This window comes from Panicum virgatum, chromosome 9N (genome assembly GCF_016808335.1).
Source record: "Panicum virgatum strain AP13 chromosome 9N, P.virgatum_v5, whole genome shotgun sequence".
Taxonomy (NCBI): domain Eukaryota; kingdom Viridiplantae; phylum Streptophyta; class Magnoliopsida; order Poales; family Poaceae; genus Panicum; species Panicum virgatum.
In genome coordinates, this window is record NC_053153.1 from 44,919,115 (window position 1) to 44,991,203 (window position 72,089).

A 72,089-nucleotide genomic window follows, 5' to 3' on the forward strand; every position below is an offset into this window, starting at 1 on the left:
ACTAATTTTCTAAACTAATTTACTACTACATAACTAAAGTATCATTAAACTCCTACTTAAATGGTTCTACTATAGCACTAATTAAATTAAATTACTCTACAATACCAATGAAAAAATACATAAACTAAATGTACTAACCTGCAGATCACAAGTGCGGAATCCGGCAGGGCTTCGCCGCTTTCCTTCTCCTCACCCCTCTCTATTTTCTGGATTTTTGGTGGATTTTTCGGACTCAAATGAGTAGGGAATGGGGGTCGGATGCTTATATAAATGGGTATGGCCCGGCCGCCCTAGGGGGGGGGGCGACAGCCCCCCTTTCATTTTTTTCGGACATGGACCTCGTTGCAAATTTGAAGAAAAAAAATTACATCTAGGGCCTGTCGCCCCCATAGGGCGACCGGGGGATAGTTTTGAAATTTTTCAAAACAGACATATATTTTTGAAATTTTGATTTTTTTAAATATAAAAAAGAAAAGAACGCGCCGTCGTCTCCATAGGATCCGCGCCGGGCGCCTGGGATGCCGGGCTGGGCAATGAATGTGGCACCCAAGCCCGTGGTGACAACTCGAGTGAAGGCCGCGCGTGCTCCTCGGGAACCGGCGACCCGGCAGCCACGAACCCCTCGGGAACTGGCGACCCCGCAGCCATGAAGGCCACAATAACCGGGGATGTCATCGAAGCCGCGTTGTCGCGCCAGTCCACCGAATCCACATGGGAGGAAGTCGACCGAGCAAGCGCCGATACATGTCAGCCAATGAACAGCGGCGGTGCGCGCTCTACAGGACCATCGACCCAGCTGCCATGCAGGGCACGGGAACCAGGGAGGTCACCGGAGCCGCGTCGCTAGTCCCTCGAATCCTCATGGGGGGATGTCGCCGGGTTTGGCCCCAGGCGATCCTGCACCGAGACCCGCAGGCCAGAGTTCGACGGCCGCGAGCTGAGCAATCGGCGCACCGAGGACCCCGGTGAAGGAGGGAGGCGCCGTCTTCGACGACCATGACAGTCATCATCGCCTGGGGCTGGGGAGGGTGGGTTCCCAGGGCTTAGCGGCTGAACATATGGTGATACAGAGATCGTGATGGGGTAGCAGAGGGTTCTCTTCATTGTTGTATATGACCCAACAGCCGGCAAGGGCTCGACGATCTCTAGAACCATCTCCGAAGGAATCAGGTTAGGGTCGGAGCACCACGCCGCCACTCTGAAGACGTCACGGCGATCCGCCATGCGGGGATGGAGTGCACTGATCCAACAGTAGTCGCACATGAGTAGCTGGGCGGTACCAGGTTCCCAAGCAAGCGCTGGGATGCCCACCAAGTCGACCTCCACGGCGACCGACAGGGCGTCCTCACGTTGAGAGATGCTGGTTGAACGATCCAAAACTCGCCAGGGCAACGGGAGAGCAGCACCGCCGACCAGGGGAGGATCTCGTCCAGGGGCGCATGGAGCGTCGCAGTCCGATCCGCCGCGCGACGCCTCGCCGCCGGAATCGCCCCGCAGCATGCCGTCACCAAAATCGCTAGCGCCACCATCGTTGGGAGCCGACGAGTCCGGGCCAGTCCTTCGACTGCGCCCAGATCGCCCGCGCCGTCGACGCTTCCTGCTAGGCTGCTACGTCCATCCCCAGATGCACTAGCTCCAGCCATCATGGCAGCAGGTGCACCGGTTGCCGGGGCAGCCGAGGTGATAGGCCGCCAAACCAGTCGCGACGGGTGGGGAGGAGCAGACCGCGAAAAGGACCACCGACAGGGACAAGAGTAGGACCGATATAATGCCCCAAAGCACGGCAGCAGAAGCAGCTAGGCTTGTCGCGGCACACCGCCACTCGGTGACTGGGGGAGAAGCAGTTGAAGCAGCGGCCCAGAAGGTCCACCGGCACAGGCCGTCGAGGAAGAGGCCGGAGCTCCTGACGACGGCGGTCACGTCAGGCCACTACTACAAAAACGTTGATTTGTCCCGGTTGGGAAACCCCTGTTGTCCCGGTTTCCCAACCGGGAACGCCAGTCCGGGACAAAAGGGGGTGCCCTTTTGTCCCGGGTCTGGCAACCGGGACAAAAGGTGCTGCCAGCGCCCACGTGGCTGGCGCACCCTTTTGTCCCGGTTGGTAACACCAACCGGGACAAAAGGTCCCTTCTTTTTCATGTTTTCCTTTTCTCAATTCTTTTTCTATTTCAATTATACTTTTGCATTTCAATTAAACTTATGTATTGGAATTCAGTGTGTATGATCTCCACTAATATATACATATATATATAGTTTCTTATATTATATTTGACCTAGATAGTTTTCATATATAAATTAATTCACTTATATATATGTGTATACACATATCTATACATGTGAATTCCTTTACATATGAAAATGTCTAGGACCAATATTATATAAATATATATATACACATATATATTATTGGAGTGCTTATATATATAATACATACATACTCCATCATATTTGCATAGGTATATTCGTTCTTAATTACATAGGTATATTCGTTCTTAATTACATAGTAGAATTCGCCTTTTGGAAATTTAATACATACATACATACTCATAAATAGAAATTTAATACATAGACACACATATATATTTACATAGGTATATTCGTTCTTAATTACATATATACGCGTATATTGTCATATTTGCTGTGATTGTCAATATTAGATATTCCATCATAGTAGAATTCGCCTTTTGGATGGAGGACTTGCTCAACAATAAATCCTGAGAATTGTTCTTGAATCGCCATAATCTTTTCCTCCGGTATGAGTTTATCGCGCTTCTCCCCGACCTATGGAAAAAGGGGATAATTAATTTCGACTAAATAAAATACGAGTTCAAATATTAACAAGTTTTTTACTTACTTCCTCCTCCCAATCTGTCCAGCCCTTTGGAGGACCTACCAGACCATGGATGTTGGTTTCTGCCTCATACACTTTAAGAGAGAAGAAATTATCAGGTATTTACATGAATATATAATAAAACTAATGAATCGTGCAATGAATCATCCAAGTGCGTACCGGAAAATCTGTCTTGATCTTCAATTCCTTGTCAAATTTGCCAGGATGATTTTTAACGAATTCTTTCCAAACCCTGTGCATGATTAGAACAATTATAGTCAAGTAACAAAGTGATTCAAATTATCGGTCATCGACGGAGTAGTGGTAGAATTACTTTTTCATCATGTTAAGAAGATTTTCGTATTGTTCTGGAGGTCTCCTCAATGAGTCCATAACCACGAGTAGGCTCTTCTCGGGAATTATGACAATTAGGACAAAGTGTTCACTGCAAGATTATACGGAGGCAGTTCTTGGTAGTTAAGGTTTAAACAATTCGATTACAGAATAAAAAGAGTTAGACGGAAGGAATCACTCACGCAAAGTTGTAAGGAAACAATATCATTTGCTTGTTGTGATGAACGCTTATGTACTTGAACAAGTTTTGAAATATCTCATCGGAATTGTCACGTAGAAGCCTCCAATTACAAGTAATTGGGTCGATGAAGCCGAGGTGAGAGTATCCCTTTCTTCTGCAAGTATGTATCTCCATTCTACATGATACCGAATAAATCAAGAGATCAGTATGTTGAGATCATGCAAAACAATACGTAAGGAGAGTAAAATACTTACAGAACCCACTAGACGACCATAGAGATGTCGAGTGCCTCCTGATGGAACAGTTGGTAAATTTCTTCCCAGTTTATCCATATAATGGCCTCCCCCCATAAGAAATCGTCATCTTTAATCTTTGCGCCCTGCATGAAGATGCAATCGGCCATCGCACGCATGTAGTGCTGGTGCAGCTTATACATTTGCGTTGGAAGCACAAACACTACTTCGGGGGGTACAAGAGTTTTGCCGATCTCAAACGTCCATTTGACGACCACATCGGCCTTTGGAATATCTTCTCCCCCTGCAATCTGAGCCTCCGTCAGGTTTGATTCTTTCAAAAATGTTACAAAAGTCTTCATTGTTTCTTTTGGGCTCCGAGCTGTGGAACGTCGGACGACGACGACTTTGATTGTCTCTTCTTTTTCTCAGTAGTTTTGATAATTGTGCGTTCGTAGTCTGAATGGGGGTCTCTTGGAATGAATTTTCTCTTATTTGCTTCGCACATCCCCTTAAAAAATTTCAAATCTATCGGATTTATGACTTTCTCGGGCTCCGGCTTCGGCTTCGGTTTGAAGTACTCTTTAACTCTTTCTTGAGTTATCCGATCGCATTCTTCAAGGCTCATGTCCCAGGGTTTAATAGGAGCCTCCTTAGTTTTCTTCTCCTTTTCCTTCTTCTTTGGAGGCTCCTTAGCCGGTGCAGCTACCTTCTTTGCCGGCGGCCGTTTCTGCTTCTTTGCCGGCGGTGGAGGGGGTGACCATGGAGGCGACGGTGACGCTTGAGTGTTCATCGGCGCATGAGATGATGGTGATGGAGAATGTGCCGGTGATCCTTGCCGAGATAGTGCTGCCCTTGGGGAGTTTTGCGGAGATGCCGGCCTTGGAGAGGCATGCTGAGATGCCGGTCTTGGTGTTTGATCATCCGACTTTAGGACAATGTAGCGCTTATCCCATAGGATGTAGCCATGAATGGCTTCTGCTAGTGTCCTCTCCCCATCGCCTCTAGGAATATCAAGCTCGAGCGTTTCCCAACCCTGGCACACCTGCTCCACGCCAACTCGTGTGTATCCAGGCAAAATTTGCTGCCCGTGGTACACGTCGCCTGGTTGGGTTGGCATGGCGGTACCGTACGCAACAATGAACATTAAGTTCTTAACGGCAGTCTGCAGGTCACAAGGTGTCCGCTGGGTGATCTCATCCACTGGAAATCGCTGCGGGGCCGACGCTTCAACTGCGGCCTGGATCCCCGTTGGCTCGGCGACGGCGACGTCTGTGGAAGCGCAACTGCTTTTCCGCTGAGACAGGTGATCGGCTGCGACATTAGGCTCTGGAGGCACCGTTTGCGCTTGTTGTTGCTGGCTCATTGCTATGGCCACTTGGCGTTGAACCTCTTCCTCCAGTCTTTGATCGTGTGACATGAGCCGTTCCTCTAGCCTTCGAATGTGCTCCCGCTCATCATTCTTTCTTCTTTGCCGGCTTCTATATGATTCAATGTAATCCCTGAACCCATACTTCCACGGAACCACGCCTTTGCCTCTTGTGCGGCCCGGATGCTCTGGATTCCCAAGGGCGTAAGTCAGCTCGTCCCTATCTCTATCCGGCTGGAATGTTCCCTCGGCCGCTGCTTGCATGGCCTCCTGTAGTCTCTGGGCTGCTCGCTGGATGTTTGGCCCATAGATGCAGTCACCAGTCAATGGGTCCAAGCTTCCCCCGTGACCATAAAACCAGGTCCTTGACCTTTCAAGCTAGTTCAAGGTCGCAGGTTGGATGCTTCTGTCAAGCAGATCTTGCTCCATCTTCTCCCATTTGGGTATTCCAAGCTTGTAGCCTCCTTGGCCTAGAGTGTGATGGTACACTTTCTTCGAGGCGTTGTCTTTGGCCTTCTGCACCTTCTGAAGCCCAAGCTCTGAAGATTTGTATTCCACAAATGCATCCCAGTGACCCCTGAGCTTTTCGAGCTCGCCGGTAAATACGGGTGTGGTCCCGGCCTTGATATATTTCTTCGTCAAAATTTTCTTGAATGATTGCAGCTGTTCGGCCATCTTACTCAGGGTCCAGCGCTTGCATATCTCTTCGGATTCAGCTGGAACCGTGAAGTTTTTCTTAAGCTCCTGCCAACACCATTCTTTTTCTCTTTCGGGTACCGCATCCCATTCCTCACTTGGATTGTAAGCTTTTCAGAGCCTGAAGCTGATCGGGATGTGGTCCCTGACAATACATCCGGATTGTCTTATGAATTTTTTGGCGGCAGCTTCTGGAGCGATCGGTTCGCCATCTGGACCAACTTCCGTTATAATGAACCGCCCTTCCAGTTTTTTTGTTGGGCCTTGCTTCGTCTTTTTCTGCTGCGACGATGATCCAGACGGCTATAAAAAAACATTCATAGTATTCATATAGATTCAGATGAAAATATGATTGTCACTACAAATAGGTATAGTTGTGATATGTACATTAGCACTTTGTTCAGCAGCAGCGTCATCCTGAATAGATGGTGGCTCAATTCCATCACCGGACATATTCAAATATATGTCGGTATTGCTGCCATCATCAGCTTGTTCAGGGACATCTCCTGACCTTCGCCAATCATATTCAACAGGAACTATTCGTCTTCCGCGTCTGTGTGTCGCGGGTCCATCGTAACTAAAATATGAATATAAATAAAACCCTTAAAAAAATTCTCTAAATAATCCACATATTTGCGAGCATTTGACTAACTACCGATCGATGGACGAGGTCGAGTAATATTCTCTAAGTAATTCAAGAAATAAACTTGAAATCATCTATATATGAAATATTCTAGACGGTTTTTTCACTAAGTAACGATCGATGGATGAAGTCAAGAAATATTCTCTAAGTAATTCAAGAAATATACATGAAATATTTAAAAGAAATTTAAACTCACTTACACATACATACATTCATACATTTCGAGAATTTATAAATATACCTTTATTTACACAACAAATTATGATTTCACTCTAAACAACAAATTATGATTTCACTCTAAATAACATGAACTCTAAATAATATAATTTCAAAAGTAATTAACACCCTATTTGTCATCAAAATTAAACAAATTAACAAATAATATATATTTTACAACATAATTTCCAAACAAATAATCCATATTTTCAAATTTAAACAAATAATCCATATTTAAACTAATTTCTAAACAAATTTAAACAAATAATTGGGCTCGCACAGGCGAAGGCGGGGCGAGCCGGAGGACGCGGGGCTCTGGGCGGCGGCGTGAGGTCGGCGGCGCTCGGAGACGTTGGGCTCGCGCGGCGGGGTCCGGGCCGGGATGGCGGACGTTAGGAGTTCTCTGCAAATTAACAGATCTATAGAAACTAATTAATCAAGACTAAACACAATCTAAATTTTTGCAGGGGTAAAGAGGTCATTTCTCCATCATGGATATTTTTCCTCCATAGATCTTACTCTAACAAATCTAACAAAATTTATTTCATATTTTTCCCATTTTCCTTTGATTTTATACAGATTTTACAAGCTTCAGCCGAAATCAATCAACAAATAAAGAAAAATCCCCCCTACTCCCTCCACTGACCAACGGGCCCCGCTGGTGAGTGGGAGGGGCGTCTTCCCCGCCCAGCCACGCACAGCGCAGCGGCGGTGGCGCGCCAGGCGCAGGGGAGAAGGGACCCTTGGCGGCAGCTGGCCGGCGGCGGTCCGCGCGGCGGCTGGCTGGCGGCGGCCCGGTGGGGCCCACACGCGCACGCCGAGGCGGCGGGGTGGACGGCGACGGCGTGCCCTAGCGGCGGCGCAAAGCAGGGGAGGCGCGGCGCGGCTGTCCCGGCGGTGGTGGGGCCAGGCGGCGGCGGCGCGAAGCGGTGCGGGCACCATTACGGGCGTGCGGCTCCGGTGCTCGCGGTAGCGTGGCGAGGGGGGCGGCGCGAGCAGGACGTGACCGTGCGGCGGCGGCGAACAGCTCGGCCGGCGGCGGCTTACCGGTGAGTGGCCTGGCGGGGTCGTCGTCCAAGGGGGCCGGGGCGTGGAGGCGGTGGAACTCGGGCGGCGCTCGGGGACGGCGGCGGAGCAGGGGGCGCGATGGGCGAGACGACGACGGCGCGGCGCAGATCAGGACGACGGCGGCGAGGAGGATCGATGGCGCAGAGAAGGCTAAGTTTTGGAAAAGGGGGAGAGGGGAAGAAATATATGGGGTGGGGGGGCTTTTGTCCTGGGTGGAGCCACGACCTGGGACAAAAGACCATTTTGTCCCGGGTGGTGGCTTCACCCGGGACAAAAGGGGGGGGGGATCTTTTGTCCCGGGTCGTGGCTCCACCCGGGACAAAAGGTATTTTTGGCGGGCCGGGAAAATTCCCAGCCCGCGGCCCACCTTTAGTCCCGGGTGGATCTACCACCCGGGACAAAAGGGGCCCGTTTTCCCACGTTCCTGCCTAATCTTATGTTTGTTTTTGTTTCTTTTTACTTCTCTTTTAAAATTGGCTTTCATTTGTTAATTCAGTTAATAAAATTATGATTCCAAAAATTATGGAACAAAATTTCTTATCTCTACATAAACTTGATACACGCAACAAAAATAATTAATTTTCATTCAAGTGATTCGGTCAATGAAATATCTAACTTTTTTGAAATCATATTTGTTATTTTGACCATGCAAAAATATATTAGGTGAACAATTTTTTCTAAACTGTTGCTTTTCGACAGAAAGTGGATTCTATCACGATATTAACGTTTAAAAAGTGAATTTTAGATAAAATTAAGCAATTTCATGATATTAATGAGTAGTGTGTGAGTTTGAGAGATAGTTTGTGTTAGTGAGATTGTGTGTGTTAGTGAGAGAGTATAGTGTGTTAATGTGAATGTAATTTCATGAAATAAATAAAATTAGTTGAGTAATCCATTATTGAATGAAAATTATAATTGAGTCTGGTAATTAAGTGAAAAATATATAAAATAATATATATAACACATAAAGTATAATTGTACAGTACATATATAATAAAAGTATTATAATTGCGATTATGTTTTTATACAATAATATAAAATGATTCAAGTACCTGAAGGATTAGCGGTAACAGACTTTCTCTTCACAAATGTCCCTTGATTATGATCACGGCGCAAGTATGGAACATCATCATTGGCTAGCAGGATGCATGGATCAGCATTTACTTCGAAAGGTGGAATGGCAACAAAATTATTATATTCTTCTGACAAGTCTGTCTTGTCCTCCACTCCAACGATGTTTCTCTTTCCTGATAGAACTATGTGTCGCTTAGGCTCATCCTTTTGCTTGTTTATCCCCTTCTTTGGCTTGCTGGACATGTCCTTAATGTAGAAAACCTGAGCGACATCCTGGGCACAAATGGCTCGTCTCTATACCCAAGATTGTTGAGATCAACTATTGTCATCCCATACTCATCTTTTGTTACCCCTCCTCCAGATAGCTTAACCCATTGGCAACGAAATAGAGGCACCTTGAAATTGGGACCATAATCCAGCTCCCATATCTTCAATGAACCTTTCGAATGGGAACATGTTGTGTAGAAATACTGGTCCGAGGATATCAATCTCTTTGACAAGGTGCACTAGAAGATGTGTCATGATGTTGAAGAAAGATGGTGGAAATATCAGCTCAAAGCCAACAAGACATTGCACCACATCGTTTTGCAGCTTTATCAAATTCTCCGGGTCAATTATCTTCTGAGAAACTGCGTTGAGGAAGGCACATATCTTCATGATGGTTAACCGGACGTTATCAGGCAGAATCCCCCGCAGCACAACCGGAAGAAGTTCAGTCATAAGCCCATGACAGTCATGGGACTTGAGATTTGTAAATTTCTTCTCTGCCAAATTTAAGATTCCTTTTATATTGGATGAGTATCCAGATGGAACCTTTATACTGCTCAAGCAGTCAAACATGGTTTCTTTCTCTTCCTTGCTAAGAGTATAGCTGGCAGGACTTAAGTATTGTCGTCCATTATCTCGTTGTTGTGGATGTAAGGCATCTAGTTCTTCCATACATTGCAATTCTTGACGTGCTTCTACTGTATATTTTGTCTTTCCTTACACTCCCAAGAATGCTATCAGGTTGACGCAAAAAATTCTTCGTGAGGTGCATCACATCAATTGCATGACGAACATCTAAGACTTCCCAATATGGTAGCTCCCAAAATATAGATTTCTTCTTCCACATGGGCGCCATTCCATTTTCGTTCGGAACAGGTTGGCTACCAGAACCCTTTCCAAAAATAACTTCTAGATTTGTTACCATGTTGAAGACGTCTTTACCACTACGGTGCATCGGTTTTGTTCGGTGGTCCGCTTGGCCTTTGAAATGCTTGCCCATCTTTCGTACCGCATGCCTGATGGGAAGAAACCGATGATGACCCATGTATACAACTTTCTTACAGTGAGTCAACCATATATTATCGGTATCATCTAAACAGTGTGTGCATGCTTTGTATCCCTTGTTCGAATGTCCTGACAAGTTACTAAGAGCAGGCCAGTCATTGATCGTTACGAACAGCAATGCTCGTAGGTTGAAGTTTTCCTGTTTGTATTCATCCCACATCTGTACACCTTCATTGCCCCAGAGCAATAAGAGTTCTTCGACCAATGATCTTAGGTACACATCAATGTCATTTCCGGGCTGCTTTGGACCCTGGATAAGCGCTGGCATCATGATGAACTTTCGTTTCATGCAGAGCCATGGTGGAAGATTGTACAGACAAAGAGTCACAGGCCAAGTGCTATGACCACTGCTCATCTCACCAAAAGGATTCATGCCATCCGTACTCAAACCGAACCTTATGTTTCTCGCATCCAAATCAAATTCAGGGTACGTTCTATCTATTTTTCTCCACTGCGACCCATCAGCGGGGTGTCTCAACATCGAGTCTTTCTTGCGTTCTTTTTTGTGCCATCGCATCAACTTAGCATTATCTTTATTTCTAAATAGACGCTTCAAACGTGGTATTTTAGGCGAATACCACATGACCTTCGCAGGAACTCTCTTCCGGGGAGGCTCCCCCTCGATATCTCCAGGATCATCTTTTCTAATCTTGTAACGCAATACACTGCATACGGGACATGCATCCAAATTCTCGTACTCGCCTCGGTAGAGGATGCAGTCGTTGGGGCATGCATGTATCTTTTGCACTTCCAGTCCTAAAGGGCAAACAAGTTTTTTGGCTTCATACATTGTGGCAGGCAATTCGTTGTCATTAGGAAGCATTTTTTTAACAAGTTTGAGTAATTCAATAAATCCCTTGTCGGATACACCATTTGTTGCCTTCCATTGCAGCAACTCCAAGGTGATGTCAAGTTTCTTCAATCCATTTTGACAATCTGGGTACAACAACTTATGGTGGCCCTCTAACAACTTCTGGAACTTCAACCTCTCTGTTTCACTCTCACAGTCTGCCTGCACATTGTGCAATGCCTGCCCCAGATCGTCGCTGGGATCATTTTCTGCTACATCTACTTCGGGCTCTTCCATGGGAATATCGTCCTCGAATGCACCGATTCCAGCATTCCCGGGAAAGTGGTCATCAAAATCTTCTTCTTCATTGTCTTCCATGGTAACCCCCCTGTTCTCCGTGCTTCGTCCAACAAACATACTTCTCTATGAAACTATTTGCGAAAATGTGGCTGTGTAGGATTCTTGAAGATGAGTAATCCTTGTTATTGTTGCAATGAACACACGGGTAGCACATAAAACCATTCTGCTTGTTTGCCTCAGCCACAGACAAAAAATAATGCAGGCCATCAATGAATTCTTTCGAACGTCGATCAGCATTGTACATCCATTGCCGGTCCATCTGCATTTTAAATAAATCGATTTGAATTCTTTACACGTATCGAATAAATAAAATATATCAAACCTAAATTAAACTAAATGTAACATAACATGAATAATTAAAAGATATGCAATATCCATCATACATCTTGATTAATTAAAAGGAGTACTTAATCCATTACAGAACTTAACAAAGGAGTATTATACATGAAACTTAAAAATTCGGTCAACAACACATAGGTTTTCAACCGTCCTTGCGTTGGAACGCAGAATGCTCTAACAGATTTCTTGCTGGTGCAGAAGAAGATGGCGGAGCTGAAACCTCCGAGTTTGGTGGTGACGAACCGTAACGCCGCAATAAATCCTCAAGATCAAACGGAGGTTCCTCGCCTCTTGCCATGTATTCTCTATATTCTTTTTCCAAATAACGGAGCGCTGCCCTATGAAAAGCACTAGGTTTTTTGGACCGACGACCTACTCGAGTTGTGCCCTTCTCTCCAGAAGGACAACGATCACCCCCACCGGCGCCACTCCCTCCAGCTGCTGAAGCCATATTTTACTGAAAAATACCTTTATTTTTCACAAAATTATAAATTCTTACCATTACAATGCAAAAATTATTTACTATTACAATTACAATGATCAGATTAATAACTCTTGCAAATAACAATGAAATCATATAAAAAGACGAAATGTATCATTAATCCTCAAGAAATCTCTAATTAATTGAAAGAAATCTCTATAACTTCTAATTACTTTGACACCCTTCAGTTCCAGGAGTACACTCTTTTCAATATCCAGAAACCCTCTATAAGAAAAATAAACCTTTATTTCTGAAAATGTATATGTCAGTAACCTCTATACTTGTTTCGAAATAAAGATTTTTTTAGCTTCTAGATGGTTTCAATGTGAGCCTGATTAAATACATCACTAGAGTGTCAAAATAATCCATTCATAATACAAAAAATTCTAATATACTCATTTCATTAATTCATTCATGAATAAAAAAATCAACTATCCACAATATGGTCATATATACAAGTACATCACATGAAGTGTCTACACTGATTCTAAAAATTTCTACTATCCACATACTCATCTAAATCTAAAAGAAAATCACACCTACATATGCAATCTAGCTAGCTAAATGTCCAAGAAATGAGCTAGCTACACATTTTCTCTATTTCAAAAGCATGAAATGAGCTATACAAGCCAAGGAAGAAGAGAAAAACAAGCCCCAAACCTTTAGCGCCGATGGATGGACAGGGAATCAAAGATCTTCACAAATGTGGTGAAGAAATAAGCAAGAACGCCTCTATCCCGAGCCAAGAACAGCGAGAAAACAAGTGAGCTGAATGGCTCGGGCGGGGGAGAGGGAAGGGGATAAGGGGCCAAGGCCTTGTGTCCCGGTTGGAGGCACCAACCGGGACAAAAGGGGGGACTTTTGTCCCGGTTGGTGGTTCCAACCGGGACAAAAGGCTACGCGGGCCTTTTTGTCCCGGTTGGAACCACCAACCAGGACAAAAGGGGGGACTTTTGTCCCGATTTGTGTCTCCAACCGGGACAAAAGGCCCCTGTCCCCCCGCTGGCCCGGCTAGCCGTTGGACCCGGGACAAAAGCCACCTATTGTCCCGGGCCCAAAGGCTGCCGGGACAAATGGCCTAGAACAAAGGCCTGTTTTGTAGTAGTGGGCCTGACGGCTCTCCACGGTCACCCAGCCGCCAATGCTGGGGTGACGCACCTCCGCCAGGCACGAACGGCCCACCTCCACCAGGCTCGAACGACCCTTTGACCTCAGTACGATGCGTGGGGAGCCATGAAGGATAGGTGGGGAGATCCGACGCGGCGCATCACCAGCATGCGAGCGCGATTCCATTCTGGCAATCGCGCGCCACTTGAATTTTCAACGACCTATCCGACAGCCGCGGGATCCGGCGCGGAAGCGCGTCCTTCTCTTTTCCGTGCATGTTTTTTTCCTTCTCGTGATGCACTGGATATGCTCTGCTGACGTCAGGCACATGCTAGTTTTGAGTACAATACATAGAGTACGTGCTACTAGACACATGTATTAGTTGATATTCTTTTTTTTCTTTCCCTTTCTAAGTTTGACTTGTATTAAATCAAGTGTTATATTTTCCCTTTTCAGTATTTTTGCCTTCTATTATGTGTCTCCTAGGAAGTTTTGTTTGATAATTGTTATCATCAAATTTATGTTAAAAAATATTTCTCGGAAAGTTGGGTAATGAACTTATGCGTAGATGTTGTTCAAGAAGTTTTACAGATAATATTTTCCCGAAAAGTTGGACAGTGAACTTATGCGTAAAAGTTGCGAGAACTTATCATGAGAGTTACACTAATAAAATCTTTCGATACATTTTCTGAAAAAAAGTTATGCATATAAGTTGTATGCTATGAAATGTTATGCTAAAAAATATTATGTAAAAATTTCATTGAAAGAAGTTATGTGTAAAATTTCCGTGCATCATAAAAATTGTGCTGGAAAAATATTCGCTAGAAAGTAATTTAGAAAGAAAATTTATACGTAAAATTTACGTGCATAAATTATAAATTTCCAAAACTAGAAAATTAGAGATGAGAAAAGTTTCCTAAAAAGAAATGCACGCTTTGTCTGAAATCGAGCGCTACTTGTCTTCTTGGGGCGCACGCTAATTAGCAACGTCCGCATGCGAGGCCGCCGCAGGAGGGACACCCGCCAGGAGAACGTCACGGAAGGAGGGACGAGGAGCGCAGCCTACACCATTCCAACGTTGGGTCTTGGAGCAGCCAGCGGTGGCGTGGGTGGCCGCCGGGCTCGGAGTGGAGCGGCCAGCGGTGATGGCGTGGGTGGCCGCCGGGCTCGGAGCTGGAGGAGTGGACGGTGGGAGGCAAGGGAGAGTGTGGGTTGCGAGCCATCCAAGCGACGAATATCCAATATGAAGAATTGTAGTGGTATATCTCCAATTTTAAGATATTATAATGGTACCAATCCAATTAACCCTATTTAACATATACCCAAACTTTTGTTTTACTAATTCATATTCTAATTGTTCTGGTGTACAATGGTTTTATTCAATGGCATCCATGATTATGTCCCCTTTACTTTTTAGACAAGACAATTGATCATTTAACTTATTTAACAAAATCATTTAATTTTGTATTATGGCTCTTTTATAGTTAAAGATCCACTTTAAACATGGTTCATATGTTTGCGAAGTTGCACTAATTTTTGGATAAGACAAGGGGTCAACCATATAAGAATAGGAAGGCCTCTAAAAACCTATAAATAATAATCTAGAAAAAATGGTCCCCACCAAAAAGATAAATCAACGCGTGATGTCCTCATATTTAGTTATGCGCCTATTTATAAGTGGACGGGTGGAGGCAGATATATAGGGTCCAGCCAGCCAAGTATATATATGTGATGTGGCTCATATTACGTTCAAGTACGTTCATATACAGATCCTCTATTTATTGCAAAGTCTGAACTTCAAGATTTTCAAGAGGAGGGATGAATCTCAACTTCTCATCAAGATATTAAAAATAATAAAACTAGAAGCGGGCCATATCATGCAAATTACAAAATATAGAGGACCTCATTTATGGTGGGATTTCTAGGCTAACCGATCCGATCTCCAATTCTAGGCCGGGCAGCTGGCGCTAGACCTTACGCAGCTCGGAGTTGGATACTTATTTGTAACATGATACCGCCTCTACCATACTATACGGCCATATATATGACCTGTACGTATACGCCTCCTATCTATCCCTCTGCAAAGCCTTTCTCGCGCAGAACCTCTCAAGCTCTTTCGGCGCGAACGCGAATTGCTTGCTGCTGCTGACGCATCTCTCCCGCATTTCGGCAGATCGCTCCCCTGCGCTTCGAGTTCCGTAAGCCGCCGCCTGCTTCCCTTCCTACTCGCACTTTTCGATCGATTCCCCTTTTTTCTTATTCGATCCGCCTCCGCCATGTCCCCTTCGGCCACCGCCACAGTGTCTGCTCCGCCGCTGCTCCCCACCCCTACCCCGTCATCCATCTGCCGCTTCGCTCCATTGCTCGCCATCAATATGCAGCCACGCTGCCTCGCCCTCCTCCCGCGCGTCACGGACCCGCCGCCAAGCCCCTTCGCTTGCTTCCCTCGCGCCATCTGCGCCCAAGAACCCGGGTCGCGCATCCGCCAGTGAAAGCTGGGTCCGTGACAAGCAGGTCCGTGCCGGCCTTGCGCCAGTTTCCTCGATGGAGGCGAGGAATGGCTCCAAGATTCCTTCCCGTGACTTGCTCAGCAACTGGATGCAGGACAAGCTTGTCGGCACCACGCCTTCGGCCATGCCGGCGAACACTGGCTGCGGCAAGCGAACGCCCTCCTCTACTGAAGATTGCACAGGTAAGTAGTGCCGGCCCTAGGATTTTGAAGGCCCTCTAGAAAACTCAACGTGCCCCAATAGAGTTTAGACCTTATATAAAATCTTATAATATGTATACGCTATTTTCTTATAAAGCGAAAACAAATAAACCGATATCTATTTAATTTAATGTTGGGAATTGAGGTGGCCCTAATACCCACTAAGTTGAGGACCTATACCTAAGACACACCATCCCACTATAAAGTCGGTCAGTTTTTTCTGTTTCTAGTTATTTAGTGTATAAGGTCCTTTTGGCGTCAGAGCCGCTTTCTCGCTTCTGGGTGGCATACGATGAAGCCCAGACACTTTGTGATTTCGGATGGCAGAGTCAACCTGCGATAGATCTATACACTAAGTACTTAGAAAATGATAGACTAACACTTACAAAATATTTACTTTATTACAGAACAATAGTATTACACAAGAGTACATAACATACCCTCTCTTTGTGGCTATCCTAGCATTCACCCTTCTCATCTACCATGCTCTTAGATATATGGCATGTCAAGGAGGGGGTCCTCTATTTATAGGCCAAAGAGGATCATATGGTGGTGACATGTGTCCCCCTTCTAGAGAATTCCTAAATATTACAATGTTTTCTAATTTATTTATTACTAATTCTAGAGTAATCTATGAAAATATCTTCTCATTGTCTTGTGGAGAATACTCTAGAAGGTTGCCTTGCATTCTTCCAACATTTAACATGTTCGATAATTATCGAAAACATTGTAGCCTAAAACAATAGTTTATTTGTATTTCTAAAATTAATTTGATTACCATATATTTGCACTCCATAATATCCATTGGCTCACAAAAAGATAATTCTTCTGGCGTTTCTTGATGCAAAATCATCAGGTTGGTATTACGATCAATAGTGTCCAATATAGCCTTCTCGATGTTGCACATTGCAAAGGCATCTAATTTTTCTTGTGATATAGTTGATCTTAAATAGTTGTTCAACAACTTTAGCTTTTAGAATTTTTTTTAAGCTGAAGCTACAGTCACAGGTATAGTTAAGAGGATTTGATAAGCAACCAAAATATTTAAATAGTAATCTGCAGCCATAACAAATTTTAGAATCTCAAGCGCTGACATTAAAGAATCTGGCAAAGTTATTTGCAACACATTTAATGCTTAGCTCTTGGCCACATAGACCCGCTGATCATTAGCCGTATTGTATGTACATAATATATACCTAAGCTTGGGCCCCCTCCTGGCTTAGGCCCTCGGCCGTCGCACATGGTGGCCTACCCCTAGGGCCGACACTAAAGGTAAGAAGCAAAGGTATGACTCCCCAATCCTTACCCCTTCATTAGATTATGAGGAATCGGACTGCGATTCGGAGTGCGAGTACTACGCTCGACCAACGTTCTTAAACGCCCCACCCCCAAGTGCTCTACTGATCCCGATCCTTTCTTTAAGAGCAGGAGAGAGTTTAAGTTTCCTTGAGTTTTCAGATATCTATTTCCACAATTTTACATGTCTGCCTTAGATTAGCAAATTTGATTTTGTAGTATGCAGTAAGAAAGTTAGCAGATTTTTAATCCAGTTCTTGCATTGAGTTTTGAGTATGCAGCAGCAATGCTGAAAATTTTTACTCCACTTCTTGCTTCTTGGAAATCTCTGCCTCTTACAATTTACATATATCGGTATATTAGTAAATTTGATTTTGCAGTGTGCAGTAAGAAATCAAGCAGATTTTAGAGCATTGAGTTTCAAGTTAGCAATGTTATATGAAATTTTACTCCACTTCTTGCTTCTTGAAAATCTTAACACACGCTTGTTCTGATTTTTACTCAACTCTAATATGCAATTTTACTAGTGGTATGGTTTATGATAGATCCAAAAGTAGAGGTTATGCAATTTTACATGTCTTTTAAATAGGCTCATAGTTCTTTTCTAATAGAATTCTGCTGGTTAAGGAATTTTACATGTCTTTTAAGTAGGCTCATAGTAACTCCGCCTGTGTTGACTGTAAGACTTTCTTGAGTCGTCTCAACATAGCCGGTCCCAAACCCGGATAAAGGAGGAGGATTGTGTTAGATTTGGCGAACCAGCGTAAAAAGCAGCCACTCTAATGGATATGAAACCCATAACAAACTCATTGGGGGGGGCATAACCCTCTTAGCGACGCTTTACATCAGAACCCGGGTGTGGTGTTAAATGGGCAAGAGCCGGGTCGCCATCCCCCCAAGGGCTCGTCGTTTTGTGACCTGGGTACGATGAAAAGTGAGTAAGGGTCAGGTCGTCATAGCCTTAGTGGCGCGCTACATCTGTGCCCGGGTGTAGTGAAAAATGTGAAAGGGTCTTCGCACTTCTCGATGGCTGCGAAATGAAGCTAGCCGAGCCAACTAGGATTCGTATTGGTAGCTGGAATGTAGGGTCCCTAATGGGTAAGTTGTGAGAGCTAGTTGATGCAGCAATAGGAGGTGTGTAAATATTCTAGGTTATGCAATTTTACATGGCTTTTAAATAGGCTCATAGTTCTGTTCTGATAGAATATTCTGCTAGTTAAGCAATTTTACATGTCTTTTAAATAGGCTCATAGTCCTGTTCCGATAGAATTCTCCTTAATGTACTACTTCAGACTTCAAACTCTTCAAACAGCTATCACTGGAATCTAATTGTAACCAAACTTCAAATTTTTTGAGGTTGATGGAATATTGTAATTGTGAAAGCATTGATTCAATGTTTTTATTCTTCAATTTTGATTGGTTTATGGTTTACCGCATCGTAAAGCTAATAATGAAATTTTAGTTTATCAGTACTTTCCTTCTTTGACAGCTTAGTACAACCTTTTATACAAAATATTGCATATCCTTTTTTTTTGAAATAGTTCTATTAGTTGCATGTATGGTTTTTATGGCATTGCCTAGGAGATGAAGCGACTGAGGTCCTGTGTGTCCCTGATCTGTAGCCCAATCAGGGAGGAGAGGAGGGAGAGTGAACGGATGCAGGGATGGAGAAGAGAGGAGCTCAATCGGACCGAAGGCCATGCAACAGCTGCCTCTGTGATCCCAATTGACACTTGCTGACGGCCAGAGCAACTTTGAAATCACCTGAGGTGGCGGTTGATTTGGAAGATTGAGGTGCTGGTACATTTGGAAAAGGAGAGTTGAGTTAGTGACGGAGAAGAGTCCTAGATGCACTTATACAACTGTTGGGGTGCCCTATATTTTTTTTTTAAGGAAATGGTGCCCTGTATCCCAAAGAGATGGCTAGTGCTCTGTTTTTATGTGGAGGAGCATGGGCTGCTAGGCTTGGACTTAGTTTTACATGCTCCTACTTTTTCTTGTCTGGTGTATACATATCTATTGATATGTTAACGTGCTTATGGTGTCAGTTTGCCTCGCCTTAATGCGTTGCCATGAGTACCTTATCCTTGTTGTACCACCTTTAGAAAACTACCTGGAGGGGATTTTATGCATAATGAAATGTGGTAGTGTTATGGGTTACAATCCTGGTGTCACTTTATCATCTAATTTTCATTTTATATATATCAGTGTCTTTTTATAGGGCTATAAGATGTTTATTTTTAAATTTTACAGCTTTAGTTACTTTACCATCTAATTGTCACTAAGTTTAGATTGTTTAAGTTTGGAATATTGCCGTTTTGAAAACTATAATTCAAACATTCAATTCTGTAGTTACATTTTACGTGTTGTCGTTTTCTCATATTGTTGTAGTGCCAATATTGAAATGTAGACATGACATTCAGTTCTCAGCAAGTCAGTACTCAAAAGTACAAAGAGTAATTTAGTCAAAAGCAGCATGTTGGTAGGATTGACTTGCATGCATTTTTCATTCTGAAAACAGAGGTTAGGAATAGCAGTTTTCATTCGAAAAATAGAGCTTAGGACTATTGGTGAGCATTTTAAATTTCTGCAATTCTAATTACTCCGGAATTTAATTTCACTAAAGTTTGGATATATTTAGTATTTGGTATTGTAACTAGAAGTTTGTTCGAAGATCTAATTTTGATCTGATTAGAATCTGGCTAATAACCATACAAGTATATACCAGTGCAATGGTGAAATAGAGTTCAGAATGTTCAGGTTTCAACCGGGCAAAACACAAAATGGCCATATATATCAATTTAATGTGGGCTGGGTCATTCCCTCGACATCCTAAACTCTCAAGATACTATTTTAATTTAATATAAATGTTGTTTTTCTATTTTAAGTTAATGCAAATTTGTTAACTACTTTAAATCTAAGAAATTTGCTATTTTGATTTTTATTGAGAATGGGAATAAATTATTTTAATAAAATTATACAAAACACATGCAAAATATAAGTAGTTAGTAGCAAATATTTAGGATTAGCATTGATATCTCCATGTTAAACGAGAAAACTATGATATCCAACGTTAATAAGAAATGATCTAGGTTAATCCATGATGTATAATTAATAAGCTGCTAATTTGCAATTAAAATAGTCGTAGTGGTAAGATTTATAAATGAAGCAGCTAAAAAATAGTTTAATAAATAGTTCATTTTAATATAATTAATTAATGGTAATTTTTGGGGATTTGAAAACTCACCTTGAGAGTTTAGGGGCCAAAGTGACACATTTAGACAAGTTTGGGAACCCGAAGATGCATCTTAAGATTTTAGAGATTCAAATAACACCTCCGAACAAGTTTAGAGATCTGAAAATGTATTTTGAGAGTTTAGGGATCTATATGACACCTCGAGACATGTTTGAGAACTACCCTTAAATAGGGAGAGTTACAAGTTTTCTTGGTATTAACAAAATACATTCAATATTTGTTAATTTATAATTTTTTTACTATATTTTGAATTTGAAAACACTTGCATGTGGCACATATATCTCTATTGGTTAAGAAAAAAATAAAACGAAAAATAAATATCGTGCACTGACAGGTAGGTCGTAGGTCGCACATATCAACTGATGAGATCAGACGAAAGGGACAAATGGAATTTGCCTTGGGCCCTGTTTAGATCCGATGGGGTGTAAACGTAAATTTTTTTTGCAAATGAATCTCGGTAATTTAAAGTACTAAATGAAGTCTATTTGTAAAACTTTTTGCACAGATGAGTTATAAATCGCGAGACGAATCTAATGATGCTAATTAATTCATGATTAATCAATAAAAAAATAGGATGGTTACTGTAGCATAACTGTTGCAAATCATAGATTGAGTAGGCTCATTAGAATCGTCTCGCGATTTACAGCTCATCCATGAAAAAAGTTTTATAAATAGACTTCATTTAGTATTTTAAATTAGCAAGACTCATTCGCAAAATTTTACGTTTACGGGAACTAAACAGGGCCCAAATGTGATTTCCTTCAAATGTGTTGGTCGGACCATGGTAGCGCCGCAGCCCGCAGGTTGCTGATCCGGTGGAGAAGCACGCGCGCAGTACGCGGCGGTGCCCATCCGCAACAAAACCTTCTCTCGCCCCACCGCGGCCTCGCCAACCGTCTCCGAGAAGGCACCCTGTACAACCTCCATCCTCCCTCCGTCGCGCTTCCGTCGCAACACCATCGCTCGTCTCCGAGAACCCACAACCCACTAGACCGCCTCGCCGGCCGCTCCCCTTCTTCCGCCGCCGCCGCCATGGTGCTCGAGGTCAGTACGCCTCCCCACCCATCCTGCTCGAGCCCCCATCCTGCCCCATTCTGCTGACGCCCAGCGATTTTTGACCGTTCCTGACGGTTTCGGTTGTGTTCCGAATGCAATCGCAGGCGACGATGATCTGCGTGGACAACTCGGAGTGGATGCGGAACGGGGACTACTGCCCATCGCGGTTCGCGCAGCAGTCTGACGCCGTGGCCATCATCTGCAACGCCAAGCTGCAGGTCTCGCTTCTCTCCCTTGCCCGCGCGTGCGTGTCGCCGCCACAGGCTGTTACTCTGTTGTTCGCTAGGGTTTTGGCCTTTTCGGGTGCGGCGTCTGACGGGTTTGTTTCGGGGGCGGTGGATTTGGTCCGCTCAGGCGAACCGGGAGAGTTCGGTGGGGGTGCTGGCCATGGCGGGCAGGGGCGTCAGCGTGATCGTCACGCCCACCAGCGATATCGGCAAAGTCCTCGCACGCATGCACGGTACGCGAAATCCCCGCTAGCCACCTGAGTTAATTTGCTGTATAAACATGTCATTCGATAAATCCCAAAGTGCACATGGTTGCTCGATGCGCAATCATCAAATAATTCAAGTTGTATGGCGTAATGTGACTCCATGTTCGATATGTACCAACAGTGCTAGTTATAAACGTTAGCCAATTAGCTGATGTCTCCAGAATTTATGTTGTAAGAAACTGCAAGAGGTGTTACCGTGTGAATATCGTTGCAATGCTGCTTGTACAACATGGAAATGTATTCTGTGTTGTCCATCTGTGTAGCAGTTATAGTTGAGTACTGAAAATTAAGCATCATGAGCACCCTGCGTTCAGTTAGAGGACTCGCTTCCATCACGTATCTAGTGATCCTCACTTTGCAGACCCTTACATATTAACACTGCAATTGCTGAATTTGGTTGACTTGCTAACCTAGTTAGTGGATACCATTTCATTACAATCTGGCATAGTCTTTTATTTGTAATTTGTACATTGACAATGTCTGAAATGCGCACCTTCATCAGTCATTTATTTTCCAGTTATGTTTTAGGAAAACTATTAGAGTCTGATAATATGTAAGTACTTCAGCATCCAGGGAGTATTTCTGTGTTATATGTTTAACATAAAGGGAATTACGAGTACGGGTGCAAATAGGTGCCCCTAAAGGTATCCAGCACCCCTCTTTAGTTCAAAAGTTTGTACTAGTTTTCCAAAGTAAGAGCTCATTTTGTGAAACTAGTACAATTTTTTGAACTAAAGAGGGGCAATGGATACCCTATGGGGCACCCATTTGCACCTCTAATTACGAGATTCTGGGATCATCTTGTCACCCTGTAGATACCAGATAATACAACTTTCTAGGAATTATATTTTTTTATCTTCTTGTCTGCGCCTAAGTGATTGTTCAAAATGCTACTTATGGAAAATTTGCTTCCACCATGTTATAATGGACTGAAGAGTCTATTTTTAGGTTCAGGGCTGCAAATTGGTGGGGAAGCAAACTTGACTGTTGCTATCCAGGTCGCCCAACTTGCACTTGAGAATCGGCAGAACAAGCAGCAGCAGCAGCAGAGAATAATTGTTTTTGTTGGCAGGTATAGTCTGATTACTTCAGTGCTGTTTTACTGATCATACTTCATTATTTGATTTCTATATTTCTCCCTTGCAGCCCAGTAATAGATGATAGGGATGTGCTAGAGGCAATCGGGAAAAAGCTGAAGAAGAACAATGTTGCTCTTGATGTTGTTGACTTCGGTGAGTCTGAAGGTGAAAAACCTGAGAAACTAGAAGCTCTTGTTGCTGCAGTGAGTAGTGGTGGCAACAGTCATATCATTCATGTCCTTCCAGGAGAAGATTTCCTTTCTAATGTCATCCTCTGGTAAGTATGTATTATGTTATTAGGTTCTAACCTGATGCAGAAGCATCTTATCGCTAATAGCTCTGTCCTCCTGCAGTTCACCAATATTAGCAGAAGACCAAGAAAGTGTTATTGCTGCAGCAGGTTTTGAATTTGGTGTGGACCCAAATGTAGACCCAGAGCTGGCACTAGCATTTCAGGTCTTTATAGAAGAAGAGAGAGCTAGGCAAGAAGATGCTGCAGAAGAATCCTCTGAAACTAAAAGCACATGCCAATCTTTGACCTTGAATGATGACATTGTTATGGCTGACGCAGAATCTGAACCAAACCAATATACTGAAGACAAGAGAAATCTGCAGACGGTATGCTTAGTATCATTCAGCTAATGCAATCTATACTTCTGTAAAACTATCCACTGTAAGACCACCTCAACCAGATGGTATTCTCTGCCTTTGATCAAAGTTCAGGCCACCAGAATAGACTTTTCTGCTATGTGTGGTTATTTCAGTGTTCGTTAGATTTGCGATGGAAAGACTCGTTACTTTTGTTCAATGACTTCATGTATCCAGACTATTTGCTGAATATCCATTGGATAAGAATTCTTTGCAATCCTGTTAGAATAGATAAGAACTGACAGGTCAAAGCTATGTTAAAATAATGTGGCATATTTCTCAAAAAAGTTGTTAATTGATCTTCGCATTGTTAATATAAATGCTTCATTAAGCTTTTATACGGTAAGCTATGTCCATTCTGTGTTATCAGTCTAAAGCATTAGAACTGAAAATGTGGAATTCATATGCTCGTAGTCTGCTTTTCTTTTTGTTATACCTGAAGTTCTGTATATTTCTTTTAGACTGGTTGGATTTGAGGATGCCCATCCTTTCAACACGATTTGAATGATTAAGGACATTGTTTCTTCTTATAGTTGGTTATGTGGAAAATTTATAGTATTGCTGTAATACAGGGTGAGGAGGATCAGCTATTGCAACAAGCTTATGCGATGTTGATAGAAGATGGTAACCATGGAACTTTGCGACTGTTAGGTGCAGATGAGGTGGAATTAGGTCAGTAGTTGGGTTACTACAACATCTATCTATATCTTCATAGTTTACCATCATCGAGTGATTAAAAGGATTTGTGAACAAAATCTATGATCAAAGCTTGCAATTATTTGGAAATAGTAGTTACATAAGTCAATGCCCTTATCCATGCTACAGTGGTTAACCAACTTATACAAAACAGAGTTCCACTGTTTTGTTTTTTTTCCCTGAAAGGTGAATTCCACTACTGTCTACTACCGAAAAGCAAATTACTTTGTCAAGATTATCCTTGAAATATGTGTACAAATAATGCACCTTGATATTCAGATTTCCTCAGTGATTAGCTTAAGTTTTCTCATGTTCTGTGCCATGCAGTTCTTCAGACGTCTGTTCAAGAAGAAGAAACTGGCAGTCTGTCTGACATGAGTGAAGTGTTTGGGGATCAACCATTTGTGCAATCTGTCACTTATGCAGTGAGGCCTGGGACTTGATATTATGCTTATTCTACCAATAAACACTTCTCACAATTTTTTTTCAGCTTCCTGGTATCGACCTTAACGATATATCTAACAAGGATCTGCGTGAATGGCATGATTTATTGATTGGCCCGAGTGAGGTATGTTTTTCTTTTCTTATAAGGGGCTCAGCTTGTTGTCAACCTTGATGAGAAACAAGTGATATCATGCACTTTTGGTGCACACCTCTTTTCTGAAAATTCATTTATGGATCTCAATATCTCTTTGCTGCATTCTTAGATTCAGCTCCACAAATAACGTAGTTTGCATTTTTTTTCAATAGTAGTGTAGTAGGTGATCTTTAAACAATTGTGATTTTTTAGCTAATACACTAAAGTTTTGACGGCAGTTTGCTTCTGTATGAGTAACACGAAATCATAACCGAGTGCCCATAAGATTTTTGTTTGACATTACTCGATAGAAAAGGATTATTACTCTCTATCTCTAGCTAAACTCTTATGCATTCTAGACTGTTTCGTTCCTATAGTATGCTTGTTCTTTTTCTTTCTTGACCAAAAAAATATGTTTCTTGTGCATCGCCATTAGTATATCTGTTCACTATATAATCTGCATGCTCCTGTCATGGTGTACCTAAAATCTTGGTGATGGAACGATGACATGTCTGCTTCAATTGGTGCAGGCAAAGAAGCAACGCAAGAAGCATAAAAAGAAGCAACACAAGAAGCGTGAGGATGAGGAGAAGAAAGATGAACCTGCGGGTGACAAGAGTCAATAGTTAGCTGCACCCCTTTGCATCCTCCAGTGTTAAATTCAACTGAAACTCTCCATCGTGCCTGTGCAGCTCTGCTGTGCAACTGTAAGTATGTGCCCGATGATTTCGGGGGCTTTTCTTCTCAGTATATAGTGGGCAGTGGATCCAGCTTTGAGATGGTGTGGTGGTAGCTTTACCGTCAGCTTTCACAGTTTCACTTAGCATTCTCGAACATTGATCAAAGGAATGTTGTGTACTGGATCCGACTGTTTGTTGAGGTTGACCATGACCACTGATGGAGCAGATAGTAGTCTCTTGGCAGAGAAGTTACATTACATTGTTGTGTCCTTTGGATGTCTGACCTGTCTGAATTCTCATTGTGTCGCCGCTGGAGAACAATGTTACCATGAATATAAACTGTTATGCGAGATGCAGCATTAGGACTCTGTGTTTGCAAGTTATTGAAGTATATCTATACCTATACTTATTTTTAAAGCGAGTAAGGTTTCCACACCTAATTTTTTAGTTTGGTCCATCTAAATTTTAGTTTGGTCCGTCTTGTATTATTGACATATGAACCTTAATCCATTCCGTATCAAGTCGCTGGATCAGCCCTCGTCCATGATTCGATCACGTAGATCTCCATAAATTAACATACGGACAACCATATGTATTCGATATTTATACCAATTTTATTTGTAGCACCGTGCGAATCCTTCGTAAATTCTGCCCATCGTCACGTGACACTATCAATCCCTCTGTTGTGCCGAGTAAAGGAAAATAGAAAATCGTGATCGTGTTCGTATCGTTTTCCGTTTCCTAAGTCGCCTTCAGCCATAAATCCTATTGACATAACATACACGGTCCTCATACCCCACGCCCATGGTGATACAATAGCATCCACGGTAAAAAGATCAGCACATGTTACTTTCACCCATGCATGATGCTCCTTCCTCTCGTTGGCTCTTTTCTCACACACGGACGCCACCAGCCTGACCAAAGTAAACAAAGCGGTGCGCCCCCTTCTCAACCGCGCCGGCAAGGTCGGGGGCACCCCGGTCGAGTCGCCCCTGCCGGCGGCTGACGTGGCTTCCCGAGCTGCAGGTCGGCTGTGGCTGGATTCGGCACTACGCCGGCCGGATCTACGCTGGGGCTCCTGCTCAGCCTCCGACGGCGCTACGGCTGTGGATTGACGGACAATGGTCGCGGTCGCGCAAGGTAGTAGGCGGCAACCATTGGTGGCGCTATGCCTTGTTGCTCATGCGAATCAAAGGATTCAAGCAGCATGTTACGCCGTCTGGTCGGAGGGGTGGCTGACGCAGTTGTGCGGCTGCTGCATGCAGCCGGCATGTCGGTGCCCCTCTGAAGAGGCTGTCGTGGCGCGGCAGGACAACAATGGAGATCTTCGTGAAACCTCGACGGCCCGAGGGCGCTCTCTACTCGGCATTGGCGTGCTGCTCCTTTCCTGAGGCGGCACCATGACTATAACTCAAGACGTTGTGCCTGCTGCTTGCGCGAATCACCATGGAATAAGCAGCAGGGTGCGGCCTGGGCACGGCAAGATCAATGGTGGTGTGCCTTGATGCAACGCGCGAGCTGCTGAGGGCTCATGCAATAAGGTACATGATCGGTGGAGTCACAGGTGAAAGCCTTGCCTGAATCTAGCTAGCCTCGATGATGACGTGGCACCGTTCACCTCTTTGGCTGCGTCGTCGCTGTGATTCTACCCCTCCTTCTCTTGGTCGGGTTTCGAGGTGTTGTCATGAGTTGTAGTTCTTTAATCAGTTGTGCCACGTTTGAGTCATTGAGCTAGAATATGTTGTTACATGCAGTTATACCACAAATTACCTCAGTGGCGGACCCAGGGAATAAATGGAGCCCGGGCAAAAATCATGGCAGTCATGACAACTCTTCCTTCCCTCTTCCCTAGAACATGTTATTACAGCTATGAGTTGCTGATCTAAATTAGCTTCAAACCAAGATTTTCTTGCACCATTCCATGGGATCCCGGGCCGGTGCCCAGGGTCACCGGGCCCTGGGTCCGCCCCTGAATTACCTTATGCTAGGCAAATAGTGTAAAACTTTGGTTATTATGTGGGCCTATGAGCCATAATAAAATGAAGGGAAATTTGTCCACAGGACACTGCGAAAGCATGATTTTGTGTAGAACATACTGTCAAAGTCGATTTAGTTTCTCGCACACCACCAAAGCACTATTTGGTCTATCGCACATTGTATCCCATAAACTATTCATTATCAACTGTGAGGTTAGATAATAGGACTTTTTGCCCTTCGCTGTTGTCGTCGTCTTCCTCACCTCTCTTCTTCTCTCTTCGCCTTTCCGGCTTGAGCAGTGCTGCCGTTGCGACGACCACCGCCGTCAGGAGGACGATGGCTCATCGTCGAACGGCGCCAGCCCGCTGCTCCTGACTCTCGGGCCTGTCGGCCCGGCCACCGACGACCGCCGCTGCTCCTGTGTCATCGCACCAGCGCCGGCCACGATGTCCGTCCTGCGCGGCTCCCAGTACCTGAAGCCGGCGCAGGAGCAGCTGGGTGAGGTGGTGCGCATGGCCGACCTGGCGGCTGGCGCGGGCGACGAGGAGGCGGCCACAGACAAGCAGGAGCGGCTCGATGCCGGCGGTCACCACCGGGCGGCGCGTCGCGCGGCCATGAACAACGGCGACGGGATCCAGGCCAAGCTCCTCGGCCTGCTCAGCGAGGTAATATGCTGTTACAGTTCTTGCGTTCCATTGTAATTTGCTGGTTACAAAAAAAAGGAAAGCCATGGCGAATCGCCTGCAGCTGGAGAGCCGGCAGGAGTGCTACATCGGCGAGCTGGGGCGCGTGGCGGCGTCGTTCGAGCCGGCGCTGGGGGACGGCGCGGCGTCCGCCTACACGTCCCTTATGGCGCAGGCCATGGCGCCGACCGCCGCCACTCCCCGCGCGGTGCTGCACATCGGCGCCGGAGATCCCGACCATGCCGTCCAACCCTGAAGTCCCGTTGCCGCAGCCGCCGGAAGTGGAGCCGCCGAGGCCGCCGCCGGAGGTGGAGCCGCCGCACCCCGGATCTGCTCCCGCGCGCCGACCGCCGGTGCTCCCGCACGCCGACCGGCGCCGCTCCCCTGTGCCGGCCGCGCGAGCCGACCACAGCTGCTCCCCTGAGCTCCGCGGCGAGGAGGTGGACCCGGCCATCCGCTGCGAGCTCGTGGACGACGAGACCACGCCGGAGAACACCGTGCCCCGTGCGCTCCGAGGCGGCGGCGGCGGCCGTCCCAGCCCCAGCCCCAGGTTTTGCTCCTCCACCGTGAATGGATAAGGAATCGAAAGGATAAGGTCCCGGTGGAGGAAATACATGGGGTATTTTAGTCTTTTCAGGTCATATTCTTTCACCATTCAGATTGAAAATGAGTTGTTTAATGGAGTCAATGTGCCACACACAAAATTTTCCACTCAAGGTGTGCTGCAGACTAATTCAGGGAGTAGAATGTGCAACGCATAAAATCACGCTTTAAGAGTGTTCTGTAGACAAATTTCCCTAAAATGAATCAGGTGGAGATGCTCTCCCCCGTCCACCCTAAAAAAACATGCTTCTTTTTCCTTTTATTCCAATAATTCGACAATCGAATATCCAATTCAGGAACAGTTAATGCGGCTAGATTGCTCATATTCTCCTGCACATTTTGAGATCCATTATAAATATATTTTTTAGAAATATTTTAAATTTATAAATTTACACAAATCAATCCAAATCCAAATAGGATTTCGGACAATTAATACCTCGTACAGTCATAGTGCGCCTTATACACTAAGTTAAAAGAGCACAAAATTTATGATCTCATGTAGATCTGAGTAAAATTTATATTAATCGTAGTAACGCACAAGCACTGTTCTAGTCTATACTATAAAAGTTGAAACAATTGAAACCCTTTTTCATCAAGATTAGGCCCACCGTACCCTTCACGGAGGTCCTACTTGTCAGCCCAAAGGTTTGACGAAAAAAGGTGTAGACCCACGAAATTGATAGAAGGAAAATATTTCCACCAAAATCCTAATACATTTTACACCAAACACTTTTACCTACCCATCTTTGCACCCACTTGTTACTTTCCATTGTATAGAGATGAGGCAACCATAATTTTTGGTAAGACATCCTAAAATCTCTCGTTTTATTTCCTTATTGTTGTGAGCTGATTAACCCTCTTTTGTTTTATCTTCCTTTTGTGTTGTGCGCTGGTTGATTGAGTGCCAAACCTTCCATTTGTGTTGTGCGCTGGTTGATTGAGGACTTTTGTGCTCCGTCAGGTGCGCCGCTCCCACGCTCGACCGAGATTGGCTCGTGGATAGCCATCACACTATCACCGGGCCGCCTTCGCGAGCGCCCACTGCAACATGCTGTCGTCGCGATGGCCGACTGCCCCAGGCAAGTGCCGACCTTCATCTTTGATCTTGGATTCATTAAATCAGCGGTGAGGATGCCACCCCCTCCCCCGTTGCACCTTGGCCATGGTGCATGTTTTCTCCATGGCGTCCAAGGATTTGTCTAGCGATGTTTGTTTTTTGTTTTGCTAACTACCGTCGAGATCGCTGACCTCCATCTTTGTTCTTTGTTTTATTAAATTAGGGCCAAACTCTGCACGCTCCCAACGGCATTTGCTGGAAAGTAATTCGTAATAGTAGATTGCCAGGTTTTGAGGAGATAAGGGTGTATAATGTCTGGTTTTGGAGTCAAAAATATATATTTTAAAAAAATTGGCGACAAATTAGGGGGACAAAATGGACTTTTCTCTCTTTTCTTTTAACACGTGCGTCTCTGCTAGTGATAAAAAGAGCATAATATATCCTAATTATTCCATAGTTTGAATTAGTCATGGTCAAATTTGGCGCGGTCCAAACCTACTGGGCTAAACCTAGCCCATGGATCCACTAAGGCCGAGGAGCATGGGTAAACAAGGCTGCAAAAAATCAGCCCAGCCCAATACCAATTTAGTACTTTATTTGTGTTTGAAAAAAATGAATAGGCAGCCCAATCGTAACATAGGCTTAGTAAACACATACTATTCCTAGTTATGTTCGGAGATGAAATACACATTGGCTGGGCTTTATCACATGTGAGGGTAGCTCAGTCGACTAAATCCTCATGTTGGAGTCTGTTTACTCGGGGTTCGAGACATTGACAGCATGGTTTAGGTTTAGGTGAGCGTAAATCAGTTTCATTCGATCTAAACCCTAAATTTTAAGTTTTTTTTGAAAACTAAGTTTAATTTTATTTTAAACTTTGTTTTCTTTAGATCTAATCCATATAAGTTCAAATTCTTTGCAGATAATCCTTGGAACCTTGTTTTAGCAGTAAATTCTTTGTTTTAACTCTGATTTAGTTGATTCCTGTACTCACCTGATCCTTGTGATGAGTAAAATAATTTTATATATTTGTTTTGTTCTGTTTCTACTGTTTGGTGTACTATTTTTATTTATTGTTCTTGGTTGCTTTTATGTACTGTTTGGTGTACTATTTTTATTTATTGTTCTTGGTTGCTTTTATGTACTTATGTGATGCGATGAATGGTGTACGTTCGAGGTTCCTCAAGACAAAGGCTTTGAAGACTCTAAGCAGCTGGAGGACTTTGAGGAAGGCAAGTGCCCTTGATCATATTTTTGGTCCTAATAACCATAATAAATACCAATTTATGCATGCATGTGTCTTAACTTGAAGGGTCCTAATTAAGCATATGCCTCATTTTTTATAATTCCATGTTAATATGGGTTTTTTTAAAAAAAATTCTTGTGAGGGGGAAGACTGTAACATCCTATGTTTTACGGAGTGTTATAAGTCAAAAAGTTGTGATTTTCAAAATCTTTTAAGTGCATGCTCTAGTAGTTAAACCAAACATAAGATGACTGCATGCGCTAGTAGTTAAACCAAACATAATTTGACTGCTAGTCGGCCTTCTCACACAGACTCGGTGGATGGAAGGTGTGTGTTGACCCGAGGACCTAGAATTCTGGGACAACCCGGCCGTATTGAGGTGCTATGGATGATGAATATGATGAAAAGAAGGCAAATCAACAGAAGAGGCCCTGAGTGAAGCTCGAAAGACACAGAGGATATGATGAGTCATATACCTCTGGATATTTAAAGTTTTTGCAATATATGAGCTATTACTGCAAACTCTAAGATCGCAGGATTTTCGTAGAACTTCTGTAGGGTCCGAGTTTCACTAATTTTTCTTTCTTCACTTGTAACAATTTTGTATAATTATTGCCGTCCTTGATGATGTTCACCATGTGGCTCTCGCGATGGATGCTCGCTCCTAGCATCTCGACTTAGGAGCTCGAGACAAAACTAGAAAGTCCCTTCATCATTCCAACAAATATAGAATGAGGTTGAGGAGGTCTGCATCCACTGCACGAGCTCCCGCTCGAGTGCATGCCACATTCCTAAAAGGGAGGTCGGACGAGGGGTTCAAGAACTTCCCTCCAAGGGTAGTGGGCCTCGTTAGAGAGTTGGGAGAAGATGTTGGTGAGAGCGTAGCAGTATGTAAGATCGTCGAGCCTCTAGGGTAGAATGCACAACATAATTTTTTTAGGCGCGGGGTGGCCAAAGGTACACATCAACACAACATGCGAGGAAGTAGATGTTGATATCAATCATAGAGCCGATGGTTGCTGAGGGCATCGGCAATGAAGTCCAGGCTTCCAAAGTGGAAGACTTGGGCTGGGCAAGGGTTAGGACAAATGGGAGCTCTCATGTGGAGGCGATGACGAACTCAACACTCACGAAGTGTACACTACGAGCTCGTTGGCGTTGCTGGTGAAGAAATACATCCGAAGCTTGATGGAATCAAAAATCACGCAAACAGATCCTACCTAGCGCACCAATTATCGACACTTTGTACCACCAACTAATAGATTTGCATTGGGCGTATCACTAAGATGGCTTAGTAATCAAAGGGCTAGGATTTATACTGTTTCGGCAACATGCCCTACATGCAGTTAGGATGGCTATTTGTATTTCTGAAGGCTCAAAAGTCTGTGGTAGGGTTAGAAACAAGCGCTCCGCCAAGGAAGAAGTATCATGTGTGTGTGCCAGTGTCTAGAGAGACAGAGAGGGTATCTTAACCTCCCCTTATATGTCCCGGGGAGGAGTAGTTACAAGAAAAGGAGAGGGTCCTACACATTGTTGGTGTTTTACCGGCAAGCCTACCTAGGGATACTCTAAAGTAGTGGATTGCTCGTAGGGGATCGCCGAGATCAAGAACATGATGGTGCAAGCAACACGAGGGTTTAGATAGGTTCAGGCCATGAGTTGCGTAATACCCTACGTCCTGTCTGGTGGTTTGTATTGCTTGAGGTGTGTATATGTGTTGGAGGGGTCCCTGCCCGCCCTTATATAGTCTGGGGGGTAGGGTTACATGAAACCCTAGATTGGTATGAGGGCTAGAGTCCTACTCGGGTGATTTCTATCTATACCCACGAGTAGTTACATGATGTATTAGTATAAGACATGTCCCATCCCATATCTCGTGCAGGACTGCGCTACGTCAGGTATCACATGCCCCCATGTCTGACACACATCATCCCATAGTGGCAGGGCCTGTGGTCGTCGTATCTCCATTACTGTGCAACGTCCTTGGGCTACTGGTGAACAAGGCGGTCGATTAGGTGATGCCACCCAAAATGCGCCCATGCGCCGTTTTTGGCAGCATAGTCCCACAATGAGGGCTGATGTTGCGTCACAATTGCGCGTGTAGCAAGGCACAACTTCGGTCGTGTCAGCGGTTGTAAGTGCATTTGGCCCCCTAAGTGGGTTTTGGTGTTGATGACATGCACAACTAAGGAGCCAATGAGTTTATTGAGCTATGGACAAGTTCAAAAATCATTGAAACAAAAAAGAGGAAAAAAAGACATCGTATTATCTTAAGGGACGATGTTTGAGCTTCATTGAAAATCTTTTATAAATTTATATTTAAAATTTGAGTATAGGAAACACTGTACTATTAAGAGGGTTCCAAAAAGATTGCATGGAGATGCCAAATTGCTTGATTGAGATGCTAATTACCCAACAGAGACATTTCACTCACTTGCACTTAGTTTCCTGTAGTTTTTGCAGGGGTCGGAAGTTCTGACATGGGGTTGAAAATTTTGGCCCCCATCGGAAGTTTCTTGTTCCTTCCAACAAGGGGTCCTCGGCTAGACTGAACTAATTGGGTCGAAAGTTTCAACCCTATGTAAGAAGTTCCGACAATCACTTGATCAGCACACTAACGGCTAGATTTTGGAGCTTGAGTATAAATACCGCTTCACCCCCTCTCTTCATTTGTTGCTAACCAAAAGACGAACACATCACCTCCAGAAGCTTTTTTCTTTCATCCCAATCTCTCTGTGAGCTAAACCTTGAGTAGCTTTGAGCTAGGGCTTGCGTGAGAGCAAGATTGAGGTGTGAGGCTTGATTCTTTGAGTGAGAAGGCAGTCACGTTCATCTCAAGAGAACTAGAAGCATCTTCATCTTTTGATTTGGGTTTGTTACTCTTGAAACTTGCTTCTAGACGGTTAGGCATCATCCGGTTGAGCGTCCTCTCATGTGCGAGCACCCCGGGAAGTTTGTATTACCCATCCTTTGTGGATTTGATGGTACGTGACTCAATTCTCCTTTGTGGTTGATTGAGTAAGAGAAATGGTTAGTGGACAACCCTGCTCTTTGTGAGCTCCTCAACGGAGACATAGCTTCCTTAGTGGGATTGAACTTCAGGAACAAATCTTGTTTCTCTTACTCTTACTGCATTTATTTAGTTTTTGTTGACCAAGATCTTGTTTTGTCCCGGTGTACATTCTTGTGTTGTTTCCTTGTGCAAGTTCACCTGTAGGTTCCTCTAGAACACATTGCTAAACTTTTGATTTAAACAGGTACTTTAGATTCAACCCCAAAATTCTTATTTTTTCGTAATTTTTGACAAAGTGTCGGAAGTTCCGTCAGAGTCTCGGAAGTTTTGGTCCATCAGAACTTCCTACATCCCATCGGAAGTTCCAACCTACCTAACCGCTGTGAAAATTTTTCCAGATATGCCTATTCATCCCCTTCTAGGCATCACCAAGATCCTTTCAGCAGTACGGCTAGGCGACCATGCTAGGGTAGAGAGTTTGTTCATCTATTGGCCATGCTTCTTCCTACAATATCCAATACGCAATTCATGGAGGTTCGGCGCTAGTGACCATGACCATGTGTAATACTCGAGTGTTAAACTTGCGGTTAACTAGCTAATCATTGGCCTGAGGTTGCCATCAGTCTTAATCCAAGTCACAAGTGCCTCAAAAGAAAAAGTGAAAGTAGAGAAATTGGAGATAAATGACTATGGTCTGAAAACAGCAAGTCTGAATCAGTAATGGTTAACCAAGTTTGGACCCACTTTTTGAATAAATTTGTATGTAAACTTTGAGAGGTGGTGGAGTGGAAACAAAATTGGAGTACCAAGAATTATCTTGGTCAAGTAATTCAGTGGAAAATGTGAAGAATTATATTTTTAATCAAGGCTCCAAGTTGCAACGTTGAGTCTGTCATTGACAGATTGGGTCTTTCAATGTTTGGATTGAGTCTGTCAATGACAGATCGGTCTGTCATAGTTGTATTGGGTCTGGCATAGATGCAATGTGAAAGTTTGAGTGTTTCCCAGTCATGAATCGAGTCGGAAAATGACTCAACATCCATTTTTATTTTTGTGGAGTCATGGTGAACCCGGAAATTCCAGGTATCAATCCGGAAATTCCGGAATAACCGGGATACTCCTAGTTTACTCCCAGATACTCCAAACTGGCGAAGAACGAACTCCTATGTTCAGCTCCGACGGTTGTGTCCACGCGTCGCCGTTGAGGACAATTTGAGCGGCCGTCAACGGTGGCAAAGTCACACACATCCTCCTCTTCAAGCCTATTCCTGAGCCCTAGCCATCTTCCTCCCTTGTTCAACTCCTACTTTCTCCGGTTACCGTGGGCGAGCTCGAGCCATTCGTCATCTCGGGCTCAAAATCATGAGCTTCCCTCCACGAGCTTCCAATCCACCACAACTAGGGTTCCATCACCTAGCTAGCAACCTCTACCACCCCTTCAATCAAGGCCTTAGCCATCACCTCGCCGGGAATCCTGAAATCTCTGGCCGTCGGTCAACAGAGCGCTCTATACCTTGACGTCGAACTCTCACCTCCGACCACCTTTTTCTTCGTCCAGCAGCTCAAATCGACCCTAGGTGAGTTACTGATACTCGTGTTCTTCATGTTTCCCTATGTTTATCAACTTTCCACACTCGTTTCACGCCTTGCCACCGGTTGGTGCCACCACTACGCCGCCGGATAAGCTTGGCCTCAGTTCTTGGTGCACAACACCCATGGTTAGGTGTTCCTCATAGCATGGACCGTGATGGTGCCAACCCTCCACCGTCCGGCCTTGCAACGGCGAGAGAACACGCCAGCACCATTTCAAACTGTGAGCCACGGGTTGTACCCGGATACTCCGGGATTGAACCCGGATACTCTGGATAGGGTAATCCGAAGATTCCGGATGTGAATCCTAATATTCACTACTACAGAATAGGTCTTTGATCCTACACATTTATCCCGAATATGGTTGAAACTGGGACCAATAAAGTCTTTAGTCCCGATTCTAAAGTCTAGGACTGGTGGGGAGTAAAAAAAGATCTTTTATCCTGGTTAGACACTCCAACCGGGACTAAAAAGTCATCTTTAATCCCGGGTGGAGTCACCAGCTGGGATGAAATGTTTTAGTCCTGGTTGGTGACTCCACCTGAGACTAAAGGAGACTTTTTAGTCTCGGTTGAAGGGTCCACCCGGGACAAAAGTCGAGTCCGGCATTTATTTATCTCCATAGCTCCCCTCCTCTCTCTCATCTATCTCTTTCTCTTCTCCCTCCAGATCTCTCTAACGCTAGCTTCCTCCGATCCCCTTCCTCCCTCCCTCCTTCCCTCCCTTAGCTATTGCGGGCGCCGCCGCAGTGCGAGCACGGGCCGGTGAGCCGCCGCTAGGCACCGGCGCAGGCGGGGCCAGCGAGACTCCTCCGCCCATGACCGGTGCGGGCAGGGGTCCGGCGAGACGCCACTACCCGGTGCGGCCGGGTGCCTGACGAGCCGCAGGAGGCACGGCCAGGCCCAGCGGGCGGTGGATCCGCGTGGTCCCAATGCGGCCGGCGGCCAGCTAGCCCCGTCGGCACGGCTAGGCCCCGACCGTCCTCGGCAGGCGGCGGTGCCGTCAGTCCTGGCGGGGGCACTCGGCGCAGCTGGCGGCGACTTTGCCAGGCTTAGTTTTTTTTTCATTTTTTTAAATATGTATATATGATTGGGATTTATTTGTGAGTGAATCTTTTTTGGTTGTGATTGATTTTGTGAAAGATTTATTTGTGATTGTATTTGATTTTGTGATTGCTATTTTGGAGAAATGTTTGGAAATGGAGAGAAGCTCCCTGCGTGTGTAGACGAGTTGAGCTGCCCTACGTGTGCAGACGAGCTGATTTTTTTTGTTTCTAAAAAATTACATTGGTCCTGGTTCTATATCTACCGGGACAAAAAGTTTTGGCACATTTGTCCCGGATGCGGGATCCCGGTTGTAAAACCGGGATAAAAGGCAGTTGCCAACCTGGACTAATGCCGTGTCTGTAGTAGTGATTCCGGGTTTTGTCAGGACTGTTGGGTGTAAGGTTGAGTAAATTTGTTGTGTTTATACTTGGGCAATGCTAAGTTGTTGCTGCATATCATATTTGCATACTGTTGGCGCTCCTTAAGTACCCCTTTTATCCCTTGTTTATCCTTGATAATGGCATGAATTTAATATCAAAATCACTAACCGTCCTAACCCCGGCCTAATTATTAGTCATTTTCACACTTGCACATATATTTTGGAGGAACTTCATTTTTGCAGGTTTTTGGCCTATTTTGGAGTATAAAATGACGAGGCCCGTGATCGAGCGCTAACACGGAGAAAGACGAAGGCCAAAGCCCAAAGAAGGACCAAAGCCCATGTTAATTTGAAGTCCATTCATGCACATCCATCCTCTAAGAGAGTCCAAATGACCAAGCCCACGAAGATGAGATCAAGATACTTCGGGATTAAGCAAAGCAAATGAAGATTTAAGGAAGGATTCCCTATCCTATCCTTTCCTCGAAGATATCTCCAAGATAACGACGTCCAAAGGGGTGCACTCGTGAAGGACATAAACTCTAGAAGATGCGAGGAGTCTACACGCGAAAGATGAGACCGAGGCGAGCCCGGAAGAGGGTAGGTCGGCCGGCCTAGGCCCATGGGGCCAGCCGGCCTAGCCCGTTTCCGAGGCGGTTCGGCCTCCCCTTCGACCGGTGGCTTCCTCGGCTTATAAATAGCTCGCACCTTATTCAACTCGCAGCATCCATCCACCCAGAAATCGACGAAAACCTAGGGACAAGACCGGAGGGAGACGACGGCCGCCGCAAGTCTTCGAAGTTGTCTAGGAGATGGCTTAGGCTACCCCTAGCCGCTATGGTCTCCCTGCGTGGTTGTGTCATGGTGGAGTTCATGAGCTAGTTGGAGTCGTCAATGGTGTATACGCGGTGGTGATGATCCAATCGAATCTGTTATGTGAGTAATGTCTTCATGTCATCCGATCTATTTAGCGATCATGTCTCTCCTTTTTTGATTTCGTTCTTTTCTTTGGGTTTACTTCATCTTAGATCTATTATCGAGATAGATCGCTTAGCATGATCTTGTAGTCATGGTGGCTAGAGGTTCATGGCGGAACTTCCAGAGGGGTTCGACTTGATTCAGGGTGCTTTCATCCAAAGGGGGCGTCGTGACAGGGCGTTGCTTTGAGTAGGCGGAGTATCAAGGGATCGGATTGGAGGTTTTGGTTTAAAGAGGCTTTGGATGAGATGCATGTTGTGCTTACTCGTTTAGCTAGAACTACAACTAGAATGCGAGCGATCGGTTTAGTCATGCCTTCGGTCATGCTTTATCCTTACCGATATTCATGGATGAGATCAATCTTTGTACATCACTCATATCTATCAAAGGTTTACCCTTTATATGCAATCAATGCTTCATGTTAGGATAGATCCGTTAGATTAGATGGAAAACCTTAGGTAGTTCATTGTCGATCCACGGATTGATAAACCTTGGGGGAATACTCTAAGGGAAAAGCTACCACGATCCGTGTGCTTGCGGTATATAAATTGGGGCGCTAAGTAGCGTCAACAAGCTTTTCTGGCGCCATTGCCGGGGATCGGCAACTCGAACCCTAGGGCGATCTATCTAGTTTTTTGGACTAACCCTAATTTTTATTATTGCATATACCCTTGTTTTCTTGCTTGTGTCCTTGAAAGCAGGTGGAAAAAGCTAGACACCAAACTTGGACTTCGAGAAGTCCATAGTCCACTTCAACAAATTTCAACAATCGGCAACAAGATGATCGAGGAACCTCAACATGGAACATCGACAACGTCCACATCGACATGACGGCAACAACATCAAGATTCGCTCTTTAGTGGTAGGTGCTAGCTTTTGTTAGTGGCCCAGCATCCGCTATCGAGTCCCCACTCCCTAAAGCAAAAGATGATAAATAAGGTATGCCGCCATGTCAATTGATTTTAAAGACTAATGTTTTTGGGAAGAATTGTTTGTTCAAGCAATAGATATGAAGCATGCCCGCGAAGAAAATCGTGCGATCATCATCATCTATGAAGTGTTACTATTATGATGAGTTTTTCGTCTAAGATCAGAGGAGTACCCTGAGAAAATAATAGATTATTTTGAAGCTCCATCAAGTCTTCTTTCCGATGGATCAAGAACCATCAACTTTGGAGATCGGTGTGAAGAGTTATGGTAAAATCTTTCAACGCTGCGCGTTCTGAAATTCCTCTGGACAGATTGCAGCGCCGCAATAAAATAAGCATAACTTCTTTATCCGGAGTCCAATTGGGGCGAATAACCACTTGTTGGAAAGATAATTTGATGCACCTTACAATGCAGTAGAAGTTTGATACATGCTCTGCACTGGATGAAGGGGAATTCAACGAGGACAGAGGCAGTAGCAACCGACGAAGAAGGTGATGATGATGTCAAATGATGATTGGAAGGCTGTGTACACAAAAGATGATGATTTGAAGTTGAATAAAGCTAGAGGCAACAGGAAGCCATGATATTTGCTGGTGAATCGATGGTGATGACCTTGAAGCCTAGGGACGCACGACACTACGCTCCAAAGACCACATGATCGAGATCATTGACATCTTCGGATGAATTCATAAGAAGATATTGTTCTCATCAATGTCCAGCTCGACCTTAGAAGCAAATAATGGTATATTTTTGGATATTCAAAAGGTCCACTAAGTTCCCGTCCAACGAATCAAGAACCAAGTCAATCAGAGATTCCTACAAGCGGGTATGGCCAAAACATTGAAGGTTGTGCACTCTGAAAATTTTTGGACAGCACGCAGCGCCAAAAGTGAAACGGGCATAACTCCCTCATTTGGATTCGGTTTAAGATGAATGACCACTCGTTGGAAAGGTAATTTCATAAATATTTCAATAGATCTATATTTTGGTATATGTTCTGTTGAGTATACAGGAGAGATTCCACAAAGAAGAGGCAGGAGCAACGCGATGAGAACAAGATAGAGAAGATGACGATGACAACAACGAGGAGGAGCTTGGGCAATGCTTTCATCAAGTGTACATGATAAAATTCAGAGGCTTGGAGCAGAGGAAGAACCCCAATGACAGTGGCAAATGAAGGTACAAGCGGTCGACCTTCGGCAAACGAAGATGTTGCAAGCAAACCGCGATAGATTACAAGAGGCGACATCAAGCTGCATGGACAATTCGAATTCTCGCACGAAGGACCATGGCTTCACATTAATGAGAAGGTATGTGAGAAAGTTAAGCTCTATGACTTTAAATGAAGCGCTTTATAGGAGGCAACCCGTTCATTTTATTTATATATATATTAATATGACTGTCTACATTGCACTCTTTAATCGGAATATCAAGTAACATTGTACCGTTGCTCTAACAAAAACCACAACTTCATGTTGTTCATTCTAAATGTTATTGAGGGAGCACTTTGTTATTTGATCTTGGGAAACTTGTAGACCTTTTTGTGTGCCTATTAGCGTTTTGAGTCTTTTTCTTTGTGTCTTTTTAGAGAGATTTATGAAGCATTGCACCACCCTTTGATTCTAAACTTGTGGCTAGTTAACTTAGGCTAACTTTTTGTTTTGTTTTAGACCACCTCATCATGTCATATCATTTTGTTCACCCATCCCGTGTTGCATTGCATACCATGTTGTTCGTCTCACCCTTGTATTGCATTACATGTTGCATTTAAAAAAAAACTTTTTTAAAAAATATTGACTAAATTCTAGACCCACATATTCTATGTTGCTCTTGATTTAAGTCTACCGATGACCTTACACCATGTGTTGTTTAATTTGAAAACTTAATTCCTATGCTATCTACATTTGTGAATCTCTTGCAAAGTTCTACCTACCAAAGCCTATACATAAATATTCTTTCATGATGAAACCTTTAGATTGCAAACTTATATTTTGATGAGTTGGATTAAGATTGATTTATTTGGTATGAGACTAAGAAGCTGGTCATTTCATTTTTTTTGTGTAACCTTCTTTTTGCTAGCCTATTTATCCATGCATTGTGAATTTCTACTTCGGGAATTTTGCAAACTTCGCTGGATATCCACCCTAAACCAAAAATATCTTTTTGTGATTACCTCCTTGACCACAACCCAATTTGAGTATGGATTATCATTTCGACGGAATCAAAAGAATCAAGGGCACCATATAAAGAAAAGTTTTGGGAGACAAGGCTCCCCGGAGATTCAAGAGGTTCTACGAAGAAGAAGGTGAATTTGAGATACTTAACCTAGCTAGTTGGTTCTCCCACTATTCATACTCGAGGACGAGCATTCGTTCAAGCATGGAGGGATGGCTGGGTAAGTATTCTATGTTATCAAAAGTTCTAAGGAGTAAAAGGAAAGAAAAAAAAGGGAAAGAAAGAGAAAAATGAAAAGAAGGAGAAAAGAAAAGAAAAATGAAAGAAAAAAGAGAAGAATAAAATGCTCCATAGTTCTTTTTGGCTTCATTAATTTTCCAAGTTACTTTGAAGAACTATTCCATACTCAAATCTTCCAACCATGTGCAATCCGATAACGAGAACTTCATTTGTGTCTCGGGATCATCCATTTGCCACTTGCACATGTCCACCTATCTAAATGTGTGTGTTTCATCTTTCTCCCCCTCCAACATTATTTTCCAATGGCCTTTTTGACAAGTCTCAGTAAATCCAATAGATCTCTCTTAGTTTGACAATATTTCAGATATAATGTTTTGCTAGGATTGTTTTTACCTACCAAGCTCCACATAAGCCTTCCACTTTTATATATGAGTAGAATAGGTTGAAGACAATCTAATGTAGGCTTGAGAGACTTGATGAGATGAGTATTTCCATGATCTTTCGCAAGAGAACCTCACTTATGTTTGATATGCATTCTTTTGAAAACTCTTCATGATGAAACAAGGTAAAGGTTTGAGGTTCGCTTAAGTTTGAGAGCATTGCATTTATCTATTATTGTGGCTTGTTCTTTAATTGCTAGTCTATCTTCCATAATAAAAAAGTAGCCGGTCACAACATGAACTTAAATGCTAAATACTTGAGAGAACAATATGTCTTGTTATGTATGACTAAGTGCAGAGAGGACATTGAGGGGCAACGTTGATTTCTTTATAAGCAAAGCTCCTGGACTTACTCGAGGACGAGCAAGGTTTAAGCATGGGGGGAATGTTGGTGCTCCTTAAGTACCCCTTTTATCCCTTGTTTATCCTTGATAATGGCATAGATTTAATATCTAAATCACTAACCGTCCTAACCCCGGCCTAATTATTGGTCATTTTCACACTTGCACATATATTTTGGAGGAACTTCGTTTTTGCAGGTTTTTGGCCTATTTTGGAGCATAAAATGACGAGGCCCGTGATCGAGCGCTAACACGGAGAAAGACGAAGGCCAAAGCCCAAAGAAGGACCAAAGCCCATGTTGATTTGAAGTCCATTCATGCACATCCATCCTCTAAGAGAGCCCAAAGGACCAAGCCCACGAAGATGAGATCAAGATAGTTCGGGATTAAGCAAAGCAAATGAAGATTTAAGGAAGGATTCCCTATCCTATCCTTTCCTCGAAGATATCTCCAAGATAACGACGTCCAAAGGGGTGCAATCGTGAAGGACATAAACTCTAGAAGATACGAGGAGTCTACACGCGAAAGATGAGACCGAGGAGAGCCCGAAAGAGGGTAGGCCGGCCGGCCTAGCCCGTTTTCGAGGCGGTTCGGCCTCCCCTTCGACCGGTGGCTTCCTCAACTTATAAATAGCTTGTATCTTATTCAACTCGCAGCATCCATCCACCCAGAACTCGACGAAAACCTAGGGACAAGACCGGAGGGAGACGACGGCCGCCGCAAGTCTTTGAAGTTGTCTAGGAGATGGCTTAGGCTACCCCTAGCCGCCATGGTCTCCCTGCGTGGTTGTGTCATGGTGGAGTTCATGAGATAGTTGGAGTCATCAATGGTATATACGCGGTGGTGATGATCCAATCGAATCTGTTATGTGAGTAATGTCTTCATGTCATCCGATCTATTTAGCGATCATGTCTCTCCTTTTTTGATTTCGTTCTTTTCTTTGGGTTTACTTCATCTTAGATCTATTATCGAGATAGATCGTTTAGCATGATCTTGTAGTCATGGTGGCTAGAGGTTCATGGCGGAACTACCAAAGGGGGTTCGACTTGCTTCAGGGTGCTTTCGTCCAAAGGGGGGCGTCGTGACAGGGCGTTGCTTTGAGTAGGCGGAGTATCGAGGGATCGGATTGGAGGTTTTGGTTTAACGAGGCATTGGATGAGATGCATGTTGTGCTTACTCGTTTAGCTAGAACTACAACTAGAATGCGAGCGATCGGTTTAGTCATGCCTTCGGTCATGCTTTATCCTTACCGATATTCATGGATGAGATCAACCTTTGTACATCACTCATATCTATCAAAGGTTTACCCTTTATATGCAATCAATGCTTCATGTTAGGATAGATCCGTTAGATTAGATGGAAAACCTTAGGTAGTTCATTGTCGATCCACAGATTGATAAACCTTGGGGGAATACTCTAAGGGAAAACCTACCATGATCCGTGCGCTTGCGGTATATAAATTGGGGTGCTAAGGAGCGTCAACACATACTCATGTCATATGGATACATGTAGAAACTGCAACCGGCGAAGTGGTGTGTGAGGAGATTGCGGAGCCGCAGGCACCGGCGGAGCATGTCCAGGAGGTGAGTCTGGAGAACCCGGCCCAAGGCCCAGCTGATCCTAGTGAGGAGCAATAGCCCGAAGGCAAGCCCCGGAGCATAACCTACTATTTTAAATTATGAATCATTAATTGATGATTACTTATGCATTACATTTTAGGAGTTGTTTGGAACCCTAGATGTATGATCCCTAGGTTCCTTTGGTCTTATACTAGTATGTGCATGTCGATAGTACGGCTATGCTTAATAGGTCTCGGTAGAAGTCGAGCGATTTCCTATCACTCACGAGAGATTGGATGTTTTATATTGCAGTATATGATTTATTAAAATCCAAATGGAATGATTAGAAGTTTGTGACAGGATGGGAAATGATAATGAGGTATAGGATATGGCAACAGGACAGGGTTCCTGGTGTCTAGTCCCGTCTGAGTCGGTTAAGGACCGTTCGTTGTTGGCCCTGCTGATCGAGTTTGAACAGTACTAACCACATGCCGGAAGTAGGAGGTAGTCGAAACCGGTAAGCCTAGTACTGCCTCACTTCGAATGTACAGAACTTCTACCCACCCCTTAGGGCAGTCGAGTGGCTGCGGAGAATTGTGATGCATATGTTTACTTTTGGTGGTCTCTCGTAGGGCTCGACTGACTATATGTAGGTGGGGCGGTTCTATAGTTCGAGGCAGGGAGGGGAATGGTTGGTTCGTATAGTCCGACGGGGCAATTACGAGCCGTGTTGGTTAGGTCCACCTTGCAAGGTTAAATCAGATCGATTCGCCGTCAATCCCTCTCGAACATGAGCACCACCTCGGTCACCACATCGCATCGTAGTAAGAAACGGAAGGAAATGAGATGGTTAATATTTTTGTATCTAATTAATTGTTTTTCACTAGTTGTTGTAGATCTGCAAACCATAGAGAAATAGCTACTCACAGTTAAATTTGGCTAAAATACTGAAAATAAGGATTTACTCTTAGATGCTTGTTGGCAAACAAAACCACTACCCAAAAGCCTTGCATGTCTAGATAAGGGCTTAGTATACTCATAGTCGGGTAAGTCTTGCTAAGTATTAGTTGCTCAGGGCATTATTGAAACATGATTTCAGGACTTGTACACGTAGACTTCTGCCCGTGCTGTGCCAAGTTCGTTCGTCGGGACGCGGATGAGTGGAACGTCGAGGACCCAGACGAGTAGACTTGTAGATTTTTGGATTGCACATTTGTGGGCTGAGTGTGTAATTCATCTTTGTACTTATGTATCGTAGTTGTTAGGTTTTATGTTTACCAAACTTTTGTTTAATGGCGGTCAGACTTGTATATCATGTGTATATTTGAATATGGTTTGCAAACTTTAATTGTCTACACTATGTATTGTAAGAATATTTTCAAGTATTATCATAATATACCATCTGTGCTCACCTTCGTGTGGCACTACTGGTGTTGTTTTGATCGGTCGTGGGTAGAGAAAGAGCTGTCAAGTTACCTTAATTAAGCTAATGCGCCTAATGTGTTCAAATGATGGCCGTTATGCTTAATTAAGCCGTTTTAACTTGGCGGTTGTCACACCATGCTGCTGTGCAACTATTCCACACGGCTGCGACCTGTCCATATGAGGCAGAACCAAGCCTATTTGTTGATATCAGCTAACACCAATAATTTCCTTCAAAATTAGTTACAAATCATTGTTACGCCCTGATGAAAGGATTCTAATCACACGATGTTGTATCCTAGAGGGTGGGGTGAATAGGCTTTTCTTCAAATTTAAACCCTTAGCCCTGCTGACTTTGCCTGGATCGGTCAGATTGGTCCAACAGACCGGTCAGACCGGTCTGTTCAGGCAGACACACACCAGCAATAAAATTAGTTCCCTGCATAGCCAAGTAGATCGAGCAGAAGCACAAATCAAGCTCAAAGACTATAATGCAAGGTAGGTAAAGCAAACCTGTTGACACCGGATTTTGGCACGTGTCAAGGAAGAGTGTTGCAAAGGAGAAAAAGTTCTGCATCATATGATCGGTGGATTTGGAGAGGAGATCGTGTGCCACGATCAAAGATCTTGCTGACCGAAGAAGAGGAAGTTGACCAGATATTTTGGCTTCAGTTTGGCAAGAGTTATCTTATTTTTAGAATAGTTTTTGTTCCTAAGATAGAATCGTGCTTTGCCGTAATCGGCTAGGATTGTGTTAGCGTGGGGTATAAATATGAGCCCCCCGGTTATTGTAAAGATTGATACACATCCAACAAACACAAATTTACTCTACTTGCAATTTACTTTCTCGTCGGCGGCTTTGCCATCTTTTTCTTTTCCGCAAGTTCCTTCAAGCTGATCAAGGATGTCTCACATTCGAGCGACTTGGTTTGTCGGTAAGTCTTTGTTTACCGAGTAAATCTGAGCTTTAGCTTCCGGGCGCATCGCTGTGGCTTCGTTCAGATCTATTCAAAATTTATCAAATTTATCTAAGCTTTGATCTCGGGCGCATCGCTGTTTTCTCGTTTAGATTCATTCACAAACTACCCGGCTTAGTGATCTGTTTAATCGGCTGTAAGCTCTTTGTTTATCATGATAAACTTTGTAAAGCCGATTAGATTGATCATAAGCTTAGCTTTGTCCAGATCCATACATTCGTGGGTTTGTACACTGTTATCTGGCACGTGTCGGCTTTAGATCTAGCCGTCTAGTTGCTTATCGGCATCGACAGCTCATTGTTGATCCTTCGTAGATTGCTTTTATTACATGTTTATCATACCCGATCTATCTTCGTCTTCTATATCGGCAGGGCCTTGCCGATACCACGCGTAAGAGTGATTTGGAAATCCAGCCGATACACTCTTGAATTTGACGGTTTGCTATTTTCTTGTCAATTTACAGGTCAAATTGACTGGCACGCCTTGGTTCAAATCAAGTGCAGTCCGGGCTTGGCGTACGGGGCTCCTGGGCTTGGTGTGTGATCATCTCGCATCAACACATCTTTTGGCACGCCCGGTGGGACAAGAAACATCAAGATGTCCACTAAAGAAAAAGCAGAGGTTTCCGAGCGGAACCAGATCCCGATCGACAAGGATAAGCTGAAGGAAAAATAAAAAGCAGAACTCCAGGCAGTCGTGGAAGCTTTTGAGCAACAGTGCCTCTTATCCTACAGCACCAACAGGAGTGGAGAGGTAATTAAAAAGTATGACTTTCCTACTCTTCCACCCTACAATGAGTCACAGAAGGAGGACAAGATGATACATAAGATGAATCAGGTGATCGGACACACTTTTGTGAATCATGCTTCGATCATGGCTAACTATGTCCACAATGCTGTGCTCAAGACGCTACAAGATAGGGGAACACCTAGTTTCGTGGGACCGGTCTATCAACAGGCCAGTCAGATGGTCTTTTCTCCTACTGGATCGGCTACTGGGACGTCACAGATTCATCCTCAAGCTCAAGCAGATGAGGGTGTTATAGATGCACAGCCGATTAGTACTGTAGCGTCGACTCAGTTTCCTCCTGTGTACACCAATTCTATGCCAATGGTTATATATGCATAGGGAAGTTTTATGGCAGGATACCCAACTGGTTGGGATCCTACTACTGGACTTCGTATGCCTCCAGAATACATGATTCCGTCTCCAACAGGGCAACCAAGTACATCGGCTTCTCAGCCAATGAATCAGCAAGTTAATGTGTCGGCTCCACAACCGAGCCAGCCTCAAGTTACCACACCAGCTTCACAACCAGCGGTTACACCTGCGTCAGTACCTTCGCTAGCGAGCCCAAGCAACGTGCCGGCCCCATGGCCGACGCCTCAACAACAGTATCTGGCAATGATACTGCAGCCCAAGTCTCCTACAGAAGTCCTGGCAAACAGGATTCCCCATGCCAATGGTGTCACCTGGGTTTTCCATGATCTTGCGACTGGATTTGTGCGTCATGTGAACGTGCCTCCTATAGCACAGCAACAGCCTACTCAGAGGACAGCACAGATCAATCATGGTAATGAGATGGTGCTCTACCAATCGCCATCCAATCAACCCCCTCAGCAAGTCACATAGACCGCATCGGTTGCTCAGCCGATGACCACACCGAATGTCCAGCCAGCATCGGCAACCTTGCCGATGACTCCCCTAGCACCACAGGCCGCATCAACTGGTGGTCAACAGATTGATTGGGCGTCCAAAATTGCTGAGGTGATGACAGATCAGTTTGGTTTGAAGCCAAAGCAGCAGAATCTGATGTACAAAACTCCATATCTGGCTACTTATGATCAGTTGCCGTTGCCCCACAAGTACAAGCTTTTAGATTTTACTAAGTTTTCTGGACAGGGGGAGGTCTCCATAGTTGAACACATCAATAGATTCATCATACAGTGTGGAGAAGCAGCTCTACAAGACGCATTGAAAGTGCATTTGTTTTCTATGTCTTTGTCTGGGTTGGCCTTTACGTGGTTCACAACGTTGCCAGCCAACTCCATTATATACTAGGCCGATCTGGGGAAACAATTCCACCAGTTCTTCTACTCTGGTATGGAAGAGATGAAACTGGCCGATTTGACCAACCTGAGACAAAGGAACGATGAATCGGTCACTGCCTTTATTTAGAGGTTCAGAGATGTCAAGAACCGGTGCTTTAGTCTGGTTCTATCTGCTTAGTAGCTTGCAGAGGTTGCCTTCCAATGACTCCTGCCACACATCAAAGAGAAGTATGCTTCCCAAGAGTTCTACAGCATTAGTCAGATGGCTAACAAGATGACAGGGGAGGCTAGACCGTATGAACAGAAGAGAAGCAACTTTCAGAAGAAAGTCAATTTCGTTGATTGCTCAGATACTTCTGATTCAGATAATGACCAGATGGTGGGATCGGCTGAATGGGTCCAGAACAACAAAAAGCCAATTTCATGTTCTTTTGGTAACAAAGAACTCGAGAAGTATGGGTTTGATATTACCAAGGCTGACAAGATCTTCGACCTGTTACTATCAGAGGGGCAGATCATAAGATCCTAATAGATCAAGAGTTGAAGAATATCAAGTACTGCAAGTGGCAAAATACAACGTCTCATGACACCAATGAGTGCAAAGTGTTTCGTCAGCAGATACAATCGGCTATAGAACAGGGTAGGCTCAAGTTTGAGACACTCAAAAAGCCGATGAAGATTGATGGGCATCCGTTTCCAGCAAACATGGTAGATGTTGGGAAGAAAGGAAACACACTATAAACAAATATGCTTACGTCGCAATCGGCCAAGGACTCTGGGGCTGTTGATCCCAAAGCTCAGATAACGGCCGATGAAGCCAAAGGCAAAGAGCCGCAACAGAAAGAAGAATCGGCGGCACCTAAGAAGAAGGTCATGTCTCAGATGTTGCTGAACAAGTTCCAACGTGATCAAGAAAGGAGACAGTACAGAGAAGAGTCTGCACGACGACATGAGGGGCACTGGAGATGTCCTTTCTTTGTGTACTGTTGGGATGAAGGCTTGACTTTGCCGGCAGTGGATAACTGTCCAGAGTGCAACGGTTTCTACCGAGAAGACCGATCACATAAGAAGCCACGTTTTGACCAGAGGTCCCGAGGGCCGATCATCAGAGATAGAGAGGTGATGATAGGCGCATCTCTGTGCATGATCAGCTGGGGGGCAGGGTTTTAGTGCATGATCGGCTGGGGGGCAGGAGGAAGGATTTATGTTGATGAGCGGGTTGAACGAGTTGCTACTTCTCAAGTTTCAGATGAGTACCCACATCGCAGGGATCGAGAAAGAGAGCATATTCATGATAACATTGATCGGCCTCGATGGTGCCTAGGAAGTTTGACCAGATCGCAGAAGAGACGAGTTCAGAGGTTGCGTCAGATAGAGGCACTGGAAGAGGAAAGGAAGGATGCTCCTAGGAGAAGGGTCAAGTCAGAAGTTTGGCATGTCAAGCCAAAGGCCGATGAAGGGCAGCAATCAGGATCATCGGCCACGTCTATTAACATAGCTTCCATGCTTCTACTGATCCAAGCAGTCGATTCCCCAAAACATTCTTAATGGATGAGTTCCTAGAAGATGAAGGGAAGTTGGGGCACGGGTTCACGTCAGCTGACGCTTTGGAAGAAGTAGACATTGGAGATGGAGATAGACCAAGGCCGATGTTTATTAGTGCTAAATTATTTCTTGAGTATAAGCAAGAGTTTGTGAAGCTGTTGAGGGAATATAAAGATTATTTTGCTTGGGAATATTATGAAATGCTAGGTGTGGATTGGTCTATTGTTGAGCATCGGTTGCCTATCAAACCTAGGTATCGGCCACATCAGCAAGGTTCAAGACAGTGTAATCCCAAGATCCTACCAGATATAAAGGCCGAGATCACGAAGTTAATAGAAGCAAAGTTCATCAGGCAGTGCAGATATGCGGAGTGGATATCCAATGTGGTTCATGTATACAAGAAGAACGGGAAACTACGTGTATGCATTGATTTCAGGAATCTCAACAAAGCTACGCCGATGGATGGTTACCCGATGCCAGTTGCCGATATGTTGGTGGATGATGCTGCAAGACATAAAGTGATCAGTTTCATGGATGTGAATGCCGGATATAATCAGATATTCATGGCTGCGGAAGACATTCATAAAACTGCATTCAGATGTCCAGGGCATGTCGGTTTGTTCGAATGGATTGTCATGACTTTTGGATTGAAGAAAGCCGGAGCAACATACTAGAGAGCCATGAACTATATTTTCCATGAGATCATCGGCAAGATTGTTGAGATTTACATTGATGATGTTGTGGTGAAATCCAAGGGGTATCAAGAACATTTGGCCGACCTACCCAAAGCTTTGGAATGTACCAGAAGACATGGATTGAAGATGAATCCTAACAAGTGTGCATTTGGTGTGTCGGCTGGTCAGTTCCTTGTGTTTATGGTTCATGAAAGAGGGATTGAGATTAGTTAGAAAACTATTGCAGCTATAAACAAAGTTGTGGCTCCGGAAACAAAAGTTGAACTTCAATCATTGATCGGCAAGATTAATTTTATTCGGAGATTTATTGCTAATCTATCTGGTAAAATACAGCTGTTCAGTCCTTTATTGAAGTTGAAGGCCGATCAGAAATTTGTATGGGGAGAAGCACAGCAAAAGGCATTGGATAAAATCAAGCAGTATCTAACATCGCCTCCTGTGTTGGTTCCACCACAAAAGCACAAGCCGTTTAAGTTATATTTATCGGCTGACGAACGTGCTATCGGATCGGCCCTTATTCAAGAGTACGAGGGAAAAGAACATGTGATATATTTCATCAGTAGAAGACTCTTGGACGCTGAAACCAGGTATTCTCCTGTTGAAAGATTATGTATCTGCTTATACTTTTCTTGTACCAAGCTTAGACATTATCTGTTATCGGCTGAGTGTGTTGTAGTAAGCAAAGATGATGTTATTAAATACATGCTCTCGTTGTCGATTTTGAGTGGGATAATTGGAAAATGGATTCTGGCATTATCAAAATTTGATTTGAGAAATGAATCGGCTAAAGCGGTTAAAGGGCAAGTCATGGCCGATTTTGTTGTTCAACATTGTGGGCCAGAATTGGGAGTTGCTGATCTAGTTCCATGGACATTGTTCTTTGATGGTTCATCATGTGGAGTTGGTTCTGACATTGGTATTGTCTTGGTGTCGCCTCGGGGGGCAACATTTGAGTTGTCTTTTCCAATAAAAGCTAATGCTACCAACAATCAGGCTGAGTACCAGACTTTGCTTAAAGGAATTCGGCTATTGCAAGAGATCGGAGCTGATGCAGTAGAAATATTTGGGGATTCCATGTTAGTGGTCAATCAGTTGATCGGCATATATGAATGTAAAGATGATATTCTGCGGGTTTATCATGAAGAATGTTGCCGATTGCTGAGAGAATTAAAAAAAGTGACCATAGAACATGTACCCAAGCTTTACAACGGTGATGCTAATCAGCTGGCACAACATGCTTCTGGTTATTGACCGATGGAGCGGGTGATGACATTGGAATTGCATGCCGATGATTGGAGGAAAAAAAATTAGACTATTTGAAAAATCCCTCCAAGAAAGTAAGCCGAAGGGTCAGATTTCAAGCGACTAAATATGTGTTGCTTTAAGGAGAATTGTATTATCGAATGATTGATGGAGTTCTACTCAGATGCCTTGACAAAGAGGAGCTAAGGTCTTGACGGGAGAAATTCATGAGGGTGTCTGTGGTTCACATCAATCGGCGTACAAAATGAAGTGGGTAATCAGGAGAAACGGATACTTTTGGCCAACCATGTTAGAAGATTGCTTCACTTATTATAAAGGTTGTCGAGGCTGTCAGAAATTTGGCAATGTGCAGGGAGCACCGGCATAGGCTATGAATCCTATTATTAAGCCGTGGCCGTTCATAGGATGGGGAATTGACTTGATTGGACAAATTTATCAACCGTCCAGCAAGAATCACAAGCTCATACTGGTAGCAACCAATTATTTCACCAAATGGGTTGAAGCGATTCCTCTGAAGATAGTGACATCCAAAGAGATGATTGAATTTGTGAAGGTTGTTTATCGGTTTGGTACTCCGCCGATTATTACGACCGATCAAGGCAGTATGTTTATTTCAGAGGAGTTTGGAGAGTTTGCTGCGAGTCTGGGAATTAAATTGTTGAATTCGTCTCCGTATTATGCTCAAGCCAATGGTCAGGTAGAAGCTTCCAATAAAGGGATCATTAAGTTTATTAAGAGGAAAATTGAAGAACAGCCAAAGAAGTGGCACACGACTCTTAATGAAGCTTTGTGGGCATACAAAATGTCTTGCCATAGGGCTACTAAAGTGTCTCCGTATCAGCTAGTTTATGGGCATGAAGCTGTGCTTCCTTGGGAGACTCGACTTGGTTCCAGACGGATTATGTTTCAAGATCAGTTGACGACTGAAGATTATGCCACATTAATGAAGGATGAGTTGGAAGATTTGGCTGGGCAACGGATGAACGCTCTCATTAATATCAAGGCTAACAAAGCTAGAGTTGGCCGATGGTATGATAAGAAAGTCAAAGCTAAATCTTTTGACCAAGGATATTTGGTGTGGAAACTAGTCTTGCCGATATGAACAAAGGATCCTAAATTCGGCAAGTGGTCTCCAACGTGGGAAGGGCCATACAACATTAGTAGATGTGTTCCTGGGAATGCGTACATTCTGGAGACATTGGAAGGAGAAGAATTTTTCAGTGCACTTAATAGCAAGTATTTGAAGAAATATTACCCAAGTGTGTGGGTAGATGCATAGCCAATTACGTGAGAAGATCAGTTGATTTCAACATAGCCGATACAAAAAGGGTATCGCCTTTAGCGCAAAATAAGAAAAGACTTGACCGTATCGTAATACGTTCGAGTGTTTTCGTGGCTGTTGGCGCTCCTTAAGTACCCATTTTGTTATACAATTAGGAGAGATTTTGATAAATTCTTCGGGATGATTCATGTACTAACCCGCCACTTGGCACCCGAACTTGACCATTTTCGATTTTGTCTTGGATTTTGGAGCATGTTGTATTTTGGCAGGAAATTGGACATTTTCGGAGATGTTTTGACGCATGGTCACAACTGCGCTAAGATGAGGAAAAAGGAGAAGAACCCGCACGCGAAAGATGGAGCCGAGAGGGGCCAAAAAGAGCCCAGGCTGGCCGGCCTGGAGCCCTTTAGGCCGGCCAGCCTAGCCCATTTTGAGGCCCAATCGGCCTCAGTTTTCGTCAGCGTGAAGTATTCGTCAACCCTAGCCTGTGTTTTACCAAAACCACCGACCATATCCGCCTATAAATACCCCGAAGCCGCCGTCAAAGAGGAGAATCGAGAGGGGGATCTGGGAGGAAGCATCCAGAGATGATTTCCAGAGATCCATTCGAGTTAGACACAAGAGAAAGGCGACATCGGAGGCTTCATCATCCCTCGGCGCCACTGCAAGTTGGAGGACAGCAAGGGATCCATCCCTTGCCGGAGATTTCGTCACCATGATCGACTACGCTTCGCCTAGCTTCATGGGGTAAAGTCCTCGTTTGTTCATGGGGTTGTAAGGAGATCTTGAGTTGTAATTGCCGAATCCTTTATGAGATTGATCTATCATGATTCTTGTTGATGATGCTCTGATGCTTAATAGTTCGCAACTTGGCTTTGGGTTTGCTTTGCTCTTGCATGGTTTACTTAGATTACATCAACTATCATGTTCTTGTTGATTTGTTACCGATTATCCTCGTGTAGTGATAGTATGCGGGAGGGAAAGGTTTTGATCTTGGAACACACCTTTGGTAGATTAGATCCGTTCTTCGTTGCTTGGCGATTACATCTCTAGTGATCCTAGACCCTATGGACAAATGCTCTTCATATCTTGTGCACACACCTATCATTGCTCACTAGTCTAGATTAGATTAGATTGGTTAGATTAGACCTATTTCACACTCGATCACTCAATATAGATCTTTTACCAACATCATTAGTGCTTAGTTAAGCATAGTAATACACTTGTTCCGTGGATTGATAAACCTTGGGGGAATACTCTAAGGGAAAAGCTACACGATCCGTGTGCTTGCGGTACATAAATTGGCGCTCTAAGGAGCGTCAACAAACTTTTCTGGCGCCGTTGCTGGGGAACAAGCGATTCTGCTACGTTTAACTTTGTCTTAATTTTGTTGGTTACTAACACCTAACCTTTTCCCTAGAAAATTTTTGTTTTTTGTTTTTGTTTTGATTGTCTAGATGGCCCATCTCATTCAGCACGTGGAGGAAGGAGAAAAATCACTAAGGGATTATGCAAGCCTGCGATCGAAGGACTTCGACATGCAAAAATCAGATTCGGTGTTGCGAGCCACCGAGTACGAGATCAAGCCTCAAATCATCAAGATGGCAGCGGCAAACCCCTTTAGAGGAGATGAGACGGACAACCCATATAGACATATCAAGTGGTTCACAATGCTATGCAACACGGTACAACAAGACGGAGTTCCGCTAGCTTGGTTTAGATGGAATCTTTTCCCATACTCACTTGCGGAAGAAGCGAGAAGATGGTTTGCACTTGCATCCTTCGAGGTCAAAGGAAATTGGGATGACTTGATGAAGAAATTTTGCGAGCGGTTCTTTCCGTTAAGCAAGGTTCAATATATTCGGAAGCAAGTGATCAACTTCGCGCAAGGAGAAGAAGAAGGGATAGATCAAGCATGGGATAGATTCAAAGGATTGATTGAACAAGGACCGAAGCTCGGATTTTCCGGTGATGTACTCTTGCATACCTTTTATTTTTCCCTAACCCCCGAGTGCATGCAATTTGTTCAAATGTGTGCAGGAGGAGATCTCATGGAGAAAACACTCACGGAAGCCGCCCAACTCCTACAAAAAATCAGCAAGGGTGCGGCCATGCGAAGAGATTGGGAAAAACGATGTTCGGCAAGCTCCGAGGAAGAATCTCAAGTGCGGGTGCTTGCTGGAATTTTCAGAAAAGAGACATCGGAAGTGAGGGAAGAACAACCGAACCATGGGAAAGTCATAGAGACAAACCACGATGAAGAAGCATTGATCCGGAGTGCAACGAAAGACGACCCGGAAAAGAAAGGAAGAACCTTGGGCACCGCCAAATCGCTAAGGGAATTCGAGCAAATGGATTGGATACCAATTGACTTCGAAAGATTGTTCGACAAAGCAAGACCGCATCCAAATCAGCGAGGAATGGCGAAGGTGATAGCGGAAGACTTTCCGCCAGATAATCACATGGGATATACATTTGGCAAGGAATCGGCCGATGATATTATTCGGAAACTTTTTGAAGAAAAAGAGGAAGAGATTGACTTGGACGAAGTGCTGGAGGTCAAAAGGATCATGGGAGTGAAATCGGAATCATCACCCTACGCGCACATAGCCCAAGTATATGCGATTAGAAGCGATCAAGGTGAAGGTAATCCATCACCCACACCTCATGTTGATTGCATGATAGACGGAATAAAATATTGCAATGTTCTATGTGACGTTGGCGCTCATGTTAGTGTGATGAGTTCCAAGGTTTATGATATGCTTTTTAACGAAACACCGAACCAAGATGCTACAATCATTAAATTGATCATAGGAGATGGTAGATTAATCAAACCGCTAGGAGTGCTTATAAATCTAAAAGTTACTATAGCGGGTAAAGAAATTCCTACCGACTTTTTTGTGATTAATGCTAGTGATGATGAACATGAAAGCATAATCCTTGGAAAACCCTTTCTCAAATTAGTAAATGCTATTCTAGATGTTGGAAAAGGGACTGTCACTTTTGATCTAGATGGAGAGAAGCGCACTTTCGAATTTCATTCAAAACCGTCTCATGCTTCAACTCTACCTCTTGATAACGAAAGGGTAGAGAGCATTCGTTTCATTGAACGAGGATGCTCAAGATGATCAAGATGGAGAGTTAGTGGAAACAACGGAAGAGTTGAAGCCGCAACACTGGAATTTGGAGGAAGAAAAATTTGAAGACATTGGAGAATTAGATCAAGAAGAGGATGGTGAGCCTGATATTGAGATGAAGCCACTCCCAAGGGATTGAAATATGAATTCTTGGGAGATGGCAAGACTTTCCCGGTGATTGTTAGCGACGAATTGAGCCCGGAAGAGATGGAGAAGTTGCTGAATTTATTAAAGAAGCACAAAAAGGTGATCGGCTACTTGATTAATGACTTGAAAGGTATTAGCCCCGCTTTTTGCACACATCGTATACAACTCGAGGAGCAATACAAGCTGGTCATAGAGCATCAAAGAAGGTTGAGCCATGCTATGTGTGATGTGGTGAAGAAGGAGGTTATCAAATTGTTGAATGCCGGAATAATATACCCCGTGCCACATAGTGAATGGGTAAGCCCCGTGCATTGTGTTCCAAAGAAAGGAGGACTCATGGTTGTGAAAAATGAGAAGGAGCAATTGATACCGCAAAGAACCATCACGGGATGGAGGATGTGCATCGATTATAGAAAATTGAATAAGGCAACGAGGAAGGATCATTTTCCACTACCATTCATTGACGAGATGCTAGAAAGGTTGGCAAATCATTCACACTTTTGTTACCTTGATGGATACTCGGGATTCTTCCAAATACCTATTCATCCGGATGATCAACATAAGACCACATTTACTTGCCCGTATGGAACTTTTGCATATCGGAGGATGCCTTTTGGATTGTGCAATGCGCCTGCTTCTTTTCAAAGGTGCATGATGGCTATATTTTCATATTTCATAGAAGAGATTATGGAGGTATTCATGGATGATTTCTCGGTGCATGGTACTAGTTTTGAAAATTACTTGGCAAATTTGGAGAAAGTTCTTAAAAGATGTGGAGAGGTTGATCTTGTGCTTAACTGGGAGAAGTGTCATTTCATGGTGAAAGAAGGAATTGTTCTCGGTCATGTTATCTCCGTGAGAGGGATAGAGGTGGACAAAGCAAAGATAGAAATCGTGGAGAAATTGCCGCCACCTACGGACATCAAATCTTTGAGGAGCTTCCTCGGTCATGCCGGATTCTATAGGAGGTTCATAAAGGATTTTTCAAAAATCACCAAGCTATTGACACAACTTCTCCAAAAAGATGTGGAATACACCTTCGATAGTGATTGTCTTCACGCCTTTCGAACACTCAAGCAATCTCTCATAAGTGCTCCTATCATGCAACCTCCGGATTGGAATCTACCTTTTGAAATCATGTGTGATGCAAGCGACTACGCCGTAGGAGCCGTTCTTGGACAAAGGAAAGAGGGGAAGGTAAATGCTATCTACTATGCAAGCAAGACTCTCAATGAAGCCCAAGTTAATTATGCAACAACGGAGAAACAATTGCTTGCCGTGGTATTCGCCTTCGAAAAATTCAGATCATACATAGTAAATTCAAAGGTGATAGTTTATACCGACCATGCAGCAATCAAGTATCTCTTGTCCAAGAAAGATGCTAAGCCACGCTTGATTCGATGGATCCTATTACTACAAGAATTCGATGTGGAGATAAGGGACAAGAAAGGGGCAGAGAACGTTGTGGCCGACCACCTATCAAGGATGAACCATGGAGATGATGGAAAAGAACCTATCGACGACCAAATGAGAGATGATCACCTATACAGAATTCTCGACCAAGAAAGTTGGATGAATGATATAATAAGGGCAATAAAAGGGATGCCCTTGGATCACTTGAACAAGAATACAAAGAAAAGAGTGAGTGCGGAAAGAAGAAAATACTATTGGGATCCACCATACTTATATAGATATGGAGAAGATGGAGTCCTAAGAAGATGCATACCGAGGGAGGAACGTGAAGAAATTCTAAGAAAGTGTCACTCGTCGGGATATGGAGGACATTATGGGCACTTTAGAACTCAAGCTAAGGTATGTGCTAGTGGATTCTATTGGCCCGAGATGCATGAAGACACGAAAATATTTGTTTCGACTTGTCCGAAATGCCAAAGGACGGGGAATATCTCGCAAAGGAATGCCATGCCGTTGAACTACAACTTGCAAATAGATCTATTTGATGTCTGGGGAATCGATTTCATGGGACCATTCGTGAACTCACATGTGTTTGAGCATATATTGGTGATGGTGGACTATGTTTCAAAGTGGGTTGAAGCTATGCCATGTCGGAAGGCATCAACGGAGGAGTCCACACACATGATTAAATCAGTTATCTTCCCTCGATATGGCATCCCGAGAATCTTGATAAGCGATGGAGGAACACACTTCACGGGCAAAGACTTTGGTAAATGCTTGAAGAAATTGGGAATTGAACATAGAGTGTCCACGGCTTATCACCCCCAAACAAACGGACAAGCGGAAACTTCGAACAAGCAATTGAAGGATATTTTAAAGAAGACCGTGATAAAAGGAGGAAAAGATTGGTCGAAGAGACTAGATGATGCACTATGGGCATATCGTACGGCACACAAAACCCTGATTGGTATGACTCCTTATCTATTTGTTTATGGAAAAACATGCCACTTGCCGGTTGAGCTAGAACATAAGGCGTATTGGGCGATGAAGGAGATGAACTTTGATGCGGAAACCGCTGGAATTAAAAGGAGAATCCAAATAAGAGAATTGGAGGAGTTAAGATTGAAAGCGTACAATAGTGCAATAATTTACAAAGAAAGGATGAAGAGATGCTACGACAAGCGATTACAAAACAAGGAATTCAAAGAAGGAGACAAGGTCCTACTCTACAATTCAAGATTCAAACTCTTTGGCAAAGGAAAATTGCAAAGAAAATGGGATGGACCATACGTCGTACACTCGGTTTCACCCACGGGAGCTGTGACAATCATGGATGTGAAAGGCGACCAATATGTGGTGAACGAACAGCGACTAAAGGTATTCTTGGAGCCCGACGTCGTGCCCCTTCATTACATCGACATATATACCATGGATGAGGAACCGGAACGTCAAGCCTAACGACGTTAAGCAAGGGAAGTTTGTAAATATTATCTTTTAGATTTTATTTTTGTAGTTTTATTTTTATTCTGGACGAACTTTGAGTAAAACATAGGCTCATAATTTGTTGGTGGGCACCTCGGAAAAAGTTGGAGTCCAGGGGGCCGAAAAACCCCCTGGGCCGGCCGGCCCAACACCCCTAGGCCGGCCGGCCTGAGCCTCCTCGTGCGCGTCTCGGTCTCGATTTTTGGTAGGTACGAGATAAGGAAATTTTAAACCCGTGTCTTATAGATTTCGCATGCCAAAGACGTAGAGATATTGGACTTCTCATCCAAGTCTTTTCAGGACTTAAATAGGGCGCAATTTAGATCTATTCTCTCATACTTTTCAATCTACACCACCACCTCGTGAGAGACATCAATAATGGCCGTACCAGCGAGCGCAAGAGCCATGATTGCAGCAATGGAGATCAAGGAGAGGGGCATGGCACCTGACACCCCCACGCCAAACCAGCGGATGCCTAGCCCCATCTCGACGACCAGTGCGCCGCCCCTCCTTGTCGAAGCAAAGCGATGTGAAGCGAAGGCCCCTCCGAAGAAATTTAATACCCAAGCATGGATGAGCGTTGGAGGGAAGGGCCCTCTGTGGTGCAAGGAGAAGCTAGCTCAAGCCCAAAGGGTGGTCGTCGTCATCAGCGACGAAGACGAGGGCGAGAAGCGACAAGATAAAGAGCCACCCGCACCTAGGTGTTCCTTGCGCCTTCTCGGAGTTAAAAGGAAAAAAATACATCGAGCACACCCCGGAGCCGAAGGACTATGCGGGGGACAGCGATTGGGAGAGCTACATGAGCCCCGGTTCATGGGGCGCTACCGATCGTGACTACGATGATGATTGGCCGGGGTGATCCGAAGAGGAGAGAAGGGAAGATGACGACCCTTCCGGAGGTGACAGCGGCAAGGAGAAGAAGAAGGACGATGACGAGCCCGAGGACGACGACCCCAACCACGGCGGCCATCACTTCGGGTGCTGTTTCAAGTGCCGCAATGAAATCATGGATCTCCACGCCACCATCGATAGGTGTCACGATCAAATCGTTGCAATGGATCGAAGGATGGACGTCATCGAGCGCTTGGTCGAAAGAGATTACAACTTCCTTCTCTGCGACATAAGGAAGTTATTCGGGATGGTCGGAAATCTACAAAAGCAAGGAGGAGGAGGGCGCCCTAGATGCAATTGCCCTAGGTGCCGTTGAGAACACCGACGAGCGTCACACCCGTCTTTTATATCATTGCGACGAGGACGCCGCATAATCTAAGCTTGGGGGAGAGGTGTGACGGCTCGTAGATTGAATTTTGTTAGTCTTTGTTTAGACGAAAGTTCGTCGTGTGGATGTCTTTATTTTTGTTTGTGTGAGAGTCATATTCTAGTGTTGTGTGCTTTATTTTTCGCATGTGTGAGAGTGAGTCTTAAATTAGTGTTGAGTCATGAAAACAAAATAAAAAGAGTCTTTGTTTTTTGTTGGATCGTGCAATTTTATTTATTCATTCAGTTTTACTTTATTTTCTTTAAAGCAATTGTTCATGAGTGTTGTCATGCAAATTAATTCTTATTTGTGGAGCTTAGTAAATTATTCGTCCATGTTAATACCCACACTTGAGCTTTGATCTAGCGCTTGGTTTTGATTACGCTTGCGAGTAAGGCATGATTTGGAGGACTTTAATTTCATAAAAATAATAAAACCCCTACAAACATAAGGTTGATCAAGTTCTTGACAAGTCGAGAGTAAAAATCCTATCATCCAAAAGCTATATTCGTTCCACCATAAGCATTGGATGTGCATTGAGTTGAGTTAGGATTTCTTTCTCTTGGGTAATTTCGAGCAATGATCATGTCCGTATTTTTCATCTCTGAATTGCTAGCCCCGTCAATATTCGATAATGAGAATTCTTCATTGGAACAACTCATGAAATCTACCAGATTCCAAAATCCAAACCTGAGATTATCTTGTTTATTATCCTCTTCCTTGACCACGACCCAATTATGAGGATATGTTCTGTTCCTGCGCATGAGTTGTATAAAAAATAATTTTGGGATGAAGAAAGGAAGGAGTACTGGAAAGACGGACCGAATCCGACCTGGGAAAGCCCCAGGCCGGCCGGCCTACACCCCTTGGGCCGGCCGGCCTAGGCCCCTGTGGCCTCGGCTCGGGCTCCAAAAATTCAGGGAGCCACTTTGGAGATTTGCGTATCTATGTTTTATAGAAAGTGTCCTATGAAAAGGTTCGGAAAAGAGAAGGAAAATTCGGGAGAAAGAAAGAAAAGAAAAAAATAAGAAGAGGAGAAAAGAATAAATGAAGGGATTCTATGGTTAGAGAAGTGCAAAGAGATATCACCTTGTTATTTGAACAATATCCTCAATTCCAACCATGTGCAATCCGACAACGAGGACGACGCTTGTGCCTTGAAGTCAATCTTTTTGTATGCCTTTGCACATGTCCACCATTCTAAATTTTCTTACCCTTGAACCCCTTACATTATGGAGAAACTCTCATGATCATTGGCTCGGAAGGTAAGCAATCATTAGAAGGTTTTTTTAACTTGACAATATATGTATATACTTTGCTAGCCTCACCTATAGCCCCACTTTATACTTGAGAGACTTTTGGGAGATGAGAGTTTGAAATAATAATAGGATAGCCACTTATATCGAGAGACATGAAAGGACTTGTGCAAGAATTTTTGGTCTAACCTTTGTTGCAGGGTATTTTGCTTCTAAAAACTAAAAAAAAGAAAGGAAAAAACCTCCAAGGATGGCAAGAAAAGCAAGTGTTGTCAATATTCAAGTTGCCGGTTAAAGGTAAGAGTCGTGGAGTAATATTAGATGAGTTTTAAACACCCATGATATGTTTATCCTCGCTGCTCCTCTGACCATTGTTTGAAGAAATATTGTTAGACTTGTTTGCATAAGTAAATTTTGCAGTTTGAGAACTCTCGAGCAACCCATGGAAGGACTTGATGATTTGATTTGCTCGAGGACGAGCAAAAGCTAAGCATGGGGGGAATGTTGGCACTCCTTAAGTACCCATTTTGTTATACAATTAGGAGAGGTTTTGGTAAATTCTTCGGGATGATTCATGTACTAACCCGCCACTTGGCACCCGAACTTGACCGTTTTCGATTTTGTCCTGGATTTTGGAGCATGTTGTATTTTGGCAGGAAATTGGACATTTTCGGAGATGTTTCGACGCATGGTCACAACTGGGCTAAGATGAGGAATAAGGAGAAGAACCCGCACGCGAAAGATGGAGCCGAGAGGGGCCAAAAAGAGCCCAGGCCGGCCGGCCTGGAGCCCTTTAGGCCGGCCGACCTAGCCCGTTCCGAGGCCCAATCGGCCTCAATTTTCTTCAGCGCGAAGTATTCGTCAACCCTAGCCTGTGTTTTACCAAAACCACCGACCATATCCGCCTATAAATACCCCGAAGCCACCGTCAAAGAGGAGAATCGAGAGGGGGATCAGGGAGGAAGCATCTAGGGACGATTTCCAGAGATCCATTCGAGTTAGACACAAGAGAAAGGCGACATCGGAGGCCTCATCGTCCCTCGGCGCCGCTACAAGTTGGAGGATAGCAAGGGATCCATCCCTTGCCGGAGATTTCATCACCATGATCGACTACGTTTCGCCTAGCTTCATGGGGTAAAGTCCTCATTTGTTCATGGGGTTGTAAGGAGATCTTGACTTGTAATTGCCGAATCCTTTATGAGATTGATCTATCACGATTCTTGTTGATGATGCTTTGATGTTTAATAGTTCGCGACTTGGCTTTGGGTTTGCTTTGCTCTTGCATGGTTTACTTAGATTACATCAACTATCGTGTTCTTGTTGATTCGTTACCGATTGTCCTCGTGTAGTGACAGTATGCGGGAGGGAAAGGTTTTGATCTTGGAACACACCTTTGGTAGATTAGATCCGTTCTTCGTTGCTTGGCGATTACATCTCTAGTGATCCTAGACCCTATGGATAAATGCTCTTCATATCTTGTGCACACATCTATCATTGCTCACTAGTCTAGATTAGATTAGTTAGATTAGATCTATTTCACACTCGATCACTCAATATAGATCTTTTACCAACATCATTAGTGCTTAGTTAAGCATAGTAATACACTTGTTCTGTGGATTGATAAACCTTGGGGGAATACTCTAAGGGAAAAACTAGACGATCCGTGCGCTTGCGGTACGTAAATTGGCGCTCTAAGGAGCGTCAACAGTGGCCGATATGACATGTATCGCCCTTAGATCAAAAATCAAATTTAGAACAATGGTTCGAATTTGATTTACATTTTCTGTTCGATTTTGGATCGCGAAGATGTGTTGGTTTGTTCAGTGCAATGATTGCAAGATAAAAATTAACACAAAGCACAGTGAAGACAGAAAGCAGAAGCGAAGCGGAGGAAGCCAGTCCATTGATTATATTTACAAATGAGCCGGATAGGCTGTTACATTTTTTACAACCTAATCCGACTCTACTCCGAAGAGGTTGCTGACAACCCCGTCCAAGCTCACGACGGCCACAATGGTGTCGGCGGCAAGGCTGAGGTCATCAACCAGCTCATAGAAGGCGTCCCGCGCCGCACCCCGCTCGGGGAAGACCGGTTCCCACTTTCGGTAGTCCGCCCCGGACATGTGGGAGACGACGGCGATGGCCCTGGCTGCGCCCGTGTGGACCCCATGCTCGGTGACCTCCGTGACTGCGGGCCGGGACGTTCCAGGAGGCGTGCGGCGATGGTGCTTCCCCTCACGTTCACCGAGTCTATAGGCTACTCGGGAGGCTTCCAGGAGGGTCTGGACCTGCGACTCCAAGTCTGGGAGGTGGAAAGATTAGAGCAGAAACTTGGAGAATCTCACCAGAGGAGGCATGGCCAAGAGGACTCACTTGCGACCTTGGTGTCGGCGTTGGTGAGATGGCCGCGGATGACGACCTGATCCGTCTGTGCACGGTCGAGGTCAGTAGCGGGCTTCGGCGAGTTGGCGGAGGAGGTCGCGGATGTAACCCTGGGTGCCCTCATCCAGGTTCTGGAAGTTGGCAGGGAGCTCAACGGCGGTGTCTCTGCGAAGATGAGAAGATGGTCAGAAGCAGATCTGAGATGCGGCATTGACAAAAAAGGAACGGCTGTCTTACCCGAGGCGAGGACGGAGCGGCGGAGGAGCACCGGAGGAACCCTCGCCGGCGCGCTTGTTGCTGGCCATTTTCTCGGGAGAGGAAGGAAAGGCTAGGGTTTTTGGAAGAGCTTGAGGAAGAAGAAGGCAAAGGGAGCTCTGGCCGATAGAGAAACTACAGTGTCGATGGGGTAATTTATAGCCCAAGATGGGGGAGATGAATCGGCTGCGTGCGCCGGTGCAGCCTTTACTCCTGGGTCTAATTGAGGGACATATGGGTAAAAAGATGGAAGGTGAAGGGTTGAGGGCAAAGAAGAGATTTTCATTCGCCACCCTGCGTGGGAAGCGAGACGACAGTAAGTGAAGAGACCGTTCGGCAGCGTAATCATGACAAGGCTTAATTTCAAAGTAAAAAGGATGTTTTTACTCCGAAATTAGGGGGCATATGTTGACACCGGATTTTGGCACGTGTCAAGGAAGAGTGTTGCAAAGGAGAAAAGGTTCTGCATCGTACGATCGTTGGATTTGGAGAGGAGATCGTGTGCCACGATCAAAGATCTTGCTGACCGTAGAAGAGGAAGTTGACCAGATATTTTGGCTTCGGTTTGGTAAGAGTTATCTTATTTTTAGAATACTTTTTGTTCCTAAGATAGAATCGTGCTTTGCCATAATCGGCTAGGATTGTGTTAGCATGGGGTATAAATATGAGCCCCCAGTTATTGTAAAGTTTGATACACATCCAACAAACACAAATTTACTCTACTTGCAATTTACTTTCTCGTCAGCGGCTTTGCCATCTTTTTCTTTTCCGTGAGTTCTTTCAAGCTGATCAAGGACGTCTCACATTCGAGCGACTTGGTTTGCTGGTAAGTCTTCGTTTACCGAGTAAATCTGAGCTTTAGCTTTCGGGCGCATCGCTGTGGCTTCGTTCAGATCTATTCAAAATTTATTCGAATTTATCTAAGCTTTGATCTCGGGCGCATCGCTGTTTTCTCATTTAGATTCATTCACAAACTATCCGGCTTAGTGATCTATTTAATCGGCTGTAAGCTCTTTGTTTATCACGACAAACTTTGTAAAGCCGATTAGATTGATCATAAGCTTAGCTTTGTCCAGATCTATACATTCGTGGGTTTGTACACTGTTATCTGGCACGTGTCGGCTTTAGATCTAGCCGTCTATTTGCTTATCGGCATCGACAGCTCATTGCAGATCCTTCGTAGATTGATTTTATTACACATTTATCATGCCCGATCTATCGTCGTCTTCTATATCGGCAGGGCCTTGCCGATACTCCGCGTAAGAGTGATTCGGAAATCCAGCCGATACACTCTTGAATTTGACGGTTTGCTATTTCCTTGTCAATTTATAGGTCAAATTGACTGGCACGCCTTGGTTCAAATCAAGTGCAGTCCGGGCTTGGCGTACGGGGCTCCTGGGTTTGGTGTGTGATCATCTCGCGTCAACAAAACTGAAATGAAGATGATGCAAAGAAGACACAGCGATTTGTTTTACTTAAGTTCGGATTCACCCTGTGCACCCACGTGTGAATCCTACTCTCCATTGAGGAAGCTTATGGCGACCGCAAGGTCAAGCTATCTCCTCCTTCCACTATATGACCATGCGCCCTCGTGGCACAAGATCGCTGGTGCAACAAACTTGTCGTTGCTCACCACAATCTTGGGAGCTAGCCGGTGATGCCTAACCGTCTAGGAGGCTTCACTTTCAAGAGTAACAAATGCTTCAATTAAGTTGGCCGACGCAACCACAAGTGGTCAAGCTAGGGATGTTTCTCTCTTGCTCAAATGCTCTCAAAGAGTGGTCTCACTGAACCCAACTAAAGGATTCAACAAGAATCAAGCAACTCTCACAAAGATATGTTGGGGAGGACTTCACTAGTGCTCACAAGGCTCTGAAAGATGTTCTGAATGGAATGGCATTAGCACCCACGCATGGGTGAAGTCATGGGGTATAAATACCCCTCTCTCAAAAACTAGCCATTGCCCCTGTCAGTACCAGACCGGTCATACCGGTCAATTTGAATTTAGGAAGAGTTAGTTCTCTTAGGCTACACTCTCTAGGGACTGCTATGAGCATCCTCCTTGATAGTACATACCTATACTGAAGTGCAAAAATAAAATATACAAACATCACTTGAGCTTCTCATCATGATCATGCCGACCTTTTGAGCTTCTCATCATGATCATGCCGACCTTTCTTCAACCAATACCCTAAGAGCATCAACTTCTTCAATTCATTGAGCATACCCGCTTTGAGCTAGTGACTTTGAATCTTCCATTGCATAGAAATGAAATCCATTATTGATTCACAAGTCACCTTCTTTAATCAAGTAATAACACTCTTCAATATAGAGCTCTCCATGACTCTAGGATCTCCGACCTTTGACCCATATCGGTTTCCTTGCTCCTCCAAGCCGTCGCTTGCGTAGCCTCTTGAAACACGCCTCTCGGTCTTCTACCTTTATCCTAGCCGTCCACTTTGAACTCTCATTGATTTATGTCATGCATGAAATCTTCTTTGTTAATTTGAATCCTCAGTTCAATCTCATATGCAAGCTTTCCAATTTGGGACTTTATATATATGCATAAACTCATGTTGATTGCTTTGGCCCAAAAACTATCCGGGGTCTTGTACTCATCAAGCATGGTTCTTGCAGCTTCAATCAAGGTTCTATTCTTTCTCTCCACAATGTCATTTTGTTGAGGAGTGTATGGAGCGGAGAATTCATACTTGATTCCTTCTTCATCAAGAAATTCTTCAACATTTGTGTTCCGGAATTCCGAGCCATTGTCACTTCTAACATTCTTAATCTTCATTTTATATTCATTTTGGGCTCTTCTAATGAATTTCTTGACTATCCCTTAAGCTTTACTCTTATATTGCCAAAAGAACACCCAAGTGAAGCGGGAAAAATCATCAACAATTATAAGACCATATTTGTTACCACCAATTCTTATATAAGCGATAGGTCCAAACAAATCCATGTGTAGAAGCATTAGAGGCCTTATTGAGGTTAGCATGTTGTTGGCGGGATGTGGATCACCAACTTGTTTTCAGGCTTGGCAAGCGCTTCACAACCTATCTTTCTCAAAAACAACATTTGTTAGCCCAAGGATGTGCCCTTTCTTTTGAAGCTTGGCCAAGTTCTTCATTCCAATATGGGCTAGTCGGCGATGCCATAGTCAACCCATGTCGGATTTTGCCACCATACAAGTCTTGGGCTCAACCTTTTCTGTTGAAAAGTCTACAATATAGACCTTGCCCTTCAATTGACCCGTAAAGGCAATAGAGGAATTTTCCCTTTTAAAGATGGTCGCACCCTCATTAGTAAAGAGACAATTGTAGCCCATTCCACAAAGTTGTGAAACTGACAACAAATTGTACCCCAAAGTTTCGACAAGAGAAACATTGATAATTGAATTGTCATGAGCTAAGGCAATCTTACCCAATCCAATTACCTCACCCTTGCTATTATCTCCAAAGACAATTGTTTCCTTTGGAATGTTGTCATATTCAATCGAGGTGAACAAATTCTTCTCTCCGGTCATATGATTTGAGCATCCACTATCAAGCAACCAAGTGGTGCCACCAGAGGAATATTCCTACCAAACAAATTATGCGTGGAATTTAAGTACCCAAATAGATTTGGATCCTTGTAGGTTAGATAGATACATTTTTGGAACCCACACAATCCTTAGAATCTTCTTCTTTGTGTAGGCACCAACATACTTGACCACGATTTTACCATTGTGGTCCATTGTCACCATGTAATCCGATGTATAGCTTGGTGAAGGCTCATGCACGGTGTTCTTGTGCTTGATGGGAGTCTCTACTTTCTTCTTGGCTAAAGTAGAGATCAAGAGGGTCAATCCATGTGCTATGTCCATTAATTCACCAAGATTACCACCCTTGGTGAAAGAAAAGACTTCCTTGCCTTTGACCACCTTTCTCTCATTTACCTTTGCTCCCTTGTAATGACCGAACCCATCCTTTATGGTAGGATATCTACCATCCTTGTAGATGGCTTTGGACTTGGGCTTTACATTACCTTCATAGCCATTCTTGACTATCATGTTGAGCCTCTTGATTTCACAAACCTTGGCCTTGATCAATTCTTTTAGCTTTGCCAAGTTAGCAACACAAGTTTGTACATCAATTTTATAACATTTTGAGCAACCTTCACTTGTGGAGACATTGGAGTTGGGAATTGCCTTGGAATGGGTTTTTGTGCTTTCCCAAGGATATTATAGTTCACTTCAAGGTCTTTGTATTTGACCATCAAGCTTGATAAGATATCTTGAAGTTCACCATTTGTGGCCTTTAGGGAAGCTAGAGAATCACTAGCCATTGTGTTCTCCTTCATCAACCTCTTGTTAGAGTCATTGGCCAAAGACAAGTCAATAGACAACTTCTCTATTTTAGCTTCTTCCTCGGCAAGGGACTTCTCTAATGCAAGGTTTCTCTCCTGTTCTTGGATGAGCAAGTCTTCTTGCCTATCGAGTGTCTCTTTTTTTCTCCAATTTCTCCATAAGCTTTTTAATTTCTTTAAAACCTTTCTTACCAAATTCTTTGATCATATAATCTTCATGTTGTTTTTCTTAATTCTCAAAATCATTTTCTACATTACTTGATGTAGAGGAAGGATGAGAAGAGGAGGAGGATGTTGCTTGTACCCTGTTGCCTCTTGCCATGAGGCAAAAGTGAGTGTCATCCTCATCATCGGAGATCTTGTTAAAGAGTCATCTTGTGGTCTTAGGTATGGCAAGAGATGCCATTCCTTCCTTGTTGGAGCCTTCATGACTTGACTCCCATTCTTCGCCAACATGAGCATGACATTGATATCTTTTCTTGAAGTCCTTGCTCTTCTCCTTGTACTTCTTCTCTTCCTTCTCTTTGTTCTTGAGTTTTGGACAATCGACGATCTAGTGGTCCAACTCCTTGCACTCATAGCATCTTCTATGGTTTGGCTTCTTCTTGTCATACCCATCCTTCTTGTGAAATTTCTTCTTCATGAATTTCTTGAAGTTTCTCATGACAAGTGCCATTTCTTCATGGGTTGATCCCTCATCACTTGAATCATCTTTGGTTGACTTGAGGGCCTTGGAGCTTGATTCAACCAGAATGCTTGGGGTTGCATTGAGTGCAACACTCTTGGTCACTTTGTGGCTAAGTGATTTTGCCACATCTCTCTCAACCAATTCTTGATGAAGAATCTCACTAAGAAGTTGATTTGGTGTCTTTGTCTTGAATTTTGGATCTCTTCAAATCATCGTTGCAAGGGTTGGATTTCTTGGAGTGAATGCTCTAAGCAACTTCTTTGTAACTTTATGATCATCTCACTCGGTGCTTCTAAGATTGGCAATATCCGAAACAAGAACCATGAGCCTCTCATACATTTGAGTCACGGTCTTATCGTCATTCATGACAAAGTGCTCAACCTCTCCTTGCAACAAATCCATCTTGCCTTCATAGACTTGATCCGTTCCCTCATGAGCTTCCTTCAATGTATCCCAAATTTTTTTCGCAATCTCAACATTACGGACTTTGTTGAATTCCTGGATACAAAGTGAGCCGATGATGACTCTTACGGCTTGCGCATTGCGGAAGTAGTCTTGTGCTTGTTCGGCCGTAGGCACACCATTGACGGGTGGAGTCACACCTACACACACAGCCTCCCATACCGAAGGGTGAAGCCCGTAGAGGTGTATTTTCATATCAAAGGCCCACTTCGGATAGTCCGTACCATCAAAATACGGAGCACGTCCTAAGTTGATGGATTGAAATTGAGAAGAGGAATATTGTTGTTGCTCATAGTTGTGAGGAACTTGATGCATGTCGAAGAAAGGGTGCTTCTCCTTTTCTTCCTTCATTCTTTTCTTCATCAATTTCCTCGCCTTCTTTTCAATCTTTTCTTTCATCTTTTCTTTTCTTCTCCTTCTAGCTTCCGACATCTCGCCTTTATCCTCATCACTTGAGCTTGATTCTTCGCTTGATCCCACATCATGGATGGAGGGAGGCAGGCTTCCGGAGAAGGGGTTGTAGGAGCTTCTGGCAGCTCCGGTATTGACGACCGGCGGAATGGTCGCCACATCTTGCGCAGCAACTATGGTGGCGTCGGCGCCGTCCCCGCTTTGAGACATCGTTATCCCTTAGCGGTTAAGCCTTAATCAAGAGATTAGGCTCTGATACCAATTGAAAGGACCTTGGTGACTCCTAGAGGGGGGGGCGAATAGACGAACCTGAAAAACCTGAAAATTCTTTGCAGCGGATTAGTCTGTCGGAACTTCTGACCCTATGAAGGAAGTTCCAACAAGGATAATAATTTGAACGAATTCAAAAGTTTTTAGATAAATATGGAATTGTGTTTGAACTAAAAGTTCACAAATATGTCATGGAGCAACCCGCAAGTGAACTTGTACAAGGAAACACTACACAAGAGTAGATCGGGACAAAACAAGTACAAGAGTCAACTAGAACAAGATATGAATATGAAGAACGAGTGACACACGATTTGTTCCCGAAGTTCACCCCCACAAAGGAAGGTACGTCTCCATTGAGGAGCTCACAAAGAGCCGGGTTGCCCTATAACCCTTTTCCTCACCCAATCAACCACTTAGGAGGATTGAGCACTTACTAGCACGTGTCCACAAAGGACGGGGTGATACAAGCTTCCTGAGGCGCTCACACATGAGAGGGCGCTCTACGGGCGACACCAAACTGTCTAGGAGCAAGCTCCAAGAGTAACAAACATGAATCGAAAGAATGGAGATGCTCTTAATGTGCTCAAGATGGTGGTGGCTGCTCACACAAGTTAAAGCTCAAGCTCACACTCGAATCTTGCTCTTATCCAAGCCCTAACTTGAATCAACTGAAGGATTTGCTCGAGTGAATGGAGAGAGGTTTTGGAGGCTCAAGAGTGTGTTCAAGTCGGGAGAAGCAGCAACAAATGAAAGGGGCGCTGAGGGGGTATAAATACCCGAGCCCCAAAAACTAGCCGTTACTGGGCGTTTTATGCACTTATCGGAACTTCCGACACTAGTTCGGAACTTCCGATGTGTTAGACAGGAATTTGCCCGAGAGCCCTTTGACAGAACTATCACAGAAGTTCCGAAGGTGGTCGGAACTTCCAACCCCACGTCGGATCTTCCGACAGAGTGAATATCTGCTGGCCGAGAGGGTTTTCACGGAAGTAACAGTGAACATCCGAGGGGGGGGGTCGGAATTTCTGACCCCATGTAGGAACTTCCGACCCATGCAATTTTTGCAGGGTAAAGGCTGTGGAGTGAGTGTTGTGATTCGAAAGATTTTTGTTAATTCTTCCAAGCACATGAGCATCTCCACACTACCTTTCCGTGTCCCTCTTAATAGTACGATGATCCTATATGCAAATTCAAAGTAGAAAACTATAAAAGATCCTCATTGAAGCTCAACCACGTCTCTTTAGCAAATATGGTGTCGTTAATTGCTCTTTCTTATTTCAATGATTTTAACTACTGCTCATAACTCAATAAACGCATTACCTTCTTAATTGTGTGTTATTATCATTAAAACCCACTTAGGGGGCTAAATGCACTTACATTGATCCACCGCTAAAAAACTAGACGTTCATAAAATCTTTTTTTTGTAGTGAGCGGGTCCCAATGAAGATGACACCAGTGACCAGGGGGCAAATCCAGGATTCGAAGTTAAGGTGGCCTAAGCCATGTTTATTGCAAAATAAAG

General features: G+C 44.1%; 2 protein-coding genes across 3 annotated transcripts; both read left to right on the top strand.

Annotated features, from left to right (window-relative positions):
• Positions 1 to 21,119: 21,119 nt before the first annotated feature.
• LOC120693503 (26S proteasome non-ATPase regulatory subunit 4 homolog) lies at positions 21,120 to 25,821 on the top strand. 2 transcript variants are annotated; one of them, XM_039976947.1, is made up of 10 exons: positions 21,120 to 21,379; positions 21,496 to 21,609; positions 21,746 to 21,851; positions 22,839 to 22,956; positions 23,031 to 23,240; positions 23,317 to 23,581; positions 24,184 to 24,283; positions 24,635 to 24,732; positions 24,798 to 24,875; positions 25,415 to 25,821. In XM_039976947.1, exons 1-10 carry the CDS (start codon positions 21,368 to 21,370, stop codon positions 25,508 to 25,510), a joined length of 1,197 nt encoding a protein of 398 aa, XP_039832881.1. In that variant the 5' UTR covers positions 21,120 to 21,367; the 3' UTR covers positions 25,511 to 25,821. The 2 variants fall into 2 exon arrangements, with proteins under 2 accessions (XP_039832881.1, XP_039832880.1); XM_039976946.1 differs by having other exon boundaries at positions 21,154 to 21,379; positions 22,833 to 22,956.
• Positions 25,822 to 27,561: 1,740 nt separating this feature from the next.
• Positions 27,562 to 30,910, top strand: LOC120692229. Its single transcript, XM_039975489.1, has 2 exons — positions 27,562 to 28,206; positions 28,289 to 30,910. The coding sequence occupies exons 1-2, from the start codon at positions 27,988 to 27,990 to the stop codon at positions 28,478 to 28,480; spliced, it is 411 nt and encodes a 136-aa protein (XP_039831423.1). The 5' UTR covers positions 27,562 to 27,987; the 3' UTR covers positions 28,481 to 30,910.
• The last annotated feature ends 41,179 nt before the right edge of the window (positions 30,911 to 72,089 follow it).

What these genes read in the sequence shown, in the direction of transcription:
- LOC120693503 (XM_039976946.1), top strand. An exon ending in TGCAATCTGTCACTTATGCA is followed by an intron (nt 24,733 to 24,797) that starts GTGAGGCCTGGG and finishes ATTTTTTTTCAG; the next exon opens with CTTCCTGGTATCGACCTTAA. An exon ending in TATTGATTGGCCCGAGTGAG is followed by an intron (nt 24,876 to 25,414) that starts GTATGTTTTTCT and finishes CAATTGGTGCAG; the next exon opens with GCAAAGAAGCAACGCAAGAA.
- LOC120692229 (XM_039975489.1), top strand. Translation starts at nt 27,988, where the DNA reads ATGTCCGTCCTGCGCGGCTCCCAGTACCTGAAGCCGGCGCAGGAGCAG. An exon ending in TCCTCGGCCTGCTCAGCGAG is followed by an intron (nt 28,207 to 28,288) that starts GTAATATGCTGT and finishes AATCGCCTGCAG; the next exon opens with CTGGAGAGCCGGCAGGAGTG.